General features: G+C 39.4%; 1 protein-coding gene and 1 pseudogene across 3 annotated transcripts; one reads left to right on the top strand and one right to left on the bottom strand.

Moving 5' to 3' along the window:
• Window positions 1-23,665: 23,665 nt before the first annotated feature.
• LOC118609209 lies at window positions 23,666-23,784 on the bottom strand (annotated as a pseudogene).
• Window positions 23,785-25,974: 2,190 nt separating this feature from the next.
• On the top strand, window positions 25,975-46,317 carry CUNH4orf54 (chromosome unknown C4orf54 homolog). 3 transcript variants are annotated; one of them, XM_036227670.1, is made up of 4 exons: window positions 25,975-26,117; window positions 26,382-26,514; window positions 28,856-34,305; window positions 41,671-46,317. In XM_036227670.1, the coding sequence occupies exon 3, from the start codon at window positions 28,887-28,889 to the stop codon at window positions 34,266-34,268; it is 5,382 nt and encodes a 1,793-aa protein (XP_036083563.1). In that variant the 5' UTR covers window positions 25,975-26,117; window positions 26,382-26,514; window positions 28,856-28,886; the 3' UTR covers window positions 34,269-34,305; window positions 41,671-46,317. The 3 variants fall into 3 exon arrangements, with proteins under 3 accessions (XP_036083563.1, XP_016014518.2, XP_036083562.1); XM_016159032.2 differs by lacking the exon at window positions 25,975-26,117 and having other exon boundaries at window positions 26,361-26,514; XM_036227669.1 differs by lacking the exons at window positions 25,975-26,117; window positions 26,382-26,514 and adding an exon at window positions 27,404-28,051.
• Window positions 46,318-53,177: the final 6,860 nt, after the last annotated feature.

A 53,177-nucleotide genomic window follows, 5' to 3' on the forward strand; every position in this document is an offset into this window, starting at 1 on the left:
TCCCTTGCAGATTAAAGTTCATTTTAGGTTGTGTTCATTTTGCCTATTTTTAAATTAGGTTGCTTTTTTCTTTTCAGTATCTAAAGTCTGGATACAAATCCTTTTTTAAGCAGACAGACAGACAGGCAGATAGATATAGCTATAAATGAAAAATTTCTGTTTTATAAATTTTATTAATAGCGTCTTTCAATGAGTCTTTGAATTTTAATAGGATTGAATTTATCTATTTTTCTTACATGATTAATATTTTTTGTATCATCTCTAAGAAATCTTTGCCTATCAAGCTTCCAAAGATATTCTTCTATGTTTTCCAAGGATGTTTTTCTACATTTTCTTTTAGAGCATTATAATTTTATCTTTTATATTTAGGTCTATGACCCATCTTGAATTAATTTTTATATAAAGTGTGAGGTGGAGATTGAGGTTCATTTTTTACCAAATATTTATTTTAGTTTTTGGAACTCCATTTGTTTAAAAAACTTTTCTTTACCCATTGAATTATCTTGATACCTTTGTAGAAAATCAATTGACTCTCTCTATATGGGTCTATTTCCCATCTCTCTAATGTGTTCCATCAGCTTATTTGGCTATACATATGATAATTTCACATCATATTAATTACTGTAGCTTTATAATAAGTCTTAAATCCATCTTAAAATTTATGAGTCCTCCAAATCTATATATTTAATATATAGATTGATTTGGGGAAAATTGACATCAACAAAATTGTGTCTGCTGATCCATGAGCATTCTATATCTCTCCAATTATTTAGAACTTTTAAAATTTCTTCCAATAACATTTGTAATGTTCAGTGTAGAGGTCTTGCATGTCTTTTATAAAATTTATTCTGAAATATTTTATGTTAATTTAAAATTACAATTTAAAAATTATTTTCTAATCATTTTTGTAAGTGCATAAAAGTAAAATTATCCTATGACCTTTATAAATTCACTTACTAGTTCTAGTGGTGTTTTTTGGATTCCTTAGGAATTTCTACATTAATAATCATATGATCTGAGAGTAAAGATGGTTTTGCTTTTTTATTTCTACTTTTCATGATATTTTATTTAGTTTCCATGCCTTGTTAGAGGGTTTCCCATCCTTGGCACCACTGACAATTTGGGCCTGTCCTGTGCATTGTAAAATGTTTAGCAGCATCTTTGGCTTCCACCCTCTAGGTACCAGTCACAATGCCCTCCCTCAGTTCTCTGTCCCTCTAGGTAACTAACTTCCAGCAAGGGAGCCTGGTGAAGTCTTCAGGAAGCAGAAGCTGTGAGACAGCTGAAAACGATGGGTATTAAAAACAGCGTATGCTTAGGAAACTGAAGAAATGAAACAAAGAGGCGAATAAGCAAGAGAAGTGCTTGAGAAACAATTGGGCCAATATGATGGGAGCCAATGTGTTCAAAATCATGGATTGTGGTTACATAAGGGGTGGTATCTCGGGGAAAGTTTCTGAAGGTTCAGAAATACCAAAATTAAGTAGTTTAGATTCCCCCCACCCCTGCCCCAGCCACACACTTCCCTTCCTACTTCAATCTCTTCCTTTCTAGCTTCCTCTTATTATTATTATTTTTTTCCGCTATCAGGGCAGAGCCCTAAAGAAATCAAATTGAATTTTACATGGCTGACTAGTATTGAAAAGAGATTAAGTCAGAGAAGCTTCATCAAAATGTGCACAGCTCCGAGGAATCCTGAAACTTGCCACAATTGATATTCTCTTTTTGATGGCTCCTGAGCTCCCTGTGACGCTCCATAGGATTCTTTGAAATATAAATACAAATGGCAATTTTAGGTAATGAGGAGTCATTAATGAATATCTAAGCTGAGAAGGCAAGACTTTTCCTGAGCCTTGAGAATGTTATTTAGCGTCTCTGGGGCTCATTTTCTCCTGCGTAATAAGGAGATAAGAATACCTTCCGGAGAGTTTGGAACGATTAGAAAAAAAAGTACTTGGCATAGTGCCTGGTGTGTAGGTCTTCAAAGAAATGTAATTGCAAAGTTAATGATCATGACAACGATAATGGAAACAGAGATTATTACCAGGCACTGAGTTCCAAATTCCCAAACTCATTATGATATTTACACCTGCAATTGGATTCTTGGCTGAGTGAATACCTGGTTGAGAAGCCCCTGAATGCTCTGTAGCCACCAGGAGGCGTTACGGTCTTCCTACCTGGGTACCTCTGGCCAGCGGTCCTGGATATCTAGGGAATGCAATTCTACCTGAGGCTCTCCTGATTTGAGAGATAAACTGAGCTTGAGGCTCTCCCCACAGTGGCTCTGTGTCCCCTGTCATGCTTCCACTTAGAAGGGCCACAGTGGTGTGAACCTAGAACACCGAAGGACAAAGCAAGAAGCTCTCTCCTCCCCAGTTCTAAGTATGTCCTACTCCAGATGGACGCCTGCAGCCAGATAACTCTGCCTCTACTCTGGAGCTCTGGGAAAAGCAGCTCGTTATGCTCTTTTTCTCTTAAGACTCTCCATGTGCAATTTTATGGATAATATACATTTGAATTGTGTCATAGCTATGTGCATGTTATCTGTGGAAATGCACCTTTAATAAAAATGTGAATTCATGTGCCATTTGTTTATCATTGATGCAACCAACTGATATTGAGTGCCTAGTGTGTACCAAGCACTAGGTGAGGTAGGTATTGAAAATACACTGACAAACCAGCCTGCAAAAAAACCATAAATGTTAGTGAAATTATATATGTAATGTGGAAAGTCAAAGCCAACTTTTAAATGTTTGTGTCTTTCCAGGGTGGCTTATGTGGCCCTGCCAACACCATCTGCTCTAGAGCAGAATGACTACTTAATAGGCAAAAGCAGCTGCCAGCTTACACTTCAATGTACTCTTTTCATTCCCTCCCAGATGACCTGATGTGACCACCCTTTCTAGGTAAAGAGGATTCTATCTCCATTTGACAATAAATCCTCAACCCGATGAAAGAAAAGTCATGTCATCCTGGCTGACTTTAAGTCACAGGAGGGTGGAAGTTTTACAACTTAGTCCTACCTCGCAAAGGCCAATGTGTTGATCACTCAGACGGGTCAGTCAGGGTTGGTCTGGTTTGGGATCTGATTGTTTCAGTATTTCAGTACCACTGGTGTGAGGAAAGATAATATTTCTGAAATATTAACACGTGTGGCTTTCTTCCTGACATTTTGAGGTGCAGTGAAATAGGATGGCGATAATCCCTAGGAAGAGGGTAAAGGCAAGGGTGAAGGTGGAGGCGGGCTTGGGAACAAGGGGAAGTGAAACGTATTGAGACCAAGATTTTCCATTCTTGAAGAATGAAGATTTGAGATAAAAACTAATTTTGTTATAGAAAAAAATTTTAATCTCATTTTTTCACCTGACATTGTAGTATAAGAGTTGAAATTGCCCCAGATATTTGGGGATTTCATCTGAAATTAAAGTATCTCATGCCAACTGCTCTACGATAGGCAACTTTGACAAATTGCTTAATAATTAAAGCAAATACAAGGTCATTGCGAGAAATTTAGAAATGCAAATTACCTTAATAAAGAGAAAAAGGACTTACTTATAACACTTGTACCCATTTCTTTCCAGTATATTCTACATTTTAGAAAAAATAATTGCAATTTTACAGTATAAAAATTTATCTTACTGGTTTTTGAAAACATTGCAAAAAGAGCTTTTTTTTTAATCATTAAAAACATTTACATAATATAGAGAAAGTAAATAGTCCTAACTAATTGGAGATCACTATTAATATAATGAACCCTGAATTACAGGCATATTTTGCCTCTAAAGGCTTCATTTTTCTTATTTTTAAGATGGAGATAATAATAATATCTTCCTTATAAGGTTGTTATGACACATACAAATGTAAAATGTTTTTCACAGTTTCTTGCATATTATAAACACATAATTTTATACTAATTTTAAGCAAAGAAAAATGAACCTTTATAAATTGTTTTGTAACCTATTTTTTCACCAAAAAAATTATGAATAGTTTTTATCAAGATCATTTTCATATGCTAAGAAACATAAATCTACAATATAATTGCAATGACTACATAGTGTTTGTTTCTAAGGCTATGCCACATTATGAGATATTTGGATTGCAAACAAGATTTCTAATGATTGTATTATATTCCATCATGTGTATCTACTATAATCTATTTAACTCTTTATGTTGTCAACTTTATGTTCTCTGTTATGATCCAGCTTGCCCAGGGAAACTGAGGTCATGTTAACAGTAATAGAATATATTTCTTTGATTGTTCCAACTTTCTTTTGCTGGGCTTCAGTCTCTCTTCAAGGACTCCACCCTTCATTTCTAAAAGTTCCCAAGAGATTCATTTGTTCATTCAATCAAGAGATATTGAACACATATTATGCATCAGGCAGTGCACTGGGGATGCAATCGTGAGAAAAAGTAGACACAGTTGCTGCTTTCTTGGCATTTCCAATCCAATGGGAGACCTCAATCAAAAATCACCCAGTGAATCAAACACAAGCTTTGTTAAGTCCTGTGAAGAAACAGTAGAGTGTGAGAGGACAATGGCAAAAGGACTTGACTGGGATGGGGGCTCAGGGAATGTCTCTGAGGAAGTTCCTGATTGAGATGAAGTCTGAAGTATAAAGATTTTTTTTTAATTTTTAAAAATTTATTTATTCAAATACGTGTATTTAATAACTTCAAATACTGAACACTTAGAATCAGCATGAACAAGGAGGATTATTATCCTATGAAAAAGATTAGAAAGGGGGAATGGATATATGAACTATAACTAGTTCATATTTACCTCCCATGAAATTTATTCCTAGGTATTTTATTCTTTTAGGTGCAATTGTAAATGGGATTGTTTTCTCAATTTTCTTTTTGATAGTTTATTCTTAGTGTATAAAAATACCACAGAGTTCTATATATTGAGTTTGTATCCTCTGACTTTACTGAATTCATGTAACAATTTTAACAATTTTGGGGGGATCTGGAGACATTTTTGGTTATTATAACTTGATGGAGGGCGCTCCTGGCATCTAGTAGGAAGAGGTCAAGAACGTTGCTAAACACACTGAAATGTAAAAGACAGCCCTCCACAACAAAGCATTATCTATCCTAAAGTGTCAATAATGCTAAGGTTAAGAAAGACTGCCTTAAACATCTACATACTGGAAGTGAGTGGGGCTAGGGTTCAGGCCATGATCTTTCACAATAGAATTTTTCATTAATAATCCTGTTGTAGTGGACATATACACATTGTTTTCATGAATCTGTTTTAGTCTCAAGAAATATTTTATTTTTCTTCTCCCTGCTTCTTCTCTTTGTTTTTATTTCTGGAGAAGAGGCACTTAATCTCCTATCTCCTAGCACAGTTTCAAAGCTCTTTCAACTTCAATCTTTTATTTGTTTTGTTTATTTTTTGAGTCTCCCACTACTAAATGAGATTGTCAACTCAATAAGTCTTTAATGACTGTCTACCACGTGCTTAACACATGTCCATTCTCTGGAAATCCAGCACTGTGCCTGACACAGTCCCATGAGTACGTATATTATTTCATTTACTTCTCCCAATAGCTTTATAATAACGGGATTAATATACTTCATCTAATGCACAGGTAAATAGAGGCTTGGAGGGATTAGTCATGTGCAGGTCAGATAGTCTGTAGTAGACCCTGAATTTGAACCCGAGCACATGATTTGACCCCAAAGCCAGTGCCCTTCCTGTGAAACTCCATGACTTGCTTCCTATTGATGGCAGCTGAGCATTACAACTCTTCATCTCATTAAGAACTGTGCTCCAGTTGGCTCTTGTAATTTAGGAAACTCCATTAAACTCACTCAGCTTCCCCTCAAAGAAGCATAGTCCCAGATAAAAGGAAAAATATTAACCAAGGGAATAGAGAGCTCTCATAATGGCTTGACTCTCACTCCATCAGAAAGGCTGAGTTTTGAAAATTTGACTCCTGCTTAATCAGTACCTTAGCTGATGTGCTATATTCCAGCAGACATCAGTTAGAGATAATAAAGATGTTCAGGACTTTTCCTGATATTACTCAAACTCTGTTCTACAGATTGCTCCCTTGGAAATTAAACAAATTCTCAGTGAACCTGCAGTCAGCCTTGAATTTCACAGAAAATGAAAGTCTCATCACCAGCAGGACTATTCCTGTTTCAAAAAAATTGCTAATCCTCAGATGCCAGCCACTTCCCTACCCCTCAGAGTATCTCTTGTATCTCCCAGAGTGTCAGCAGTTTTTAAAAAATATTTATCCATCTTAATGTTTTTCCTCAGTAAGCCCACATTACTTGTATAAATCAAAACATGACCTAGCTAGCTAAATAATCTTTAGTAAATACATAGAGTTGTATGGTACGGTACAGCTTAAAAAATAAGATGCATAAGACAAGTTGCAGAACAGTATATAAAATGTGATTTGAACTGTGTTATGAAAAGAAAATATATTTCAATATGCATAAAATATGTCTGGACTGAGACAATGCTCATCAAAAGGAAGAGGGGCAGAAGACGTCAGAGATTGGTAAGATGTAGAAGATGTTTGCTTTTTGGAGTTTTTTAAGACCTATTCATTCCAAGTGGAATCCTAAGATGACAAGATGTCACTTAGGAGTCTCATACCCTCTCCATAATTTAAGGCACTAAGCTCCTTATTTATTTACTTAAGGTTGTATTTTAATTACAGGTCATAAAGACCCTGATAAATAAATTATTATTGTTTCACAATACTTCTTGACACACCAGGTATCCACACTCAGATTTCAAAATAACTATACCTTCCGATGAGGAGTGTAATGCATCTTCCATGCATTGATGTATTATTTATTACTCATTTAAGGTTGATGCCCATCTAGTTGAGTCCTGGCAATGCTGATTTTGCTGTAAACAGTTATAACTATCACTGGGCAAGGATGGCTTTGTATCGTCAGTGCCCTGTCGCTACCCTACAAAAATGAGATAAGTCATTTAGTGATCACAGTTGCAAGCAGACAGTAAATCTTCGTAATGTTGGGCTTGCCAAGCAGAGCTCCCCTGGCACTATACATGTTCTGACTAGTTAGAGAGAGAGCCTCTAGGTCACACCATTCACTCTGTATCCCCAACTATCTTTCTTCTTGTCGTCCAACTTCTTTTCCATGATCATACTGCAGTCTCTGCTGAAATTTAAGAAAGACTAAAAATCAGGGACACCTGTTGTAGTTGGAAATGACCATGTTGTCTGTGTTATAGTGGCTATTGAGCCTGACAGCTGCACAAATGCAAGGCCAGTCAGGGTCCACTTCAATAGAAGTATCTTCTCTGTTTAGAAAAAAAAATGCAAAGAGAACCTCAGATCTTGGGCTGTTGCTTTGAGTTTTTTTGTTTATTTGTGTCTTTGTTTTCCCCAAAGAATATTTTCTGGTCTGTCTCATTATACGTAAACATACAGACACACATCAATGGTTGGACAAGCAGTTAACTGGAAAAGTCAAAGTAGAGAATTATAAAAATAACACATATATATTTAAATATTTTGTTTTATCTTAAAACATAGATGTCTATTTATTTTCCAGTGTCTCATGTAAGACCAAGGTTTGATTTGAGTGTAGACACACTGTTTGGAGTTGTGTTGTTGCCTTTTTGGATGAACCACACTTTCTGACCATGTATAATTTCCAGGTTGGATTCCTTTAAAGTGGAATTAGAACTCCAGGATACTTCAGAAACGATCTGAGAGTAGATTCCATTTGGATTTTTAGAATCTTTCCCCCAAACTTAACTCATCCATATCTAATTCTATAGCAATATTTTTAGTGACCTGTTTTTATTAAATCTTTCCAAAGCATTCTTAGTGTATTCATAGTAAAAAGGGATTCTCACTGAGCTATATTTCACTGGTCTACATAGTATATATCTTTAAAAATAATCAAAATAACAAGTACAACTGGCATTGACTGGTTTGGGGACAAAGTCCATCTGATCTTTGGACAGTGAGAAGACTGGCTAGAAAGAGAAGAAAGATAGGTGACTAGGGGAGAAGCCATAACGAAAGCCCAATTAGCCACTGCAGGGCATTGGTCAAAAGGTCTTAATTCTAGGAGAAGGTGAAGCATAGTCAGTTCATGGAACATCTGCTATTTATTAATCTCTTTCAGGCTTAAAAAAAAACCATTTTAAACAGTATAACCCTTTTTTCAGATGAAATCTTACACCAAAGAACAGAATATTTAACAAGAGCAGAGGTGTTCTGGGGGATGCATTCATTCCCTCTATATTCCTCTTATTCCCCTGAGGTGGCACTTGAGGAATATCTGAAATGCCTAGGGCTGTGTGATGTACAATATGAAAATCTCTGACAGAATCCATTCCTTACATACTTAAATGATAAACTGAGATCTAAAGATATTGTAATCAGAACTCAGTTTCTCTGGTTCCTAAGTTTAAACTCTTTTTTTGCTAGATTTTCTTTTATTTCCCAGGCAACTCGAGCTGTCCCTCTGGGGCCTTTCTGTCATCTGATTATCTCTATCTGACTTCCCAGAGGTCAGGAAAGAACATGGCAGAATGAGCTCAGTGTGGCCCTTACTCTCTATATAGCTCCCTGAAATTCTATACACCAGCATCTAACCCCTGTGAATCAGTGTGTGGTGGGCCAGGAATGACTTTCTTTCTGACCTTTCTTCAAGACTTACTTTTCAACACTTTGTGGGCTATAGAAGTATTTTCATTGCTAGCTACACAGGTCCCTGCGTTTGCCTTCAAATTGTTCCCAGGGGAGGTAACCTCTGAACTGGGCTTGGTCAGGGGAAGGGAGAGAAGAGTGAAAGGCATTCTAAGCAGAGTGACTATCAAACGCAAAGACCTTGACTTGACTTGAGCCCGTATAGTGTTTTAGAAGAACATGAGAGCAAGAGTCAGAATCATGAAGGACCTTGTTTCCATGCTAAAGAATTTTGATTTTATCCTGAAGACAATGTAAAGTTACTAAAGGATTATAAGCAGGGTCATGACATGACCAGATTTATGATTTAGTTAGGTCACCATGTCAACATTAGAAAATGAATGGCGGTGGGAGATAGACTGAAAGTATGGAGATCAGATAAGAGACCAGATGGTGATCAGGGGAAAGATGATAGAGACCTGAACTAAGGGAGTGGTGGTTTGAAGAGGAGATAGATACCAACTCATAAACCTGTTTGTGCTTAGAACACCTTTAAATGCTGGCTAGAAAGTTAAAGTGGCCAAAAGAATTTTAGGGGGCATGAAAGAGAGTGCAGATTTCACATGTGATCAAGCTTCAGGTTTAATTTCATGGAATATACTAGAGCTTCTAGTTTTCTTATCAGGGCTACCAAGTGGCTGTATTGGCTGTACAATGCGCAACTCCAGAAGATGCTATTGACATAGACTGCAATGTATTTAAAACTCCTTCAAGTCTGCAATGCCAGAATCCTGCTCCCTATGACTGTGTGAACAAAACTTTCTAGAAATAATCTGCATATATTCTGGAGAAATGTTATGTGGGATATATGAAATCTACTAAGTAGAAGAGGTAGGGTGAGGTAAGATTAATAATGGTAGCAAGACTGATACTGTCCTTGCTCCACACAGGTAATGAGACAGGAGAGAAGTGTAGATGGCAGGAGGCTGTCAGGTAGTTGGGGAATGACACAGGAGATCATGAGAAACATTTAGCATCAGAATAGACTGAGGCAGAACTTCTACTACTATGGTGCACCTTTGGAATATAATAACCAGCCCAACCAAGGACACTGGCCATGACGTCCAATTCGAGGGCTCCAGGTATGGACTGCGGAGGAAACTGGAATAGCATCCACAATGGCAAGCCCATCAGTAGCATCTGCACCCACATACCAAGAGGTATTTTCTTTCCATTCTGTTTGTAAAAGGCTGAGAGTTATGCACCTTACTTTGCTTAACATTAGCCAATAAGAATGGTAAGTCTTCTAGAAGTAGGCCCTTTGTTTACAATTCATGGCACATGTGAACTATGTGAAGTAAATGAATATGTATAATTTTTCACTATACCCTGTACTTCAGACAAGCCAAATTTTAACACAAATTGAAAGACTCTAAGAAATGAAAATTGCAAATGAAAATGACGCATGTCATGTAGATCATACTATCAGTGCCCAACAGAGCCTAGCACATGGTAGATGCTCCACAAACATTCACTGAATTCACATTTAATAAAAAATTTATTTATTTATTTTAATCAGTTTCAAGTATACAGTATATCAGTTAAATATTATATAGTTCATAAAACAATCCCCCCCAATTGCTTCCTCCCTCCCCCGGCTCCTCACCTAGCCAACATATTAGTGCTAACTGCATTCCCTATGCTGTGCTCCCCATCCCCGCGACTATCTATCAACTACTAATTTGTACTTCTTTAACCTTTCACCCCATTCTTGCAGCCCTTTAAACCCCTCCGTTCATCACCAAATTGTTCACTATATTTGTGAATGTGTTTTTGATTAGTTTGTTCTTTTTTTGTTCCTTAGATTCCACATATAAGTGAAATCATATGACATTTATCTTTGTCTGACATTTCACTCAGCATAATGACCTCTAGGTCTGTCCATGTCATTAGAAATGGTAGGATTCATTTTTTAATGGCTGAGTAATATTCCATTATATATATATGAACCATAATTTCTTTATCTAATCATCCGTTAATGGGCATTTAGTTTGCCTCCATATCTTGCTATTGTAAATTGTGCTGCCATGAATATTGAAGTGCATAGATATTTACAAATTATTGTTTTGGTTTTCTTTGGATAAATACCCAGAAGTGAAATTGCTGGGTCAAAAGGTAAATCTATTTTTAATTTTTTGAGAAACCTCTGTACTGTTTTCCATAGCAAGTGTACTACTTTGCAATCCCACCAACAATGTATGAGGGTTCCCTTTTTTCTGCATCCTCACCAACACTTCTTGGTTTTTGATTTATTGATGTAGACATTCTGACAGATGTGAGGTGATATCTCATTGTGGTTTTAATTTGCATTTCTCTGATGATTAGTAACCTTAAGCATCTTTTCATACGTCTATTAGCCAGCTGTATTTCCTCTTTAGAGAAGTATTGGTTTTTTTAAATTAGATTTTTGTTGTTGTTGAGTTGTGTGAGTTCTTCATATATTTTAGCTTTTAACACCTTATCAGATGTATCAGTCGGTTGTCTTTTTGTTTTGTTGATGGTTTCCTTTGCTGTGCAAAATCTTTTTAGTTTGATGCAATTCCATTTGTTTATCTTTTCTTTTGTTTCCCTTGCTTGGGGAGATAGAGCCTAAAAGACATTACTGTTAGTAATACTGGAGAGTTTGAATTCACATTTTAATGGGTTATGTTAACCAAGTGCTTCTATACAAATGATCTCATTTGATCTTAACAGGTCTGTGAAGGAGGTGTCATTATCTTTGTTTTATAGAAAAAAACCCAGAAGCTCAAAAAGGTTAACTGACTTAAGTGCTCAAGGTCACACAGCTAATAAATAATGTAGTTGATACATGAATTGAGATCTTTCATTCTTTCCACCACTCAGCAGCTGCTTGTAAAAGCTTCATTAGGCATAATTATGATTTAAAGAAACCTACGGAAGAATCCTCTTGTAAAGGAGAAAACATGCCTAATGTATCTTTTGCAAGTCATTTCTTCCCCCCTGGATTTTCCTAGAGTGAGGCTGTCATCTTGTAAACGCATAAATCCTTAGCTTTCACTCATTTTGAAAACGAAGTATGTGAAGCTCATGAAAGATACACAAATGGCTGGTGGCCACAAGAAGAATAAAAAAGAAAAAAAGCAGAAGGCAAAAAAAAAAAATTAGATTTCTTAATTTCTCTTTTTATTCTATATATTAGAATCTACTCTCTCATTTTTAACTAGCATTATATAATGTTTTACTTCTTTATTCTGTCTGATTTGAGACTGAAAGATTTATTTTCCAAATTTGGGACTCTCATTTGTTGGGTTGACTTGATAAACCAATGAAGTAAAAATTGGTTTGTAGAGGAATGAAAAAACTCCCGACAAAATCACAAGATTGGAAAACCATAGGTGGAAGGAGTTACGATCTTTAAAGTTCCCAGATTTCTGCTGTGTAAAACTGGTAAGGTGAGTGATCTCAGAAAGTCTCATCTCTCAGATGTACCACTGAGCGTGGGCTCTGCCCATGTGGGTTACTCAAATTTCCATGTCTCTCCCACCTGCACAGGGGCCTCTTGGACCAAAGTCAGCTCAAAACTTCACATCCTCCGGTGGTGATCCCCACGGCTCCTGCTGGAGATCATGTTCTTGGTTCCTGTCCTAAATCATTGTTGAGCTTTGCACACTTGGTGTGCTTTCTCTCCTGGTCTTATTTTAGGTGAGGGTGAACAGAAGCCCGAGGATCAGGTGTTGGCTGCAGAATAGAGATGTCTAGTTTCCATCAAGATCAAAGGTGAGCATAAATCAGAAGTAAGGATAGCACCTTCACCAATAAAACAGAACACATTTTTTACAATTATATTAGCAGGCACTGCTCAGGGAAAGTTGTCTAAAGCAATGTATTGTCTTAATTTGATCAACCTAGTCCCAGTTTGACTGGTGGAAGTGTCACATTGCAGACACAGGGTAGTGGACCTCAGCAGCCAGGCCTAAGGTGATATTTTCAAGAATTTCCAAGACCTTAACTTTGTTTTTCGTTAAACTTTATTCATTTAACCTTACCTGTGTCAGAGCCCTTTTCCTCAAGTTAATTTATCGAAAGTGCTGAGCAGAAACTGACTGAATGTCAAATTTTAAAATAAAAAAGGAATTTGCTTAGTATTTTAGTTGATAAAAAAGGGGTCCAATAAGATCTAAATATATACCCGCACGCATAAAATTTGATGGAGTTGGCACTATATTCCCTAGCAAGCAAACGGCAAATTCACAATGGTGTTTACTGAAGTGCACTATATTTAGAAAAGGCAAGTGATGAAGCTTGGCTTTGAGAGAGCTGTTTGATCCTCCCTTTCATCGCTACGTGGTGGAGAGGACCTTGGCAGCCCTGGGTGGGAAGAAATCACCAGTAGAGCTTTCACTGCACGAACCTCTGCTCTTGTGACCAAACATAGTCTTGCTGCTTCAGGAAGGTTCACATAAAGGGATTGATTTTCATTTGATTCTGCAAATAAACTCACTGAGCGAGCCTGGCAGAAAGGAAGAAAATAAGAAGGGGGAAAAAATTCTTAGGCAGTCTGGACAGCTTCCAAATGCTTCAAGCTGACAGCACAACTGGTTTAATCTGCTTCTTTAGAGCTGAAGGCATGCTTAACTTTCAAGGCCAATAACTTGGGATTTAATTAGTGATCGCCTGAGATTCTGATTTTTTTTTTTCTGGTGAAAAACTAAACCCAAAACAAGTTATGCTTGAACTATTCTGCATGATGGTCTTTCCCTTTTATTAAAACAAATTTTTAATTGTTAAAATGTATAAATTCTCAAAGAAAGAATCAATTTGCACCTGTTGTTACTATATGATTAACTCAAAACTGTTTAAGACAAAAATATATCCCTCTTTAAAATGAAATTCATTGAACTGGATCTAAAATAATTGTTACTTATTTGCTGACCATTTACCATGGGCAGGAATTAATTTTGGTTCAGTTACAAAGATAAAGACCAATAAAACATATTAACTGTTTTCAGGGGCTCACAATCTATTAGGGGAAAAACAAATTTATGACTATGTAAAGCTATATTTTTAAATTTTCATACAGTGTGATAAGTATTATATAAAAGTATGGGCAAAATGTTATGGAAACAAGAAGTGGCAATGAATTTGGCCTAGAGTGGGGCAGAAGTTTGTTAGAGCTTCACATGAATATTAACTTTAAGTTGGGCTCTAAAGATACTATCCAACAAGATTTAGAAGTAAGGACTGGGATGAATGGGTACATATTGCATAGCACTCCCAAACAGTGAGGCCCGCTCTGTTTAGATAAGGCGGTTGGGCCAGAGAGAATTCCTCAGCTGCTGCCACCTAGTCCAAGCCCCCATCAGCTCTCACCTGGACTGAAATGCTAGGCTCCTAACTGGTCTTCCTGCTTCACCTTTCACCCTTGTATAGATGTCTTTTCTCCTTAGAACATCAAGTTACATTCCTTTAATATTATTACCCTTTCTTTAACACATATTTACGGAGCACCTGCTGTATGTCAGGCACTCTGCTAGACATTTGGAATATGTGAGTGAACAAAACAGATACCCTTGTTCTGGTTGAGCTTACTTTTTAGTAGTGGGAGACAGTCACAAATAAATATAAATAAGTAAGTTTTAGACTATATTAGAAAGAAGTAAGATATTAATTAAGTAGAGAAAGGGTGTCACGAGTAGTGGAGTGGGAGCAGGTTGAAACTTTAAATACGGTGGCCAGGACAGACGTCACCGAGAAATTTACATTTAGGCAAAAATTTAAAGAAGGGGAAAGAATTAGCCATGTAGATAATTGGGAAAGAGTGTTACAGGCAGAGAGAACAGCCAATGTAAACAGCAGAAATAGAACAGCAAAGAGTCGGTTGCAGCTGCAGCAAAGAGCAAGAGAGAGAGAGAGAGAGAAGTAAGGATGAGTTAGAGAAGTAAAGGAGGTCATCTCATGAAGGGTCTGTTTGGGTATTGTGATGAATCTGCTTTTTGCTCTGTGGGAAATGGCTTTGGGACAGAGGAATGACATATTCTGACTTATACTTCAAAAAGAAACAATCTGGCCATTGTGTGGGGTATAGATAGTAGGGAGAAAAATTGAAACAGGAAGAAAGCTTGTAAGGCTGCACAGTAACCCAGGAAGGAGAAGACAGAAGCTAAGAGTAAGCAAATAGCAGAGGAAGTGATGAAAAGAAGAGGATTCTGGATGTATTTTGAGGCCAAAGTCAATAAGATATGCAATTGGATTAGCCATGAGGTGAAGAATGGGAGGACTCAAAGATGACACCAAAAGGCCTAAGCATCTGTCAAAATAAATTTTCCATTGGTTAAAATGGGAAAGGTTGCAGGTGAAATAGATTTGAGAATAAGATAAGAAATTTGATTTTGGACATATGGCATTTGAGATGTCTATTAGATCTCCAACAGAAACATGAATCTGAGTTCATGAGAGAGATTAGGATGGAGAGACTCATTTGGAAATCTTTGGTATATAATTTGTACTGAAATTACTGAGTTGTGCTTGATAATATCACAAAGTGAATGTGTATTTGGAGAAGAAAAGAAGACCATGTAGTGAGAAAAGAAATAATGAACAAGTACAAAAGATGAGAATGAGTAATCACTGAGGTAGAAGAAACACCAGGCAATGGAGTTTCCTGGAAGCCTCATGAAAAAAGTTACCACAAAAGAAGAGAGAATGGTCACCTGTGTCCAATGGTGCTGAACGTAAGTATAGGACTGGCCTTTGTATTGAATAATGTACAACTTATTCTTAAATTCAAGGACTCATTGGTAACTCTTACAAGAGCAGTTCTAATGGAGTGGTGGGGGTAAAGTTTGATTGTAGTAAATCAATTGCAGTATGTGTTTCAGAACCATGGTCCCCAACCTAGTCCTGTTTCTGCCCTACATCTTATTCTCCTGCCTATTTACCTTGCTGTTTTCTCATTCATATCAAGTTTTGATTTGGTCCTAATGCCACGATTATAAATTTGACTCCTTTAAATAATGACTATGTCCCAGTCACATTGCCTCCAAGTGTCTCAAATATGCTTCCCAGCTCTCTGTGACTCTGACCCTTTCTATTACAACTTTATCCTCGTGATTTACTGCTATTGGGTTCTTGCTTTAGAGGGAACCAAATATTTATGTCAAAGAGCCCACTGTAGAGTTGGTTGTCCACAAAGCTTTCTTGGTGCACAGAACCTGCCAAGTTTCTTTCTTTCCTTCAACCTGGTCTGTTTCATTTTTCCTGAGGCAAACTCACCAAACTGGATGTAACTTTTAGATCTACCCTTCCATGAGGCTGGGACTCTTCATGTCTTGAGCTGGCCATAAGGCCTATTTTCTCTTAGTAGCCATGAAGTTTTCATGGAGAGTTTTGTATTCCTAGTAGCCTGTCTTCCTCTGAATTCCTCTGAGTTATTTTGGAACTTTCTCTTTTGAGATTAGCCCATATAAGAACTTCCACTAAGTTCTTGTCACTAAGGAGAGCATTAATATTCATCTTATTTGCATCATTATATGCCAGACTATGCTGAATACTAGTAACACAGAGATGAAAAAAGGTTAGGAGGATTCCTAATAGATATTTGTCATCCAAAGAAACATAATAAGGAAGTATTCTTCAGAGGCTTATGTTGGCTCTTGTGTTTGTTACGGCTCCATTTAAACCAAGATGGAACCATAATAATGATGATAGAAATACATTCCTAAATTCCTTTGAAAAATAAGGGAATGATGTGATGGCAATGGAAGGTTGTTAAATAATGTCTGCTAGAGAACACTATCCACAGAGAAAATTCAAATTGATGTTCTTTGTCTATGTTCTTTAGTTTTAATATTTTATGAAAGTTTCTTGAAAACAAACACAATAATACCTTAGAATTGCCACAGCGACTAAGTTAGGCATCCTAATAAAAACTGTGTGTAAAACTTACCATTTAGGTTTACAGTGATGGAAAATTTTGGAAGGTGTCTGTGGTAGCCAGCCTCTAAGATAGCCCCCAGGGGTCTTGCCCTTCTAGTAGTCACCCTCCTTTGTAGTCCCCTCCAACACTGTGATCAATAGAAAGAAGCAGAAATGATGGCATGTGACTTCCAAAGCTAGCTTATAAAAGGCATCCAGGTTTCTGCTTATGGAGAGGCCCACATGGTCAGGAACCAAGGGCCCCTAGCCACTTTGGAAGTGGGTTCTCCAGCCCTAGCTAAGCCTTCACATCTTCAGCCCTCTTCAACATCTTCACGGAAGCATCCCGTGAGTTCCTGAACCAGAACCCTTCAGCTAATCAGCTTCCAAATTCCTGAGCCACAGAAATCATGTGAGATAATAAACATTCATTGTTTTAAGTCACTAAGTTGTGGCATAATATTTTATGAAGCAATTGATAGTGAATATAGTGTCATATGGAAATTTTGAAGGTACTGCCCTCCCTCAAATCCTAGAGTGCTAATAAAATCAACTTCATTTACCTGATCTCTCAATGCGTAATTTAATTTCCATTTGAAAATGTTTCCAGAGTTCTGGACATTTGACCCCTTTACCTTGATATTTACCAACATTTAGCTTAGTGATTCAGAAGTTGGGCTTTGAAGTTAATAGATGTTAGTTAAATCACCGTCTTGCTACCATCCATTAGCAATATGACCTTAAAAGCCTCAGTTTTTTTTTTGTCAGCATAATGATTATAATAAAAACCTAAGTCAAAAGACTGATGTAAAGATTAATTAAATAACGTATGTAAAACACTTAGTGAATTGCTGGCTCACAAAAACCATCAATGATGATAATGAGGAGGATAGGAATGATATGATAATGATGTAGAAAATAAAAATCTCCTCATTTTCAATTTGCAGGTAAATTCTTTGTGAGGTAAAAGAACCTTTGCAATTCTCTATAGCGGTCTCAGCTATTACCCTGTACTTCTTCCTGAATGTATGTAATTATATCTATAATAATCATTATTTAATTTTACAACATATCTATTTCTCTAACTTCTTTACTCCCTTTACTATAGCCCACAATAAAGCAAGCATGTTGCCAGTATTTTCATGATAGAAGCACATACTACTGAGCCAGTTAAGGCACAGTTTTAGTAAAAAATTTAATTTTGATGATTATATTTCTATTGATTACCTTTTTTTTTTTTATAGGTAGGTGACCTATCATTAAACCTATAATGAAAGGCATAAATTATTCAATCATTCAACTCTTAGTAGAGATATAGAATTGTAACATTAGCCAAGTATCTGAACACTTTGCACGGTGAGTTAAATCTCTGTAGTAGGATTAATTTTAAAATTACATAGATTTTGCTTTATTCAAAGAAAGTTAGGTTATGCTTCCATCTTATAATTAAATGTGACTTTGGTTTTCCTTTCCTCATGGAATATGACAAATGGGGAAGAAGACCTACTTGTAGCATAGACCTACTGATAGTGACCTCATAGCTCTTACCTTGGTGTCTCTCTTATTTTCAATTTTATCAAGTTTAAAGTAATTGAATTGACTCATAGATAAAGAGAACAGACTGGTGATTGCCAGATGGCAGAGAGTTGGTGGGCTGGATGAAAACGGTGATGGGATTAAGAGGTATGAATTGGTAGCTACAGAACAGTCATGGGAGTATGAAGTTACAGCATAGGGAATACAGTCAACAATATTGTAATAACTGTACAGTGCCAGGTACTAGACTGATCAGGGGGATCATTTCATAAATTATATAAATGTCTAACCACTATGCTGTACACATGAAACTAATATTAAAAAATACCGAATGTCAACTCTAATTGAAAAATAAAAATTATTTAAAAATTTAAAAAAATGAAGATTTGTAAAAAAAAAAAAAAAAAAGTCATAGTTCTTCCTAAATAAATAAATAAATAAAATAATCGGATTGAACTAAATGGCCTATGGAGTCTTTCTTCCTCCAGATTTCTACTTATTCCCCAACAGGGAAATCACAAACTCACTTCTTGTCCACCAAGGGCAACTACAAAAGGTGAAAAGCTTGGCTAAATCTTTGTTTCTAAGTGACTATCTAGTCTTACAGCTGAGCTCTACCTGCCTTTTATATATCTTTGGAGTATCTTGGGTCGGTAAGTTATAAACGCTTCACTAGATGGTTCAAAAAGATCTAAACTCATTCTCAGGATGCCTGTTGTCACGAGAGCAGCACTAGAAGCAGTACCAGCACCAATGGAGGGCTCCCTGTATGCTGGGAAACATTTTAAACTTCTCACATGTTTTACTCCTTTAATCCTCCCCTGACCCTACTACCTATTGTTATTCTAAGTTTACAGAGTTGCCTGGTGTCTCATTAAGGGCTTTCTCCACTCACCAGACTCAGAGGAGAGCATTGTTACTCTTGCCATTGAGTCATTAATATAGTCTTCTGGCCAGTAACAATGGGAGCTAACCTTTAAAAAGTGCAGTTCTTCAAGGGGAGAACTGAGTAAGATGCATCCTTTTTAGCAAATGGGTAAACATATGGTCTAGAAGTCCATTCTGAGAGGTATAACACTTTGCTTAGAATTTGTAAAATCTAGTCTTCCCCACCCTTCATGCATATACGAGGCATTTGTTTCAGCCATTTTAAATAGCTTAAATTTGATTGCATATCACAATATTAGAAATAGAAGATTTAAAAAAAAACTCAAGTCCCACACTAAAAGTCAATCAGGTGAATGAATTATTTTATAGAAGAAAGGTGGCAAATAGCAAATAGAAATTTGAAAAGATAAAGGCTCTGGCTAAGAAAGAAAAAAAACTGCCTGTCTTTCTAGATAATCAGACGATTTATGGGTGCCAAGATATGGGTTTCTTATGACTATTTGATTTATTTAATTAAGGTTGTGGGTATTCATTAAAATTTTTTTTCCATAGAAACAGTATCTAAGGTGCACAACTATTTCCAATGGGGTTGTTTTAAGCATAGAACAGAAAGCAAGGCTTTAAGATCGAACTTAAAGTCACCTCTCACTTCTGAAGTAGTGAACCTTAGATTCAAATGCAATTGATTCAAATTGATGTAAATTTGATCATTCTTTCTGTGGGAGTCGGAGACTGGAAAATAGTGTTATGCTATTTTGCATTTTTTTTATATACTAAATAAACATGTGCTCTTATATATCATACATAATTATGCACTTCCAATATTATATTATAGAGGGCTGTATACTCAAACCCCTGAAATAAGACTTTATGGGCAATATAAGAAATTTTCAAGTTTAATTTTGACTTTACTTGCATTTTGCTTTGAGTCCCATCTTAGAAGCCCAAGCAGCCTGTTACTCCAATGAGAATTAAAATGGCCATTCAGAGAGTGAGAAAGCCCAAGGGATGGATGTCCCCCGGTCCCAAGTACTAAGCCAGATCTGTTGTTGTTAAGGTGGAGTCTGAAATTCACCAAGAATAGAAAAGGAAGCAAGGTCAGAGTGACACAGGAGAGTTTTTCAACTGCATGTTAGTTCTTATCCAGAATTATACAAAGATTGGTTTAGTCACACTAAGGCATTGGAGAAAACTCAAGTGAGAAGACCTTTCAAAACTAGGAGAACATACTCCAGAGTCAGTAAGAGTGTTTTGTGAGCTTTCATATTAGAAGTGTGTTGTGTTGTGTTGTGTTGTGTTGTGTTGAGTTCAACAATTTCCATACCCATGAGTTTGCTTCTCTAGCTGTAAGGGCATACAGAGAGGACAGTTCACAGAGTCAGAAAGATCCTCTGTACCTAATCTCTTTTTAGAGGCTGTGTGTGTGTGTGTGTGGTAATTATACAGAGACTAACTCAAGTCTTAAGGAAAGGGATATATGTTTACAGGGACTAAAATAGGAGCACATTAAAGTCAGGCAGGTGCTTGACCGGGAATGTGAACCCATCTTTTCAAAAGAAGCTCTGCAAGTTTTTATTTAAATGTTTTCAGCAAAATAAACTGTTACTAGGAAAACATCTTGTTATAAATATAAGAAGGGTCTGCAGGCCTGAAATGCATCTGCCTGATTTCTCCTTCCTTAGTAATCCCACTAAGCCTGGAAGCTCAGCAGTGAAAGATCTCCTTGTACCCTTCATCACCGGTGGCTGCTGGAAGAAAATGGTTAGCTTTCCGAACTTAAAGTAATGAGTCTTTCTTGATTCATGACCTCTGACCTTTTACAGACTATATATTCAGAGATTTCTTTTGGCCCAGGAGGCTCTTGCATGATATAATGGGCCAACTGACAGACAGCAAAGCATTGTGTTGGAGGCAGTGGCTAATTTGATGAAGTGCCGTGGCATACGCCAAAGGGGCCTACTCTGAATTTACTGCATCAACTGTTGAGTTGAATTGTAAACAAAAGTCACTATTTTAGAATTTATTCATTCCGAATTTGTATTATTTGATAACACTGTATTTGGAAGTCTATCTTTGCATTATTTTTAAACGTTTGTTACCAAGGAAATTTATAAGGTAAAGAAGATAACGAGGGACTAGTTTGCTAACTTTTGAGCGCTAAGTGTTTTCTAAGGACTTTGGATGTGACTGTTTATAAACAATATATTAATAATACCCATAAATCTTAATGGTTTAATGCATGATTATAAATCATTTTTAGCTATTCATTTAAGGAGAAGTCTCCCTAAATAATTTTGCTAGCTTCTCTTCAGTTATCTAAAAGTAGTAATTAAACTATTTATTGACTAATGGATTGATTAAATAATATAGATGAAATAGCATTTACTGGGTCTCTACCCATCATTCAACAGTCAACAAAAATTTGTTGTGTGCCTATTGTGTAGCCCTTTTGTAGTCACTGGGCACAATATCAGAGAACAAGAGTAAAAAAGAAAAAAAGAAAGAAAATCTCTGCCTTTGTGAAGCTTATATTTTCCTAGATGTTGAGATTAAAGCAATAAACAAGTTAGACATGACCCCTGCCTGCAGAGAATTTAAATTCTGGTGCGAAAAATAGGCAACAAACCAGGACAACAATGTTATAAAGGTGATTGTCGTGTAATGTGATGCGACATGCAGGGTGGTGGGACACCTGGTCATTCTGAGAGCCACTTTAGACAGAATGGTCAGGGACGATCTGAGGAAACGAAGATTAAGCTAAAACAGGAAGAATAAGAAGAAGCCAGGTATTCAAGAACCAGGGGAAGGGAGGAGGAGTTTTCAAACAGTTTGACAGCCCAAGGCAGAGAAGAATAACACAGGGAGAAAGAAAACTGCTGTGACCAGAGTTTGTTGTGACTGCTCACAATAAACTCTGGAGACACAGGTGGGAGCTAGGTCTAGTGTGGTTTAGATTTTATCCCAAGTGCAAAGGAAAGGCTTTTAAGAGAGGGAGTGGCAGAGTGATTTGTATTTGCAAACAATATCACCCTGACAACTGGAGAATGGATGGTAGAAGGGCAAATAGGGAGCAGAGAGAGCAGCTGGGAGGCTGTGTAAGATGGAGAAGGTTTGGACCATGGTGGTGACTCAGGAAATGGAGAGTAGCAAATGATTTGGGAGATGTTTTGGAGGCTGATTTAAGAGGGCTTATTAAAAACTGGTGTGCGTATGAGCAAAGGGAGGAACCAGGTCCGAAATGATGGAAGTGCCACATATCGAGATGGAAAAGGCTAGGATAGAAATAAAGGTGGGTGGGCAGAAGGGAGGGGTGGTGTGAACAACCAAGAATTTCCTTCTTGACGTGTGACATCTGTGATGTCTATTGTCATATACATGAAAGCATCAAGTAGCCTGCAGAATATATAAATCGGCAATTGAGGGACAATGTCTAGGCAAAAAGCATAATGTTGGCAGCTGTTAGCTAAATGTAAAGCATTTAAAACCGTGGACCAGGAGAAGATCACCCGAGGGAAGACTGTAGATGATAAGGGAATAGTCAACACAGTTTTACTGCAGACTCACTGTGTACTAGAGCGCTGCAGAGGCCCCTTTCGCCCTTTCTCTGACACCATCACCAAGTGTCACCACTATCCTGACTTCTGACACCAGTGATTAGTTTGGCCTGTTTTAGATTTTCACATAAATAGAATCGTTTAGTATGGTCTCTTTGCAGCTGGCATCTTTTTCCTAATGTAACGTTTGTGAGATTCACCTATATTGTTGCATGTGGCAGTAGTTTGTTTACTTAGCTCACATTAGTTTTTAAGGTAAAACATAATACCACAACGAAATTATCTGCTTTTTTAGAGAACATAAAATTTTTTGAGAAAGCAATTTAGTCTCTGTTTCCTTTTGATCACTTTGATGACAAAGTTTGAGCATCACAGGAACAAGCACTGAATTTGGGGTCAGGAGAGTGAATTCTAGTCCTCCTCCACTTCTCATAGCTGTGTGACCTTTGGCAAGTTACTTAAATTTTCTCAACTTCATTTCTTACATTAATAAAATAAGGAAACACAGCTGCAAGTTTTCTTTAATCTTCCTCTGTGTTCGTTATCTTTGCTTCAATTCTAAGCTGAAGGAGCTTAAGGAAAATTTATAGAAAAGAAATTAAAATTTCCCAAAATAAAATTATTTCTATTATAAAAGAAAAAACATGTTTATTGCAACAGTTCAGACAACACTGAGCAGCATAAAGGAAAATTTAATAAGAATTGTTCAATCTTACTTTCCCACATATACAAAAACAATGTTAGTATAGTGTTTACTTCTATTTATTTTCTGTTAATAAAACTATATTCACTTAATGAGTTTTATTATTTTTATTTTTGAAATGCAATCATACTAATACATTTTATTCTGTAACTTTCTTTTCATGAGACTTCTTTCAAGATTGGAATATATGTTTCTGTTCATTTAATATCTATAGAATAAATGTCTACACAATGTGTCATAGTATCCATCTATGCACTGTACTTAATCAACCATTTTTGCATGTGGCAGTAAACATCCTTGTAAATGTATTTTTTCTGACTTATTTTTGGATAGGGCAAGACAACCCTTGGTTGACTTCACAGATTGCAAGGACCTTGTCAGCTTACAATCTCTTATTTTTTTATTTTTCATGCCTATAGTACCTAGTCCTCCTAGGTGGTTTCTCATCCAAGTACTAACCAGGCCTGACCTTGCTTAGCTTTCGAGATCAGATGGGATCAGGCTTATTCAGGGTAGCATGACCGGAGACTGTATATATATTATTAAACCCCAGTGTTCTTATTTTGTATGATAGAAACTATCAGAATGTTTTCTAAAAAGTTGCTTAATTTGCATCTTAGTACTTGAGTTTTCAGCAGATTTGAATGTGAGATTCAAATCAAGAAATGAGATCTTCAAATCTTTTCGTAGTTATTCAAAGTATTCATAAAAAATAAAAAGCCGGAAAAGAAAATATTGAGTAAATCTTTAAAGGATCACGTTTGAAATAGCTGAAGTCTGAAACCAGAAATGTAGAAAGGAAGAAATATTTTTCCAAGTAACACAAAACAAAAACATGATTCTAGCCCCTAAAATGTAATATCAAGAATTAAAGGGCAAAGAAAAACTTCCTTTCTAAAATCATGAAATTCATTCACTTATGTTATATTGTAGATAGGCAGCTGAGTTGACTGGTTATTTAAATTATGTTTCGTCACCAACTGGAAAAAGTTACAGTGACTTAGTAAAGCCTCGAGGCATCTTCCCTGAGCTGCTGTCCCAGACCAGGGAGGCCCCCTCTACATCTCCCCTCTCAGGACCCTGCCTCCTGCAGGCTGGGATGACAGACAGAGGAGCAAACATTTACAGTGAGGTTCTTCAAAGTGCAGTATTACATAGAGGAAGATTTATTTGTTCTGTCAATGTTTCACTTTGACATTGGTCTGGAAGATCTGAAACACCAAAACCTCAACCACTCAAAAGAGAATCAGATGAAAATTATCATCAGGGGCCAAGAGGAAGGAGATGGGGAATGGGGGTGAGGAAAAGGAGGGCGAAATGTATATGAAATCATTGAGAGAGGAGGGGAGGAGGAAAGGAGGCCAGAGAGAGCAACCGCTTGATACACACCCTGACTCACAGGGGAAAAATAAAGAACCTTTTTTGCATCACCTTTGCCCTCTGTGTGCAGGCTTGAGTGTCTTAAAGTTTTATTTCTGGTGGTGAATTGTTCCTTCCTGTCCTTCCAAGTTTCAAGGGCATAGTTAAGGGGTTGTGTCTGCAATGTACACGGCATGAGTCGACAATAATGTGCTCTTCTTTGCACAAGAAGATAGTGCTACTTATTTGTCCTGGTGGTACATGCTGTATTCTATTTGCAAGGATAGTTTTACACAAATCCTGCCACTCCATTTCCTTGGACTCCATGGTGACCAGCTGGTCCTGTTTGCAGGCAGCTGGTTGAAGCTGTAGAGCAGCTAATTGGCCAGCAGCAGGAATGAGTCTGTGACCTCCACCTCATGGGCTGAGTGCTCGATCACCAAGTGTGGTCTTGAGTCACTCACAGCTGGTTAGTCAGGGCTCCAGCCCTTCATAATTGTGAAAAGTCATGCAGACTACATGTCTTCATTCAACCCCAATTTTTTATCCATAAAATGGGAATAACAATTTCTCTCACAGTGTTTTTTTGAGAAGATTAAACAAGCTAAAATATGTAAAGCATTTACTTTAATAACTAAACAAATAGACACTCTTTAGTGCCCCCAAGCAAAATATAAATAATACGGTGCCTTTCCTTTGGATGTAATTCTTAGGTATGCCTACTTGGGCCACACTCTGGGTGTTAAGCAGTGGCCAAGAGAAAAGCTTCCTTCACATAAGTGTGCTGAAATAGATGTGAAAGAATAGGTATGCAGGTGTTTATGGAAAGCCTTACACAAATTTTAAAGTAATCAGAGAATACCTCTCTCCTGTTAACTCAGAGAATCCTGAGAATGTCTGTGTTTGGTATCACCCTTTGGCTCCTACTTTGGGTCAGAGTTTAAACCTATGTTTTCATTTCTAATCTAGTGGTCTGCCTCTGATAAACTTTTCTTCCTTTTGAATGATTTACTTGTCTATTACATCGTGCCACTGTCAGAAACCTGAAGTATAACTATACCCTTTTACCAGTTGTTGGATAGACGTCTTAATTCCTAATTTCTTTAATCATGTTAAAGTTTTCCATACTATGATACATCCCACAAGACTTTCAGGGGATGTTAAGAAACTTTCTCTGTAGAGGTAAAAATAATGACACTGAGTCATTTCCTTTATTGCTGTTTGAATTCCCATATAAAGTTATCTACCAAATATACCTTGCCTAGTCTGGCAAGTGTGCCTGCTTAACATGGGCTGATGCTTGTGACATTAGTCACTGTTAATTGCTCAAGAGTTGAGATCAGGTAGGCAATCACTGAGTTCATCTGTAAAAAAAATGACTGTAGTCATATTAAGGAATAAAAGGCTCCATGTCTACCAAATGTCTGCAAATTATTTCAACAGAATTGAGCCTATCTCATAGTAACATATGCTGCCTGGAACTCTGAAAATGCCAGAGGGCAGGTAATTTGGGGTAATCATTTCACTTTACCCTTCAATTGGTCATTGTTTTTCATTTGTGAGTTCCTTCCTCCTTCCTTCCTTCCTTCCTTCCTTCCTTCCTTCCTTCCTTCTTTCCTTCCTTCCTTCCTTCCTCTCTCTCTTTCTCTCTCTTTCTTTCTTTCTTTCTTTCTTTCTTTCTTTCTTTCTTTCTTTCTTTCTTTCTTTTTTTTTTTTAAATCATTTAATTTGTCTTCCAAATTCTCTGTTTGTTTGATTTTTAAACAGAATTTATGGTTTGAATTGAATTCTACTTTTTGGAAATTGATATTATTTGAAAAAGATTTTCCTACAAACTTTTTCCTACGCTTGCATCGAATCATATAGAAAAGAGAAAAGGAGCCACACGGATATTTGGGAGGTAAGTACCTCTTCTAGGATAACCTCTCCCTTTGTCTCTTGAGGAGCTTCGGCTAGGACTGTGCTCTCTGGAGGAAGCAAGACTCTGAAAGTCAGTTTCCAGAACTTCAGGCATTAAGCAATTATGCATCTGACCTTCCAGTGCTGTAGTTTGCCAGCTGCAGGGGGAACTACTGAAATCTATCAAGTTGTCATGACAGACAGGGCCATATGGAAAGTGATGGAAAAATTCCTCCTTAGATTATAATTGTCTTGGTGGGCAGAAACTCTGTCCTCTATTCAGTTATGAAGTGTGTATGGCTCACAGTGCTTGAGATAGTGTTTGGGATTTATTGTTCAAGGTCTCAAAGCAAAGATAAAAAGAAAGAGAGAGAGAAGAAAACCAGGAAATGGTTATATGGTTTATCTATGGTCATGCAGATGAAATTCCTGGTGGGTGCATTGCTCCCTTCCAACTGAGCATCAATGTGCCATGGAGAGTATTTGAGCATGGAAGTCAGCAAGGCACTGTAGCATTGTGGTAAACATTCAAGCTCTGGAGCCAGACAGCCTAGGTTTGAATTCTGCTCTGTAATTACTTACCATCTCTGTGACTCAGCTTTCCCATCATCTATAAAGTCACTATAGTAATTTTACCAAACTCAGGTTGTCATGAGGATTAAAAAAATTAATATATACACATTAAAAAATTCTTCAAATAGTGCCTTGCGCATAGTAAACACTTATAAGTCTTAGTTATAATCATCATTATTTAAAATTTTCTATTATCATTAAGAATCCAGGATTTTGTGCCATCGAACGTGGTCTCCATAATCATAAAACTGATAGCAAACTGGCAAATTCTTCTTCCTTCTCTCCCTCTCTCCCTCTCTCTGTTTCTTTCCCTTTCCTTTTCTCTTTTACTCTCTTCACCTTATGCTCTGGTTTCATTTACACATCGTGAGACTTGATATTTCCAGTGTTTCCTTGTGTTGTGTTTTTAATGTCAATGACATAGGCAGAAGCAAGTTGTTGTGGGAAGAGTGAGAGGGCTGTGTTGTCTACATCTCAGTATGGGAAGGTAAATGCTTCAGTTATCTGAGGCTCCCACTCCATACCTACCCCCACGCCTAACCAGAGGAAGGAACATTTTTCTGTGTGGGGGTGGCTTTCATGTTGAAAGGGGATGGTCAATGGTGTTATTTTTGTTCTTCACAAACGTGGATGTTTAAAATAGTGCTTTATTCAATCGGTATAAGTGACACATAGGCTATGTATAGTGGTGGAACTGGGCCTGGCAGATGATGAGGGCCAGATCACACCAAAACCAAGAGTTGTGATTCTCCACTGATCTCCCAAGTGATCTGCCCTGAGGATAGCAAGCACAGAACCCCAATATGAGTTGCTTGGAAAATTCACCTGCACAACTACTCAATTGTCTGAAATGGATGTACCTCAGAGGCAGTGAACTGGGATTTTGGCTTTGTTTCCATGGGGCATGCCAGCGGGTCACATTTCCTCTCTGAACCTCCCTCCAAGCTACACTGTACTCATGAAGGGTAAGTGTGTTCGTTGTTCTTTCGTGCCTATTGACTTGGTGCCCTACAGGTCTGGAGTTCAGCCAGTGTAACCGAATCAGGAGGCTGCAGCTCGGGCTATATTTAATTGGAGGTTTATTGTCTTGTCACAGTTTTAGTTTAGGGAACTATTTTGAGATTGATTGGATAGTGTTGGGAGTTGAAGTAGTGTCAATTTTGACCCCATACTCTCCTTTTTAGTCACTATAATAAAAAGTTTATTTAAAGTATTATGTTTTAAGTCTTTAAAATGCCCTTTTGTACTTTGAGTCTGCACAGTGAGGATTCTAGAAGGGATTTTCCTATTTTGAAACAAACAGATTATGTTTCATAGAGTGTAACTTTGGGGAAAAGGGGATGAAACATTTTATTCCTATGAAAAGTTTTATTACCAGAGCGCATCTAATTTGAGATGAAAGAGGAAGAAAATATATATAGCTTTTGAGGCAAACAAAGTTTACCATATTCCAAGGGAGATTTTGAAATTGTTCTGGATTGTCCTTAATTGATTCACAATGCAATGCAGAATTTGGATTTCACTTAAGAACAAGGCGGGTAAAAGTGGCAGTAAGTGAAGAATACTTTCATACTTGCTAGACAACACCATAATAGATTACATAGGACATTTGGTTGGTTTAAATTAGAACCCACATGCCTCCTACACCCCCAACCTTCTCTTTTCATCTTAGAGCCTCCTCTCTACCCTCAAGTATGGCTTCACTATAACTAGGGAATAGACACTAAAAATATTTCTGGAATGACGTGACCCACTCTTGCCCCATCTAGGAAAGGGACAAGGCTTCACGAGAAACAGCACATGCTTTCCTTTCATTTCTGGGAGTCCCGGGGTCGACCTACAGACGCTGCTCCTTCCGTGGCTGATGGCATTCAGACTCCTAGGGGCCGACGGTGCCAGGCCAACAAGTGGACAGAACAGCTCAACTACAGGAAGGTGGCCACAGTCTCGGCCACAGGAGCAGCCCCCTGGCCACAGACCACCTCTGCCACCCCATCCAGAAGCCTTCCCACCTCCCTCAGGCTTGTCTCGGCCTCGCCACAGGGGCTGAAGAACTGGGAGGTGGTGGCGGCAGTGTCAGTGGTGCCTACAGCGTTGGGGCCAGTCCAGGCACGTGCGACCCTGCTTCCGGCAACTCTGCAGCCCCTCCAGTGCCGAGGAGGGATCCAGGACAGCCTGAGCGCTCACCACTGTTTCCTCCTGTTGCCGAAACCTAGGCGAGGGCTCAGAATGGAAGTGGCCACTCCTGAGCTGGATCTGCAGCCCAGACTGGGGGAGGTGGGGGACCGGGTGAGCGGAGCTCAAGATAGCCAGGAGCTAAAGCAGCAGCTGCAGCCACTGGCCAAGCCATCAGCCTCCTCCCAGCGAGAAGCAAAATATGTAGAGATGTGTGCTTCAGCTGGAGTCCAGAAGGAGAGTCCCCGGACCGTGACACTAACACTGGAGCGCTCATCTGGGGATCAAAGGCCCTCCAGGAGTCCCAAAGAGAAAGCCCAGGATGAACCCAGTGGTCAAGAGTGCAAGGCTCCAACCCTGCAGGAGAATCCTGCTTCCTCGGAACTCTCCAGACCCCAACTTTCCTGCAATGAGGAGTGCAGCAACTTGTCTTCCTCCTCCTCTTCCTCTTCCTCCTCCTCCCTGGAGGACAAAGCAAAAAATGGCCTTTCCAAGTTGGATGAAACCACCACATCGACAGGGGCTCTGGCCACCTCGTCTTCATCTTTAGGCTTTGAGAGTGACAGTGGTGAGAGTGCAGTGAGCTGCCAGCCCAGGGGAGGAGTGGGAGGAAAAAAAACAGGAGGGGGCACGGATGGAGGTATCGGGGAAGATGGAACAGAGTGCAGAGACATTATTGCCAAGTCTCAAGGCAGCAGGGGGCCCCCTCCAAGTGAGGAGCCTCACTATATCACCACCCACGAGATCCAGCTGAGCGAGGTTGAACAGGACATGGATTTCGACGTGGGGCTGGCCTCCCGCTGGGATTTCGAGGACAACAACGTGATCTATTCATTCGTGGACTATGCTTCCTTTGGTGGCAGCGATGAGACCCCAGGGGACATCACTACCCCAACTGAAGAGGACAACAGCTGCTACCTCAGCACCACTCCCAGCACCAACGCCACCAGGACACCCAGCCCCACCAGCAGTGACCCCACCCGCCCCAGCGCAGGCAGCAGTGGTCGCAACACCAGCAGCACAGAAGTGGGCAGTGGCCCTTCTGACAGTGGCCCCACTCCCCCACCCACTGGCCCTGGCACTGCCACTCTGCCTGAGCCCTTGCCGCAGCCCCCGGAGGCAGCTTCAGGGGTAGCAGCCGCCGCAAGCAGCTGTGGGAATGCAGCGAGCCAGATCCTCCTATCAATCAAACCGACTTCCCGGGCTATAAATGAGCCTAGCAACGTGCGTGCAAAGCAAAACATTATTTATGCTGCCAAGCATGAAGGCGACATGAGCCTCCGTGTCTCTACAGCTGCTGAACACAATTCAAGTTCACTGAAGCAAGACCCGGCTGCAGCGGTGGCTCAGGACCATGCAAAGAAATTCATCGCTGTTCCCGCTCGCCTGCAAACCCGGTGCGGGGCCATCCGGGCGAAAGAGCTGGTGGACTATTCCAGCGGGGCCTCCAGTGCCGTGAGTGAACTGGACGATGCGGACAAAGAGGTGCGTAACCTGACCTCCCGTGCCTTCCGGAGCCTCGCTTACCCCTACTTCGAGGCTTTGAACATCAGCTCTCGGGAGTCCTCCACGCTCTCTGAAGTCGGCTTCGGACGCTGGTCAACCTTCCTGGACCTAAAATGTGGAGGTGTTGGAGCCAGGGTGGAACAGAGCCTGCTCAGGAGCAGTGCGGCCTCGGTGGCCGCAGGTCTGAGGAAGGGCGGTGGAGCCAGGACGACTGCAGACCAGCTCTACATCCACTCCAGGAAGTCCCAGACCAAGGCCTTGGAGTTCGTGGTCAGCAAGGTTGAGGGGGAAATCAAACACGTGGAGACACCTCTGTGTTTCCAGAAGCAGGTCCAGACTGGCTCCCGCGTGGTCACCCTTCTGGAGCCTCTGAATTTTCGCAGTGAGAGCAAAGCCAGTTCAGCCACTGGGCCCTGCAAGACCACCAAAGGCTCCAACAAAGGTCCCGGGTCAGTGTACACAGACGACGGCTCAGAGACCTCTGACAGCAGCAAACCTGTCTCCCGTGCGGAGGGCCCCCAGAAGAAGTCCAAGTTTGCTTCCAGTCTGCTCAAAAATGTCATCTCCAAGAAGATGCAGCGGGAACATGAGTTTAAAATGGAGAGGGGAGAAGTCAGTGACACATCTCACCACAGCCTCTCCAGCACATCCAAGGAGCTAGAGGGCGCCCCTGGGGGTGAGAAGCAGCGGGAGCGGTGCCTGCAGAGGCAGAGCTCTCGCCACTCGGAGGCCAGCTCCGAGTACACGGTGCTCAGCGTGTCAGACCCCGGTGGGGAGGGGTCTATAGCCGGGTCTAAATCCCCAATTTTCAAAGCCAGTGCGCCTCGGGAGAGCAATGCAGGCTCCAGCCGAAATTTTGCCGATGGACACACAGAAGAAGTGTGTGAAATTAAAAAGAGCGCATCAGAGACTGTCAAGGGCATCTTCCTCCGTAGTCAGAACAGCGCATTCCGATCGTGGAAAGAGAAAGAGGCCGAGAAGCGAGAAGAAAAAGCCCCCATTGGGAAGCTGAAACTCCCCAAAGGGGGCGACTGGAGGGCTGATCTCGGGGAGATCTCTGCCAGCAAGTCCACCATCATGTCTCGTCTCTTTGTCCCCAACATCCAGCAGACGCCCAAAGACACGCAGCCAGGGAAACAGGCCACCAAGTACCCAGCTGCCCAGGCCACCTCCACTGCCCCCATCGGGCCCAAGGCTCCGGAAATCAAGATCCGGCTGGGGAGTGTGCAGCAGCCAAGTTCTGACTTCAACATTGCCAAGCTGCTCACGCCCAAACTGGCCAGTGGCAGCGCCTCTAACCTCCTCAGGACCATTGAGGACAACAGCAGGGTGCAGCAGAAACTCTTCCGGGGGGACAACCTGGAAAAAGTGCCCCAGTTCCAGGTGAGAGATGTCAGAGACAAATCCAAGGCTCAGGGACCCCTCCACCAGGTGAGAGATGTCAGGAAACTAATCAAAGGGTCAGGGGATAGCAGTGACAAGGGCAGTGTGACCCCAGAGCAGGGGCTGACGGGGCCTAAACCCAGGCAGCTGGCTCCTGCAGCTGGTGGCTCGAGATCCCTCTCCCCCATGGTGATTACATGCCAGGCTGTGGTGAACCAGAGAGAAGACAGCATGAACGGAGAGCTGAGGGAGAGCCTGGGCAAAGGTGGCTGCAGCAGTGGCTTGAATTCCTCCTCTCTGGAAGGGACAGTCTTGGTTCACAGGGCATCTGGCAGGCTGCCGGTGGCCACCATTGCCCCCAATAAGCCTGAGCAGGGTTCATACCTGCCTGTGCTCAAGATTGTCTCCAAGGCTTCTGCTCAGAAGACCCCAGAGAAGGCCAAGGACGAGGAGGTCAAGGAGGAAGGGAAAGGCCCCAAGCCATCTCGAAACGCCCTGGAGAAGCTGACTGCAGCCGTAAGGTCCATGGAAGAGCTGTACAGCTTCGACAGGAACGAGTGGAAACGCAAAAGCGACCCCTTGCCCATCATGACCGACAGCCACGTGCTGTCGCTCATTGCCAGTGAGGAGAGGGAAGGCGCTGGGGTTGCCGAGAGGGACCCGGACAAGCTGGCCAAACGCCTGGGTGAGGCGGGAGAGCAGAGCGCAGGAAACAAGGGCGGAGTGGTCCTGCGAGGGGCGCCCGTGGAGCGTCTGCAGCGGAGAAACTCCAATCCGAGCTCGGAGAGTGTGTCTGCTCGAGCTGCTGCTTTTGAGAACCTGGCCAGGGAAAGGCCCCGTTCCCTCTATATCCCCCCAGTCCACAAGGATGTGGAGAGAACCCAGCCCCTGCAGCCCCTCCCACCACTCCCCAGCAACCGGAATGTCTTCACAGTGAGTGCCAGCAGCGCCCAGAAAACAGGGGGTGTTGCTGGCAAGTTCCCACAAGGGCTTTCTCCAGAGAGTCCTTCGGCAGCAAAGGGCATCAAGTCTCAGGGGCTCCGGTCCCTCAAGATCTCTCCAGCCACCAGGGCACCTCTCGATGAGGTGACCAACAGGAAAAATGGCAGCAATTTGGAAAAGAACAATAGTGACTGTGAGAATTATCTGACTATCCCCCTTAAAGGAAGCTCTGCAGCTGGGGAGCTTCCAGGCAGGCCCGGGGCTGGAAGGGAGGGGGCCGCAGCCTCCTCAGCGACCACTCTCTGCAGCTTGCCCCCCCTGAGCGCCCGCAGTCAGGTCCCCAGCAGCTCCAAAGGCTCCCAGGTCAGTGGAACTAGCCGTCCAGCTTGGCGTACCAAACCGGACAACCCACGAGAGCCAGCAGCTGCCCCTCCAGGGCCACAGAACCCAGAGCATCCTCCCACTGCCATCTACCACCAACAGCCGCTGCCCTTCACCCTGCAGGGGGCCCAGCCCCAGGTCCTCTGCTTCTCTCCACCTGGCATGCCTGCCCCAGCGCCAGGAGGCGCAGCTCCTGTCCCCACAGATCCCTTCCAGCAGCCACAGCCTCAGCAGACCCAGCGCAAGATGCTCCTGGATGTGACGACTGGCCAGTACTATCTGGTGGACACTCCGGTACAGCCCATGACCCGGAGACTGTTTGACCCTGAGACAGGGCAGTATGTGGATGTACCCATGACCTCCCAGCAGCAGGCTGTGGCTCCAGTGTCCCTCCCTGTGCCTCCCTTAGCCCTGAGTCCTGGTGCCTATGGACCCACCTACATGATCTACCCTGGATTTCTGCCCACCGTGCTGCCTGCCAACACCCTGCAGCCCACACCAATTGCTCACTCTACAGGGAGCAGTGAGCTCTCTCAGATGGCCACAGAGCCTCCCAGCAAAGAGGCAGCTTCGACATTCACTGAGGCCCCATACTTCACAGCCTCTGGTCAGTCTCCCGCCTCCTCTTCCTCCTCTGCCCCGGCAGCCACATCCCAGCTCGTGGGGGCCAAGGGCTTCGCCCAGCTGCATGGCAAGCCTGTCATCAGCATCACTTCGCAGCCCCTGGGGCCAAGGATCATTGCCCCCCCTTCTTTTGATGGCACCACCATGAGTTTTGTGGTGGAACACAGATGATGAGCAGTCATCAGGAAGCAGGACAGAACAGCTGCTGGTGAGTGTGACTTTGATGATTTAAGGGATTAAGAGCAATTCTATTTCTTTGTGTTTAAGTGGCAGATTTTTAGCAGAGGACACTATCTAGAAATGGGCATTTTGGAAGATTAGAACAAAATCCTATTCAAATTATTGAGGAGCTAATTTTCTTGCCTAGCTTCCTCACTCTTCAACCTCTGTGGCCTTTCTCCCTTTGACTCTTTTGAATTGCCTGGTGTTTTTCTCACCTATGAGTGGGAGGGAATTGAACCATGTATCTGTCAGGTTAGCCTTTGGTGATGGTTGGCGTGGGAGAGAAACAAAAACCTGGTTTGGATTTTATGGAGTGAGCTGCAATCTATTCCTGAGCCTCAGTGACAGAAGACAGGAAGAACATCCTGAGACAGCACTGGGAACACCGTTAACTCCTCAGGAGTAAGGAGAATCAAAAGCTGACATTTTCTTGTTATGGGGGTTTTCTAAAATCTGTAGAAAAGCTTATCTCCCTCCACATTTTCCTCTTGAAGTTTCTTAAACAAAAAGGCTGTATTTTTTAAGCTCTTGTTTTTGTTTTCGGATGATCCAAATACTTTTTCTTAGATGAGTCTAAGGTCTTTAAGATGTCTTACACACACACACACACACACACACACACACACACACACACACACGGGCTTGACATCTACTAGAGGGGTTGCTGTGTTTGATTTCGTTCATTTAGACTGAATCCACTAGTCTTAGCCTGCAGTCCTTACAAGGCACTCATTTTCATATCTGCATTCTCTCCTTTCAGAAAAGAAGCAAATTCCACTTGTCCCTCTCTGAAGGAAATCAGATAAAATAGATTTGTAATACCTGAGTTAATCCAAATTGACAACAGGAATCCTTGCTGTAAATACAGTCCATGGAACTTGATAGGAAAAGTGAACCAGGACACGTCAGGTCACACACGTAAGACGGGCAAACTTCAGATATGAGCACAAAGATAACAGCACTCTGATGCCAAATTACCCCTCATTCTTCTGTTCTCTTCCAATTAGGAAGGGTTGACATTATAAATATTTCTTGGACTTTCGCTCTTTGGTAAGATTATACCTAACCAAAAGAGAGAAACCTTTTCTATGCATATATAGAAGAAATAAGCCATTTCTTTTTTTTCTGAACTGAAAAAGAACAGAAGAACATTTGTTTCATTGTGCATGAAAGAGCCTTAAATTAGGAAGTGGGATCATTTGATTAGAATAACAGCTTCTTATCAGCTGCGGCTGGGCTGCATGTTCTTAGGCTACCCACTCTGTATCACTCATGACACTTACATGTCAATAATATCTACTCAAAATGTATCTGAATATCAGGTGACATAACAGTGTATTACAACTTACAAAACCCCTTTTAAACTAAGGGATTGTTATGATGTATTACACTTATCGGACTGCAAGACAACATTAGGCCACTGTTCAAAAATCCTTACGTCTTTCTCTAAGAGTTCAGGTGAAAGCACAAGCCTTGTTTTACTTACAGTCTAGTAATAGATGATTTGCATTATTTTTCTGCAAGAATTTGCAACAGGCACAGTGTATATAATCACAGTTACGGAGAGGAGTGGGGGAATTAAAAATAAATAATGCGTCTTTTGTCCGATATAGAAAATAAGGGAAAAAATTAGTATGCATGTGGAAGAGACTCAGATAATTAGTTTTGCAGAAGGAAAAGAGTAGCTTCTGGACAAAAACCTTTTAATCTTCTAGACAGGTGGTATCTTTAACTAAGGCTATTTGGGAGCAGCTAATCCTGTGAGGCCCTTGTGTGAGCTGTGGAGGTGCAGAAGCAAGGGGAAGGGAGCACAAGGTGCAGAGGAGGGAGGAACGAGGCACAAGCTCCTGTACTGTCCCCTTTGCAGCTACCTTTGGCCTTTCTCCTGCCTGCTGAGCCTGAAGTTGCTCCCATTCGACACAAATGGAAATCAGAGTTTATAGTGTTCAAGATTTGAACAGTGATTATTTAGAAAGTTTTCCTTTTTTTTAAAGCACAAGCTTTATTTTAGTCCACAACCCTAAAGATAGAAGGCAAAAGCTGGGTTCACAATTTAAAGAGACTAGTGAGGAACCAATGATTAGTTTTCTGTATACAGGCAAAAAATCTAATTATCAAAATTCAGATAACTAATAAAAATCCTTTAAAACGCACCTTTCCGAAAGTTCTATGCCACTTTCCAATGAAAAGTCAAATACGTAAAGAATTGTGTAGTTCTTTTCCTTGTGTGAAAAAAATTTTAAAGATTGTTCATATATATCTAAAAATTACATTGTACACACTCGTTCATCAACCGATACTCGACTGAATGGTCCTTCTAAGAAGTCTTGGAAGCTTCTTTCAGTTCAAGATTTCCTTTGAAAACCAGACTTGTCCCACAGATTTTCCATGAAGTAAGGTAGGGTTTTATTTCATTCTTAGAACTAAATCATATAAACGACTTGATTCAATCACAGCATTTCACAGAGAGGAAACAGGCTTAGAAAAAAAAGGTTTTGCTGAGGTCCCCAGAGAGAGAGAGAGAGAGAGAGAGAGAGAGAGAGAGAGAGAGAGAGCCAGGACCTGGGGAGCTGGCTCTTAGCTCCTGGGCCACACTATGCTCCCTGAGGGCCACTCTATGTGTTCCTTGATAGGATGCATGGCAGAGGAGTGCCGTGAGATCTGAACTGACAGCCAAGACACTCTTTGCCTCTCCAGACATTTGTAAAATGAATGATTGAATGAAATGCACTAATTCCCTCATTCATTCAACAAACATGAATTACACGTTTATACTCTACTGGCTGCAGTGTCCTCTGCAGTGATTCTAAACCCCCACGTGACCTGGTATGATCCCATCGGCCAGGAGCCTACGCTCCACCAAAAGGACACACATCGGACACACAGAGCTTCAAAACCAGTTTTCAAGTCCTGTCTTAACCTTTAAGATTCCTTCCAGCTCAAATAATAAGTATTTCATCATCTATTTTTAGCTGCACGTTGTAACAGGGAGCTTTGCTTTCTCCTCCTGTATGTATTTGAGCATAATCAGCTGCTGTTTTAATTTTTCTGTTATGAACTTCCCTTTAGTTTTGCTTTTATAGGTAGGTCTTTTTTACTTTTAAGTAGATAATTAGTATTATTTATTTTATTATTGTTTAGTAATGACATAACAAATTGTGATAAATGGATGAGGCAGTTTACAACCAGTAGCCCAGTGGCCAGATAGTCACAACAGGAACCCAAATGTGACACACCAGCAGGCTGGGCACACCAGCTGCGAAACGTTTTTGTTAGGACTTTTCTGTTTTAGGCTTGTATTGCTTGTCGATTTTTGTTTTGAACAGTCTCAGCTCCAAAGGATCTTTGAGGCCTTTGACAATCTGATAATTTTTCTTTTAGTTTTCTGTCATTGCAGGCATGTAGCTATATTTTTCCTTCTCTGATATATTCACTCTCACGCTTTCTCTGCCTACCCACTTGGGTGCCATAGTTTTGTTTTAACATTTTAATTGAGAATTGATACTAAGGAATATTAACAAGAGCATAAAGATAAAATAAATATGTAATAATAACAACACAAAAAAAACCCTTTAATTACCACTGTGCCTGCTATGCAGTGGGTATTATGACATTTTGTTTCATTCGGACGTCCTTTTTTTTTTTCTTTTCTGTAGGACTTTATCCATTTGTTTCTTGATTTCTGAGTGTGCTTTATGTTGCTCCTCCATGTTGGTCTTCCTTTTCTCTTTACCTCCTTGGTGTTATTTCTACTCCCTGAATAGAGCCCTGTAAGCCAGCAACTGAAGTGGAAAGAGAGGGGGCTGGATTTAAGAGAGCTATTTTTGTAGAGTGTTCTAAGGGGACTCTAGTCAGGTCCTTAGATCATCAAACTCCTTTTTCTTGTGTCAAAATTGAAGAAGGAAATTAGAGCTCAGAGAGATTAAGTGGCCGTTCTCCTGTCAGTGTCCCTTTGGGGCAGAGTGGAGACCCAAACCCCAAATCACCTTATACTAATCTTTTCTCAGTTTGCTTCTCTTATATTGCTCACCAGTCCCCTTCTCTCTTTGTTCCCAGGGCCACTCTTTGTTCCCAGGGCCACTCTTCTTTGGTGGTCCTCTTCCCTGGAGTCTATCCCACTAGTTCACTTCCCTTACTCTCTGATTATTTACTTTCTGCTTTTTTTATTTTTTATTTTTGATGATTTTGTTCCTTATTGTGGTTTCTCCTTTCCCATTCACTTCAAGCTGGTTTAGCTTAATACCCCACCTTGCTTCTTCCCTTCTCCTCACCTTTTTGTTTGTTTGTTTTATCACACCCTGGTCAACTTAAAGAGCTGGTTCCCCTTGCCAGTTCCTTCACCCGCATGGGTTTTGCAGCTTTGTGTGAGAGGCCAAGACTGGAGACATTTCATTTTCACTTCGTTCCATAATTACATCCCTGAATAATTAGTTTATTTTTATTTTATTTTTCTAACTTCCCCTTGGTTGTGACTTCCTCTCCCAATTATTATATATGGCTGCTGTTTTATTTTATCTTCTTAATGTCTTTTTTTTTTTTTTTTTTACCTTTTCTTTTCTCCTTTTCTGTTTTCTTGGAAATCTCTTAGGAGCTTTCCTCAGCTCCTAATTTTATGCCTTTCTCCACAATTTCATTGCTTTTATTATTTTCTTTTCTGCCCTCTATAAAATTAATAAAACTGAAAAGTAGTAGCTAATGTGTGTTAATTATTTATTATATACCAAGACTTATCATTATGCCACCTGATTTTTTTTTTTGATGAATGGAGAAATAACTTGTCCTAAATCAACATATTAACTGAAATCATGGCCCTTTGGGCTCCCTGGCAGTGCTCTTATAGATGGTCCCTTGTTTGCCCTTCTCTTACTCTCTGCCCTCCAGGTCTCAATTCCTTGTTGTGAATTGTTCCTTTCCCTCATTTGGGAAAAAGAAAAAGGAATAAGGTAAGAAACTGAGCCAGGATCTGGTAATGTCTAGCATATACAAAGCTTCCATGTGTGTTTTTATTTCGATTAAAAAATTAGCTGTCCTTAGTTATCAGAACAATTTATGCCCCAAATAGAAATCTAAACCAGCATCGGCACTTCTAGGGGCTCTCAGTGGTGGGGTAATTTTGTGTGTATGTGGTAAGGGATGGGTGTGGGATGTCTTCCTGAGAGTGGGATCCCCTCTGGTTGCCAACAGGTTCATGCATTTTAATTGGAGGGGAGCCGGGTGGTTTGACAAAAGTACAAGTATGTGTACCTTGGAGTCAGGCAGATCTGGCCCAAATTCTAATACTCTTACTACTCTGGAAAAGCGACTTGCCCTCTCTGGGCCTCAGTTTTCTCAACTATAAAATGGGGACACCTTGCAGGAGTGTTGTGAAGACTGAATTATAAAACCATTACAAAAGACATATGAAATAGTTCATGGCATGTAATAAGAGTTCACTCTGCCTCAGACGATAATACCATAAACATCTCAGACCCCTCATCTCTGAGGGGCCCTCACCAGAGCAGAAAATTGGCCCTTCTTGCAGACTCCTAGGGCAGCGTCAGGGGCCTGAATCCAGGATTGCTTTATATGTCCCCAAAGTGGAGGCAATGTCCACAGTTCTGCAGTCCCTCTTGAGCTGTCTGATCTCTTGGGTCAGAGTACTCTAGTATCCCCTAAGGCTTTCCAGAACGTTATACAACTGTGGGCCTAGATTGCCAGCTGCATGTGATGATTTTCCTCTCTGTCTGGGCACAGCCCTGTGTGGAGCAAGGCAAAATATGACCCAGCATCCCTGCTGAACTGTCATGTGTTCTGGTCCTATAATCATGGGAAGTCACCTAGGCCAAACTGCCTGATGACATAGTGTAGTCGCCCCTCTCATCTTTAACTGATTCCTTCATGATCTTCCGATTGGTTAAACTGGTGATTTTATTATATTATCCTTAATAGAAATTAGAGCAACTTTATTATTTTCAAGATTTCAAATAAAATTCCCTCAAGGTAACAAAAACAGAAGTGATACCCTGTGAATGAATGGAAAGGCAATGTCTAGACCATGGATCCTTGAAGTGACCCCAGTAGGTAGCGTAAACAGATTTCTCCTTTGTTTCTCAGACTATTCTCTCTGTCCTGAGGTGCCCCTGGTCCTCCTTACTGTTTTTCACTCTCTTTCTCTCCCCGCACTCCCTTGCCCCCCACTTCCTCCCATCCTTCCTCCCTCTCCTCTGTGTCTTCTTACTTTGCTCAGGGAGTCTGCAAATCTTGCCTCATGATGGGACTCAACCTGAGTTGTTGCTACATCCCTGGGTTGCATTGAAATGATTCTTCATAGTCTTCTGTTTTCTTCTCTTCCCCTTTAATTATATTTTCTTTTCCTGTTGTTACTTTATATGTCCTCAGATAGGAAACTTGAAGTTAGCCAATGAGGAGTCTCTAAACCCACAACTGTCCCTTTCATCTTGAAGGTCATTCCTTAATATAAATTACAAAGGAATAAAATAAATAAACATAAAATATATACATATGAACCATAATTATTCTTATAGACTTCTTTTTTAAATCATATATTTAATGGTTCAATTTCTAGATGACGAGATTAAAATATCCCTTGCTGGCTATTCTGCATATAATCAATTATTTAACTGTTATTTGATACTTCTTGAAGGTTATTTTTCACATGACTGAGTCTTCTTAATCTCTCATAAATATTACCTGTAGGCCACTCTATTTCTGTCTTCATAATATTATATTCAAGTATCAGCTCTTAAATGTTAAAAAACATGTTCCTTAGGCAATTTTAGTAGCAATACTACGCATAGAGAGATATCTACAGAAAAAACTAATTTTCAGTAAGCTTTTGAACATATCAATGCTTGTCTTAGAATGGATTTAACTAAGTTATAAGTTCTAACCAGTATATCTCATTTTAAATGAAATGCACTACTTGAAAGTCTACATAGTTTAGATAGTGATCATTCACTTTACAAGAATTCTCAGTATAGAGTTCACTCATTTAACTAGATTACTAACTCAAACTAAGTTTCATTTATGTATGATATTTTAGGAATGTATTTATTAGCCCTGCTGTGGACGATTTCAATGAAACTACATATTTAACTCAATCATTTTTATATAGTTGATTAGATTCAAGTTTCACAGAGAAGTTCCACTTTTGGCACTTTCTGAAAGTCAGTATAATGTTTAGTAAGTCCAGAAATATTTGCGAACACTTTTTAAAATGTGAATGTCATCATCGTTAATTTTGAAATCTGCCAAATAGTTAAATCAAATGTGTTTGACTTTATTCCTGCTTTTTTAAAAGTGACATTTACTTTAGCACTAACAATCTGTTTTTGACTATGTTTGTTTATAGGAGCAAGACAGAAAGATGGACTACTCTTCTTTAATCTGAAGACTGCATTATAATAGCACTAAGAATCCATCTGAAAAGCTTCTTCTACATGTATTATTCTTAGTTTTTGCTTCTTATAAATCAAGTGTGTAAGTTTCTATATTTTCCTGAACAACTCTGTTAAGACACTTCGTGTTATTTTAGTTTTACTAGGCTGATCGAATGGTTGCATCTTTTTCCTCTGTAAAACTTTCTTTTTATACTTTAATACAGTATATAAGCTTTCTATTCATCTTTCCTTCTTTTAACTAGACAAACAATCCCTTAAGTATTTTCATAGTTCAATCAGACCATACAACAGAATGGGATTGGTTCTTTTATAAACCAAGCCAGTAAATTGATAATTTGGATCAAAAATCTCCTTATAGTTTCTTGGAATATATAAGGACTAGCTGACAGAATTATAGCATGTGCCTGGATTTTAAATATAATGAATCTGCACTTTGAATCATATGCTAGCCAAGCCTAGTCATTCTCTTGGTTATATTCTACATGTTCTTTTATTGGATTTAGCATGATTTCAGATTTGATTATGAAAATAGTGGTTTTAACTTTCATGCTTTAATTTTCCCACTTGTACAATGTCATGACACTATTTGTTGTCTTAAAATAGAATGGTTTAAAATACCAAAGAGCCCATAATTGCATTTAAAATTAAGTCCTTAGTCTCAGAAATGTATAAAGTATTTATTTCCCTCTAGTAATGCAAACTTTGTTATGAGTGTATAACCTTTTTTTTTTTTTTTTTTTTTGTCTTCTTCAATGATTCCCACCACAATTGCATACTCTTGTCTCTCACAGATTATTTGGAATCTGAAGAGTGACATGTTTGGGGTGATAGAGTAGAATGTAAGCTCTGATTCAGTGGCTCTGATTTTCTCCAGCCCTAGCTATACCAATAACAGTAACCTAGGAGTACATCACTTGCTCCCTATGGTTTTAAGTAATACTGAGAATCCAAATCACAGAATCTTGCATGTACATTCAAAACTGACTCAGTTGTAACCCAGTTCTGATGGTTATTTTAGTGAGTGTTCACAGTGAGTCTTGAAGAGTTAAATAGTCCTGTAGATAAATATTTAACTTGTCAGAATTAATGTGTGTCAATATGTTTGACAAATGTTACATTGGATCATTTCTTACTTTAAAAAAAGAATACCTTGAAGATTCTTTCAGACTTTCCTATTTAAAGACTCTCTTACTTACTCATTTGTTCAAAGATAACGCATTCTGGTCATTTTTTAAAAAGGCTTGTTTTGATTTTAATGGTCATAAATAATTGGTTTCTGCTTAAGATGTGCTTCTTGAAGCCACAGAATTTTATCCTATTCTTGACCGAAGGTGTGGATGAAAAACTATGAGACTGATTTTTATATGATTTATGTAATCATATTACTTTGTAGTTATGCTTCCTATCTCAGACTCTTTAGAAAAATAACTCAATTTCACTTTTGGGGACTTCCTTAAAAATTTTTTTTCTATTAAAAAAAAAACTGTTGGAAAAAAGGAAAGGTTTGAGAGAGAAATAGTCAGCTCTGGTCACAATTTAGTCAATCATTGGGCTGATGAGCTATGAAATGAAATGATAACCTCTATGAGACATGAAATATGAAGCAGCCTCTGTGTATGGAAGAGACGACCTTGTATCATATTAGTGAAAGCATTATTCCTTTGTCACAGAGGTCTTCTTACCCAAGGACATCAACAGCTTCACCTCAGAACTTACTTAGTTTTCCAGCACTGGAGAGCTACTTACGGCATCAGCTCATCCTCATTTTCAGTAGAGATTGGCTGGGTATGAAGTCGCTTAGTAGTGAATTAATACAGTAGAATCAATTTCAAAGGTCTCAAACCTATAATACTCAAAAACAGTACCATGAATTCTCAAGGATTTGAACATATCTGGTGAAATTTTTATAGCATTTGGGTGGGTAGTACCAGAATTACCAAGACTGTTTTAAAACTATGTGTGACTTTTAGGAAAACTCAGTGGTCATGTTGAATAGTCAACTGCTTGCCAGCTCTTCAAAAAAAGAGACATTTCTTTCCTAGAAAATGTGGTAATGTTTTTACCTACCAATGTTCTGGGGGCTCCATAAGCCGTTTATCATTATCTATTACCAGCAGATCTGAGCCTTGCGTTCTCACATTGAGGTAAACTACGACAGAAACTAGGAAAGAAAGGAGAACTTTTTATTTGTTGGTTTTATCAGAGAGGCCACATCTTCTGAGGAGCTGTCAAAGGTGTATTAAATGTCTAAGTGATTGAGTATATGACCTTAAAATAATATTCTAAGAATGTGATATCATCTATTGATAATTTTATGGTTGTTTCCTCAAACCATACAAAGCTGCTAGGCCATTTATTACCTCAAGTGATGGAGAGGAACATTTTTAAAGACATGAGGTAAATCTAAATCCTCATTGTCATTATTTTATTATGTCTTGAGGTCTCATTGATATTTGAATGAAGGTTGTGCTCTTCAAAGTTAAGTGGGATAAGAGTCTATGAACCTTCCAATTCATAAAACTATTATTCTAACAATTTCCCTTTAGCTAGTGAACTATCCTTTTATGTTTTACTACACAAAACTATTTGCGAAGCGTGTAGCATTTCCTAAATAATACCTTGAGCTTGAATCTAATTAGACTGACAGAGTCTGGCTTTTGCTGTTTTCTCTCAGGGTTACATGTGTGACTCAGTTTTCCAGAGGAACCACAGGGCACCGTGTGTAGAAATCTAGACCCCTTTTTCCCTGTTGGTTAAATGCTCAGGTTGAAATATGCTTTATTTGAATTGTTTTTGGAAAACTGAATACACTTGTAACCAGTATGAAAATTTAATTCACCAGGATATATTTTCTTAGAAACACTCACTAAAATTGCCCTCAGGATTAAATAAAGCCCAGATATGCAGTTAGTGATTTAACTTACAGGCTCTCTGTATGTCTGTATATGTCTCTATCTGTCTGTGCGTATATGGCTTTCTATGTATCATTGAGTAAATAAGTTAAAACAAATTATATTTTGACATAAATATCAAATGTCAATACACATTTCAAAATCATCCTTATATTACTAGAAAATGCCCAGGGATATAAATTTCTTTTTCTTAATTTCAGATTTGACTCTGTCATACTTGCCTCTTAAAGAGATTTAATGCATTTTAATTATTTTCATACTTTATGTGTTTGCTACGAATTGAATGCTCATGCTACCTGAAATAATACTTTGGACTGCAGGACAGTATTGATTCCTAAGTAGATCGACTATACTCTCATGATAAGTATATATATGTGCATGAGAAAACACATTCAATTATAGTCTCTGTGTTTAAAAAACTACCATGGTATACTTTTTCCTATGTGGTGCTTGAAGAGTTTCATTCTACAGTTTACAAGGTGTAGATTTGCACCCCAAATTCTCAGGGTATGTTATTTTACCCAAATACTTGAAAGAAAAAGGTGCCCTGTATCTTATCAGTACTGTTGAGGGGAAAAATTATGTGTAGGTTTGTTTTAGAAAACTACTTATAAAAGTCAAATTTATAAAATCTGTTAGGTTTTAATGTAATTTCTAAGGAGATATACATATAGATATGATATATATTTTCAAGAGACTGTTTCTATATTCTTAATTAACTTCTTGGTCCTTAGTAGACCTCACAGGTGCATAAAATCATTAATAAAGCATGTAGCATTTGCTAAATTGTACCTTGAGCTTGAATCTAATCAGAATTGCATACTCTGGTCCTCTGGTGGGGAAAAAGCATGTTTATTTGTGGCACATGTGATTACAAGACCCAGGGGAGAATTCTGAAAATTGGACTTGCTTGCATGTCTCGTGTCTCCAAAGAGAACTCAACATTCACAGAAGTATTTGTAAGCTGTTAACATTATCGTTTCATGTTGCAACTAGAATATATTATTAGATTTATTTCTATTTAATTCATAATGGTGCAGAATAAAACACACACATCTAATTTGATATCTATTTTTTAAAAGTTTCATAATTGCTTTTACAGGCTAGTGTTAATGGCAGAAAGTCCTTTCAAGGGCTCCCTGAATTACCTATAGTCCCTGAATCTATTTTTTAACAGGTTGTCCTTTTTGCCTCTCCCTTTGAAGATGTGGGTCTCTGTATTTACATTTAAATCATATTACTATACAGTAAAGACAGTGGTGGTTGAAAAGAATGTGAAGACTGAGTAAGTTATGTCCTAAATAGAGGAAAGTAAATTGTGTGATGATGGAGAAAGACATTGGATAACGCTGAATTATACCCCTGACTCTGAAGTAAGCCAGTGGTAAATGAAAAGAATGTGAAAATTTGAACTGTTCTCAAGACAGAAATCTTGGTAGAAGAGTTCCTACCTGAGGTCTGATGTGACTCAATTATGGAATGCAGTGAGCTTGACCAGTGGGACTGCAAATCTAGCCCAAAAGCTCTGAGAATTACATTGTCAGTGTACTGTGTATGGAGAAAACTACTTAGATGACGATTCGGTGACACTAGCTTAAGTGCCTTAATTGCCAGTATTTGTAAGAGATCATGCAATCTTGTGTAATGGTCTTTTATTTCAACTCTTTTAAAAACAAAAATGTTTCGTCGTTGGTTTTTTTTTTTCCAGTAAAAGTAACTGCAAAGAAAATGTGCATTGTTTGTCTTTATTTTAACTAGAAAAAAGCTAGTTTAATTAGCTTTGAACATTTTCATCTTCAGTTTTCTAACTTGAATCCTTCATTTAACTAAAATACTCTAATATTTCACATCCAGGTCGTATTAGTTTTCTACTGTTGCAGTAACTGCACTCAGTGGCTTAGATGACACAAATTTGTTATCTTACAGTTCTGGAGGTCAGAAGTCTGGGATGGGTCTTTCCCCGAACCCACATTATGCTACCTGACCAACCAAATGAATCTAATTGCATTGTGAGAAACATCAACCAAGGTGTGTGGTACTCCATGGACACCAAAGACGAATCTAGATGACGATTTCCCTGAGGATCTACACCAAGGCCCAGGAAAGTCATCGAGGTTATCCCCTTTGAAATCTAAATATAAGAGACACACATTTGGGAGACCTACTGCACAGTGAGGATCAATGCCATAACAGGTCCCTTAAATCAACCATAAGTCAGCTGGAGTCATTGTAAATCTGAAGATTGAAACCCTAAAAATACTTGAACCCACATTCCTAAAAGAGGGACATCCAGGATTCCTCACATATGTCCAAGGTTGGTGGTGATAGGGCAAGAAAGAAGGTTGAGAGCAGTTGTAGGCCTTTCACTTTCCTGAGTCACCTGTAGCTTCCAACTCCTGTTTCTTGTTTCCAGAATTTTCAAATTCCACTCCCCATCTTGATTCAAGTGTGCACTGTTCTACTCTGCATTGCATTACCTCAGTAGATTGTACTGCAGTACACTCATTCAATCCTGAGTGTTCCTGACTCAAGATTATATGCATGGCAGGAGTTTGCCAAAGGTTTAGGGTACATGGATGGAGTTGAGCAGGTGCTCCATCATGTGGTGGCCTGTTGCATTAGCAAACACCTTAAGCCTGAACTACTTACATACCTCTTCTTAATTAGCACCATGCCATCTCTAGCACAAGATAATTTTCACAGGTGATTGAGTCCATTCATGCTTCAGCCACACTCCTTGTTACTGAAGCTCTCTTCTTCTCTTCATCCTCTGCTTCCTCTGTTCTTTAGCTTGCTGGCTCAGAAGCCTCTAATTTCTTGTTATATCTTACATAGAGCAATTTAGCCATCTATTGAAATTCTACTAATGCAGATCTACTACACTATGTCCAGAAGACCTCATCTTCATAACCAGGCATGGCCAGTGTTCTACTTATGTATCATTGAATAATGATTTGTCTCAAAACTTAGTGGTTTAAAAACCAAAAAATCGTTTGTTTAGCTCATGAATCTGTCATTTGGGCAAGACTCAGCATGGAAGGTTTGGCTCTGCTTCACACAGGTGCTCAACAAGGGGCTGGAGAACCTACTGCCATTGTGGCTTGCTCACATGACTGGAAAGTAGACGCTAGCTATCAGCTAGAGTTCAGTTGTGCCGGTCAGGGGCCTCAGTTCCTCTTCAGCCTAGCCTCTCCATGGGCTGCATGGGCTTTCTCAAAACATGGTAGCCACATTCCAACAATGAGTATCCCAAGAGATAGGAAGCAGATGCTGCTAGTTTTGTTTCTTAAAGCCTTGTTCAGAAAGTGACACAACATCTTTCACCATTCTCTGTTTGACAAATAATCATAGGAACCAGATTCAATGGGCAGGAACACTGACCTCACCTATCAGTGGAAGCCTGTCGGATAATTTGGGGATGTGTTCTAAAACCTGTATTCTCATCAAGGGATATTTTTAAACGGATATTTTTTAAAAAGGAATTTTAAAGTCAATTCTTAGATTACTGTAGGCTCAGTCAAATATTCCAGAAAAAAAAATCTAAAATAAGAGTTTTCACGGGCATGTTTTTTGTGTTGAGCACATGTTGGAGTTTCACAGAGCAGAAATCACTGTTGTATTTCCAGTGTGGAGGGAATTAATGTTCTTTAGGAATGAAAAAAAGCCTACATCATGCCAAGTGCTCTGATTCATGAAGAGGTTAGGGTTTCAGAAAGCCTTTAAATATGGTGAGAATGCCTGATATGCTGATGAAGCTAGCTGGCCTAAGCCTTGTCAAAGACATGGAGATTGAAAGAGGAAACTGGCTAGGAGCCACAAAGTACAGATCCATGCCAAGGACCCAGCATGGGGCAAGCAGGGATGGAAGAAGGCTAGGTGTGAAAAGATCTGGGAAAACCAGAGCAATAGCAAGAGACCAAATATACAGAAGCTGTTTAGTTGTGCCCAGGCAGGGGAGCTACTGAAGAAGCAATAAGGGAGGAGTGTAGGGAGAAGCAGCCTGGCGAAAGCCCTTTGATAGGAGTGTATCTAACAGAAGTGGTGTGAAGAGATAGCCATTAAGGACATAGCAAAAATGAATATTTCCTTCTGCCCCTTGAAGTTATAACCTGATCAACAGATTGTCCCTTGAGTGAAGTGTTCTCTGAAGCCTTATATACCTTCAGTACTACTGGATAGAGAGTAAAACAGGTTTTATTATATACATATGTATATATACACAAAAACACATTAAATATAATATTACAGGATAACATTATTGTATTATATAGATGATTATAATGTGAAAATTACAAAGAGATAACATATTACCCTTGACCTGTAGTTAGCATTCAAGAAGTATTAACTACTATAATATACCTCTCTATTATAGAATTTCTGCTTCTGAAAAAATTCAAATTCACTGCTATACCTGTTGCTAAAAATACTCAAACCATTTATTGGGATCTTTTATGTATCTTCTATGTATAAAAATAGGCATGTTTTTGGAAGGAAGTTTAGAAAATCTTAAAATATTCTGAAAACTGAAAATACAGAAAATCTTTAATCACTCAGAAGGAACTACCACATGAATTGCCTCTAGAAATTAATATTTTTAAGTGTATTTGATACTTCTCATGTTATTTTGTAGTCTACTTATTTATTTCATAAAATTTTAAACCTACCTTCTTATCTTTCGGTATTCGAAGAGAAAGGATTTTTAACGGGTGAATCTTATTTCTTCGTATGGCTTTATTATAACACGTTTAATCAATGTCATATTTTAAGTTCTTAGTATTTATACTTTGGGGCTATGAAAATAATGATGCAATGAACATCTTTGAACACAGACCTTTCCAAGCATCTCTGATTATTTCTTTGAGATAAAGTCCTCTAACTAGAATTACTGAATAAAAGGACATGAACATTCTTAAAACTTTTGACATATAGGATTTTGAGATGCCTCCCTACCGATCATATCCCAACTCTGTCACCCCCAAACATGCAAACACCCTATTTAGAAACTTCATATTTTAGCACTTCACTTGTTTAAAATTATCCTAAAGATAATTTTAGGATAAAATTATCACACACACACATACACACACACTTTACAAATATCAGGAGAGACCAATGGTCTTACGACTTTAAATGTCTTCATTTCCCTCTAGGGCAAGACTCTTAAAGTGTGGTCCCTATACCAACAGCATGGTCTTCACCTAGGAAACTTCTGTTTTCAGTGCAAATGCTCAGCACAGTAGACTCTGAAGTGGAGGAGAGCAGGAGCAATCTAGTTTAACAAGCCCTCCAGGTGATTCTCATGGTTACGGTTTTGAGAACCACTCTTCTGGACCACGGAGCACTGGCGACCACAAGCTGACCACTTTCATGGAGGGAAGCAAGAAGGCTGATGCTCCTGAGAACTCTGCTCTTGATCTATGATGTTAGCATACAGCGAGATACTACCTTTTCAACCCTCATTTTCCTCAATAATTTTTTTAATGGAGACAACAAATTCTTGTTTCAGGGTTTTTGTGAACATTTCAAAAAAGATAATGCTTAAGAAATATTGCTTTTCTTCCTTTTTGGCAAAGTTAATCTGGTTCTTATTTTTTGCTTTTTTATTTTTTTTTCTTTTGAGGGGAGTATAAGAGCACTGGGCCATGAAGGAAGAGTAGACTGCTTTGCTACGGAGGCTCAGAGAGAAATCTGGTTCAGATGGCTCCTTGGCTATCCTGAAAGCACTGTGAACATCCTGAAAGTGAAGAAGGCACTGACGTCCGTAGGGAATAGTTCAATAGTAGTTATTGAACACCAACTATGCACTGCACAGAGGATACTGCGGACTGTATACGTGGTCCTGAGCTTGAGAAGCTCACACTGTATTTGGGAAGATGAGATATAAAAATAATTTTTTAATGACATGAGGCAATAGAGAAGGGTAATCACCCACCTTGGTATGGGTAATTCTCAAGTGGGTGGTACATGTAATAGAAGAAGCAGGCATCTTAGTAGCTGACAGCTTCTATGCACAGCAAATGTAATGGGAACTTGGATTGGTGAGACTCATCTGGGCTGAAGCACTGGAGGAAGGATGAGGGCAGAGGAACCGGGAACGCCAAACATTGGTGTGTTTGGATAGCGCACCTTGCAGGAACAGTAGGGGGCGCTGTTCAAGAAGAGAAATGCATAAGAGGACGGGGGTGAAATGTTGAAACTGTGGAGAAGGGATTGACTTCCAGGTTTAGAAACTCAGACTGAATCCTGGGTAGGTAGGTAGCAGAGTACAGCTGGTCCTTGACTAATGTCCTTTTGTTCAAAGTCGATTCATTATAGTGTTGAGAAAAAAAATCAATTTTTATCTGGGTGGAGTTTGAATATTCTTCCCATGTCTGTATGTGTTTCCTCTCGTATCCCAAAAATGTGCATGTGAGGCAAGTGGCATGTCTAGATTGTCTCAATCTGAGTGAGTGTGGGTGTGTGAGGCTCTGCGATGGAGGGGCATCCTGTCCAGGTTGGGTCCTGCCTTGTGTCCTAGTTACTGGGAGAGGCTCCAGCCACTTATGTCCCTGAGCTGGAAAACTGGGTTGGAAAAGAATGATCTTACTGTGTTTATTAATCTTTCTTGAATTTATGTATAGCTCACATTTATTTCAATATTTAATATTAGAAGCATCTAGGGTCTTTATTAGAAGTTTGGTGATGTTTTTGTGACCAGAAATATACCTTAGGAACATAGCTCTTGTTTATATCAATTACACTGTGGTAAAATTGGCTCCATTATACACCCTTTCACTTAAAGTTATAGTTTCTAGGAACCTATGTCCCAAAGTTAACTGAGGACTTACTGTACAATGGTTGTGTGCTTGAACTCCGAAGGGAGATTCCTGGGTTAAATCCTGACTCTGCCCTTCTCGAGTTGTGAAATCTTGGTTGGACAAAACACTGAATCTCTCTGTATTTCTGTTCTCCCTATACCAAGAGTGAATAATGATTCCTACCTTATAGGATTATTCTGAGAAGGGAATGACTGGCTACCTAAGAGATGCCTAGAGCAAATTCACTGAACCTAACAAGTGCACTATAAAGTGTTTGATAAGTAATAAAAGTAGAGGAGGCTATGGAAGACTTTAGTCAGGCATAAATAATTGTAACTTAGGAATTTTTTTATTCATCCAATAGTGCTTTGTAGTCACCATGCCCCCTTTAGATTTCATTCCAGAGCTAATGAATTAAGTCTAATAAAGAACTTAATTGAGGAATATATTAGACTATCTCTGCTGCATCTCTTCATATCTCAATAATCTGAAAGAGTCATCTCACACTGAAATCTTTCTCCATGCCTGTGTTTACATGTTTAATCTTTAGGCAAACTGAGTGGGAGAAGTATTAAAAAATGGAGCCAGTTCCCCAAAATAGATTGGGGTGACTCACTTTTTACTAACAAGAGGAGTCAGATAATTTAAGTCTGAAGCCTATTCTGGAAAGAGAACGTCCAAACTTTTACACGTAATCCTAAAAGATTATGGCAGGAATATTTCCAGTAAAAATAGAAGGATGAAAATAGCTTTCAGGTCTATGTGATGTTCCAAGTCAACTGTGAATAAATTAAACTTTTTAAGTAGGAGAGTTGCAAAGGATTACTAATTCATTCTAGAGTAATTGCAGTTCCATGATGGAAGATAAATAATTAGCTAATATACCTCTGATGGTGAACTTTTCATTAATTTAAATTTTTACATTATTTTATAATCTTATCGAATAGCACACTCAATTGTTCAGTAGTCTCTGAGGGGGAGACTTATTTGTCTGCACACTCAAACTGAAGGCAAACAGAGTGCACTCCACTGTGGGGGTGTTAGAAATCAAGGATAGTGAAGGAATCCGCTATACGGCCAAAGGAAGAGGCCAGTTTTGGTTAAGTAGTAGCTTAGATAGAAGTAAAGAAGTTTTGTGACCTGGCTCTAATTTCACCTGGACGATGCTGTCTTTACCTTTCTCCTCTTTATGCCCTCTTAAGATTATGAACATATTTCTTTTACAACATTTATATCATTGCACTCAAATTATTTTCTGCTATATTGTTTCTTTCACTTTTTAAAGTAAGGAACCTATCTTACATTTTTTTGTTTTGTTTTGTTTTGTTTTGTTTTAAAGAATCAGCTGTGATTTGCTAAACATTACAAGGCTGAGGTTCCTTAGCCCATGACATCTTCGGCATACTGTCCTAAATCAACTTGCTTTTGCTGCAGCATAAGTATATTTACAGAGGCTTCCTCCAAAGCCAATGCCACTATCAATGACACACTGCCCTGCCCCCCCACCACCCAATTTTTGATTCCTTTCTCTCTTCTCAGTAATATAATAGTAAGGGCGCCAGTTCAGAGCTTTATAAAAACTTGGCTTAGAACTTGTTTTCAGGTTTACAAGTCTTTAAGAGGTTCATACTGCTGTTAATTTCAATGACCTATTTTTCCAAAGGGTTCTGACCTCCTACTTGATTATCTGTGTTGTCCTATAGAGCTGCAGAGGCTTAGTGTATATGTCTGGGCTCAGAAACTGGCATG

Source organism: Rousettus aegyptiacus, unplaced genomic scaffold (genome assembly GCF_014176215.1).
Source record: "Rousettus aegyptiacus isolate mRouAeg1 unplaced genomic scaffold, mRouAeg1.p scaffold_m13_p_10, whole genome shotgun sequence".
In the NCBI taxonomy this organism is placed as follows: Eukaryota; Metazoa; Chordata; class Mammalia; order Chiroptera; family Pteropodidae; genus Rousettus; species Rousettus aegyptiacus.

What these genes read in the sequence shown, in the direction of transcription:
- CUNH4orf54 (XM_036227669.1), top strand. Translation starts at nt 27,984, where the DNA reads ATGGGGCATGCCAGCGGGTCACATTTCCTCTCTGAACCTCCCTCCAAG. An exon ending in CTACACTGTACTCATGAAGG is followed by an intron (nt 28,052 to 28,855) that starts GTAAGTGTGTTC and finishes TGCCCCATCTAG; the next exon opens with GAAAGGGACAAGGCTTCACG.